Here is a 72,089-nt window from a genome sequence, read left to right as displayed (position 1 = left end):
AGATCTTTATTTATTAGGGAACATGATACATCTTTAATATTATTAAAAGAGAACCCTTAATTCATCAATGAAGCAATCAGGGTCTTTGATTGTATTTCAATGCTTTGTTTTTCACCCTTAGATCAAATTGCTGACATCATCTTCTCCAAATAGAATTCAAACACAATTATATTTAATTATAAAATCTTTAATAATTATAGAATATTTAAATTCAGCAATTATGTTATCAATTAAAGCATATCATTATATTTATATACCAGATATCAGTTTCTCTAATCAATATTGTTCCTAATTTAACTTCCTTATTTATAGCTTTTTGCTTCAAAATTCAAATCCGTTTAGCTTTTTTTTTTTTTTTGAAAAATCTCATTAAATAAGCATATCAATAATTCGGTTATTAACATATAAAATCTAATCTAATCCCATTAAATCAGCAAACTATTTGGGAGTTAAAATTAAATCAATATTATTCATAATTTATCTCACAGTATATCCTACATAAAAAATGAATCAGTTTGAGATATTGGTTTGAATTTTAAAACTCATTAAATAAGCAAGTCAATTAATTTGAAATTTTGAATCAATATAACTGATATCTTAATTTTATTTCCAAATGAATAGCCGAAAATCTCCAATATAATACCTTAGGATCCCAATTTTTCGGAAGATGATATTTTTTTACTTTTCAAAATTTTGTGTCAAATTTTACTTTATAATGTCATTTTATATTGTATATTAATTTATTTTTTTGGTTTTTATAGAAGCAAACAAATAAATGTAACACTCTAGGATGAGTATGCACAACAGTTTGCTAACTATTTGAAAAATAACAAACAAACTCCTATGGTAGTTGTTATTCAATACGGAAAAAATATTTTGTTATAGAGGTTTGTTCATTACTCTGATTCACAACTTACACCTTAAAAAAATTTCAAAATATTATTCTTTCTTTTACTATAAATAAATATACATTTATACTAACTTCATTATGCATCGTTTCAGAACGGTTCTCCGTCACAATTGTTTCACCACGACTAGGATCTTTATCAATGATCCTATTTTAAAGCAACAAAAATAACATCTTCTTTATTGTTAAGATTTCTTGCCAAAGTAAGTCCAGAAAGCACATATGCTAATTGTAGCAATGCTTTGTCCTCCATCCTCTACTCTGCAAATGACGATTTCCTTCATAAGTTTGATTTTCATGTTATTGCTGATCTCCAACAAGTAGATGAGGTTTATATACTTAACTTCCATTTATGAAATATACATTATGTTAAATAGTTTTTGGATTATTTTTACCCTCATATTTCATTTTACTTTTTTATTATATAATTTAAACTTATATCAATATTTATCATAAAAAAATATTGATTGTTGTCGGTACGATTAAGCATGTGTGTACTCTATAGTTCTTTCATGTCACAACAATAGGGCAGAAAGAGGTGTTAGTGACCATTAAAGATGAAAATGTAAGCTATAATTTAAGAATATTATATAAAGTGTAAATTGTAGATTTGTGATATTTATTTCTATGAAAAATATGTTGTTTGATTGGTAGGTTACATATCTGAGATTTATTATTTATTTATTATTTTTTTTTTGTAATTTGATTTTGACAAGTTTGATCTAAATTTGATAATTGAAGCATGTATGAAAGATATGTGCTAACGATTTTGAATTTATAATGCCCTCCAGAAACCAACCATAGTCTCATAGACTGCTCCCTCATATCTCAGTAGTTCGTCGTATTTCCCCAAATTCAGCTACAAGAAGTTATTGATGCACTTTTTGAATCAATCCATTAAAATGAATTTCATTTGTTAGTTGGATGTAGTGACCAAAATGCAAGATTTGTGAAAGTTCATTATAATTTATTAGTGTTAACCTTTAACAAATTATGAAACTAATATTATTTTTTGTTCATAACATGTTTTTTTTGTAATAATTTCTTTAAACGAAAGATATGTATATGTGATTGGGCGTAGCCTGAAAAATCATATTTTAATTCTTATAAGGAAAAAATACTTTAGAAATTGACCAAATTACATGTTTGAATTTGATGTTTATGGTTATGGCAATGCACTTTAATTGTAATGTTTATCGAATTTCCTTGTAGAATATAAGGCTGTTGGTACATATAACAACTTATTGTTGCTTTTGGTTTTACAGGGCCAATATGAAAAAAGCCATGCGAGCCTCCATGGGGGTTGGTACACCGAACATAGTCAATTCATAAAGCTACTACACTATGTTTTAATCAAGGAGTCACATCATATTGTGATAAAACAAAGATCATGTGGATCATTTATGTTAAAAATTACTGTATTAAAAAACCAAATTGCTCTAATATAAATATTTAATATTTTTATTTAACAAGTTTGGTTCAAAACTCTAAAATTGAATCCAACTAACATTTTTTATTAAAATTTCACCTAAGACAATGCCACTTATTAATGTGATATATATTTAATTTATGTTCCCTGCGTTTAACGCGGGTCATAATCTAGTTTATTAATAAAGGACAAACACATCTAATTATTTTTTTGTTTATTTATTTTTTTGTTAAGAAAGCGAAATAAGCAATAACACAAACAACAAATCGGCTTTGATACCTCAAAGTTCTACTCACCGACTCCAAAAATGTTCCTTACGTGTTGAACGAAGGCAACTATCTTTACCGACTCAGGAAGAACATTAGACACGCTCTCCTTGTTCTGAAAGCACCTTTTAGCCCAAGCAATCAATTTTGGGCAGTCTTGTTCTACGTTCAATTCCCCAAACGTTTCATAGGCTTGAAACCATGCATAAAATGGGATCAAAGACACATCAACGTAGCCGAAACTGTCACCTCCAAAATAAGGTTTGTCTCCAAGCTCTCCTTCAATCAGTTTAAGGGAATCTATGAACTCTTTCCTAGCTGTCTCATGTTCTTCCCCTTTTGCTTTGTACACCAAAATCCTCCCATTGTGGTATACCTGAATTTCCATACACAAATTAAGTTAGACAAACGATTCGATAATCTAAGACCATTTCCATCGTATATGGAGGGATTACAAAGTATTCCTCCTCTTTGGATAATTTACACAATCAAGACAAGAAAACACCCAGAACGTAGTTCATGACTAGTTAATGAACGTCTTGTGATTTTTTTACCTTCAATGTTACAGCTTCTTAAAACTCCTATCCTATGCGCGCAATACTATCTATGATGATGTATATAGGTAGATATGGCTTGAAACTAGTCAAAAACTTTCAGCTGATTTGAGACAACCAAGATGGAAATATTTGCCATTATCTTCGAGGGTGAATCAAGAACAGTCCAAACGTAATAGTAATAGACAATAGTATATCAAAACAAAGTCAAGGAAAAGTCAAAGAGTTACCTTCTCAATAAAGTCGACCAAAAACCTCGCCCGAGCTCTGCCGTAAGTATCAGAAGGAAGCAATGGAGCTTTATCTTTCCATACTTCATCAATATACTCAACGATGATGTTTGACTCGCAGATCGGTTTGCCGTTGTGAATTAGGACCGGAATTTTCTTGTGAATCGGGTTCATCTCCAAGAGAAGCTGACTCTTGTTTCTCAAATCTTCTTCTCTGTATTCGTATGAAACGCCCTTTTCAGCAAGTGCTATCCTGACCCTCATCCCATACATGCTTGCCCAGAAATCTAGGAGAATAACTTCTTGTTTCGCCATCTTTGGCTACTTGGGTTCTTGGCGATATTCAGTTAGTGGGTTCTTGACTTCTTGGTGATATTCAGTTCTTCACTAATCACTGTGTGTTTGTGGGAACGGAAATGGAAATGGAAATGGAAATGGAAGTGAGTAAATAAACGATGCGGGGCGAAGTTTCTTTAAAGGTGATTGTAGTCTATTTCTAACCCGCTAGCTCCACGTGGTCTTATATAAGCGAAATTCGATTTGACTGGTCGTATTTGTTTTTTATTGAGAAATTAAATATCTCAATCAAATTTATATTACCATCTAAAATATATAGGAAATCTAAAATATACAGGAAGATAGTAAAAAAAATGAGAAGATATTTAATTTATTATTTTTTATTTATTAAAAGAGAATAGAAAAAACTAACCTAGATACTTGATTTGCTACAAAATATCTCAAACTTTGTTAATGCCTCGAATTAGCCACGTATTGTTAGAGTTTTTTTATCATAATAGAACGATGGAAAAAATATTTACCATTTTAGTATTTTTTTAAAAATATTTATCAAATGGTATTACCTTAATTTGAAAACTAATATTATTGTTTTTTTAAATACGTTTCTTTTGATTATCCTGGAACGAGACGTCGAACAAAAAAGAAAAAAAAAACGAAATCGCAAACTAGGGCTCCACTCATTGTCGCTCCTCCACCGATCATCGACCACATGCGGCCTCTTCCACCCGTCGTCAGCAACCTGCAACCTCCTCCACCATCGCTTCATTCAAGGTATGCAAAACTTTTATCGATTTTGATTCTTCCTCCTCGTTTAGGATGAATTGTTGTTTCTCGATTCCGATTCTTCAGTTTTCTGTTTAATTTTTGCTTCTCGTTAGGACAAATTGTTGATCAATTTTTGCTTTCGTTTAATTTTTTTGTAGATGAATTTTATCACAACTTTTTTTTAATCTTTTTGTAGATGGATTGATTGCAAACATGTTATTATGTTTCTTTTTTCTTGTTACAACAGATTGGTATGATCATTTTTTGATCAGTTTTTGCTTGTTTTTGTTTGTTTTGTAGATAAATTTTATTATAGCCATGATTGACAATGATGATTTTTCTATAATCTCTCAAGCTGCTGTTGTGACTAATGTGATGAATATAAACAATGAAGTTGAGTTAAATGAAATATTGGAAGATGAAATTGGAGATGAAGATGACGAGGAAGCATCTTTTGACATTTAATGAAGACAAAATTGCAAAAATGGTCCCTGTGGTATGCATTTTTCTGGGGTTTTAGTCAAAACCACGACTTTTTTGGATTGGTGGTTCTTTTGAGCTAGTTTCGTTGCGTTTTTGGTCCCTCGAAATAATGAAATGACTATAATACCCTTAGGGTATTTATTTTTCATTTTTCTTTCAATTTTTTAAATTTAATAGTTATTTTAATTATTAAAAAAAGAGGGGACCACCTCTCTCTATATATAATAAAAAACACACTCCTCTTCACTTGTTCTTCCTCTCATCGATCCGGATCCACTTTTCTGAATCTATACATAAATATCGATCATAACTCAATCATAAACACATAAACAAAAACTAAATATGAGCTAAATGGTATTTCCAGCAATCCGATTACAGCAATGCCTGTTCCTTCCCAAGAAACCCGTTGTTCTAATTCCTCCATAACTCGACCTCAGACTATCAACACAGATCTTAACAGTCGGCTATACATCCTCAGGCGAAATGCTCTCAATTATCTCTGTTGAGAAATTCTCCTGTTGCAGAAACCCTTCACAAGGCTCCGGTTCCGGTTTCACAACGCTCTGGTGGGTTTGGTTCTTTTCGTGGTCCATCATCATCTTCCTCAACCACCTGCAACTTTGATTTTTGATTTAGGGTATGATCAGTTCTTGAACACATAACAGGTGCATCTCGATTTATCCTTTTACCCCTGAATCAATCTGAGCAGATCACCAGAATACCTTTTAAGATCTCACCGGAGAGGTTACCACCGAATGAAGATGAAGCAGCTGCTAGCAATGGAGGAGTGATGTTTTTTATTGTCTTCTATCCACTCCTCTCGTATATGTCTCGTCTTCCAGGTCCAAATCAACGACCCTCTCTGATGTCGTAATCCCTTTCTTCATCTTGGACTTACATCCCCTCTCACCGCCTCCATCTGAAATCACCCATCAAGAACCCTCTGTACTTTCATTCGTCACCTGCAGATCACACAGATCCTCCATCTCCCCCTTTAGCTCTATCAATAAAAAAACCGAATCGAGTCCCAAAACATTTCTCTTTCCTTTTGATAAACCCCAACACACCACCAATTTCGTTACTTTCGTATCAACCCTTTTGCTAATCTCATTTTTAATGGCTTTGAGTTATAGGTGAGGTGGGGAGAAGAAGATACGTGGGTTTTTCTTAGCTGGAGAGAGAGAGAGAGAGAGAGAGAGAGAGAGAGAGAGAGAGAGAGAGAGAGAGAGAGAGAGAGAGATGTGGGCCCGAATTAATTAATTATTTTCTTTTTCATTTAAATTAAATAGAAAAAAACATAAAAAATGAATCAGAAGGACATTACAGTCATTTCAGTTTATCGAGGGACCAAATCCGCAACGAAACTAGCTCAAAAGGACCACTAATCCAAAAAAATCGGAGTTTGGACTAAAACCCAAAAAAAAATGAATACCACAGGGACCATTTTTGCAATTTTGTCTTTAATGAATTACTTCCAAATTTAGAACTATTACGGAATAAAAAAGACGGTCATCGTTTAACAAGATTAAAAAATAGTGTGGATAATAAAGAATGAAGAAATGCCAATTTTTGTGGAATTTGTAGGCAACCGGGTCATAATCGAAAACGATGTCCGTCTATGCCAAGGTAATTAAAAAGAAAATATTTTTATGGTATTGTTTTAGTTATTCTTTTTTTTTTTCTTTCTTTCTTTCTTACGAGTAAAGATTTGTTACCGGTTCAAGTTGAAGCTAATTGTAATGTTTTTTTTTTGTAACAAACTATGTTGGAGTTTTTTTTTGTAACAAACAACGTTAAGTTTTTTTACTTTAAAAACATTGTATGTTTGATGTTAGAGTTTTTGCACCTTAAAATATATTATAATTACTAAAATTTGATGGTCAAATGTTTGAAAAAAGAAAAATGGATATTTAAAGTAAAAAAAAGAAAACTATTATTTAAAAAAATAGTAAAAAAGGTATAAAAAAAACTGAAATAAAAGTTGCTATTTAAAAAATAAATAAATAAACAGTGAAAATATGGAATAAAAGAGAAAGTGAGAAAAATAGGATATTTAAAATTAATAAAAAAACATTAAAGAAACAAAGTAAAGAAAAATGAAAAAAAAAATACTATTTTGATAAATATTTTTAAAAATACACTAAAATGATAAATAATTTTTTCAATCACCATTTTACGGTCAAAAACTCCATATCGTGAACCATTTGGCCTACAATACCATAGCTCACACTCAAACTCTCTTTGATTATCTTTCTTTGTCACGCTATTAAATTCCCCCTTCTATATTTTTGGTGTTTGCATTCACTTTTAGAAACATATATGATCGATATAACCAATAAAATGGATCTAATTCACAAATCCAACTCAAATCCAACTCAAAACCAATGGTTAGATTAAAATTTTCAACTCACATAAATTAAATAAGTTATGTATGGATTGAAATTCTCAATTCGTTTTTAATCCGTCGACTCTATAAAATATTATTTTTATTTTTATTGTATATTTAGTTTAATGTTCATTATTATTATTATTCAATGAGTTATATGTAAACAAAGGCAACTCTAATTCTAATTTCTAAACATGTGAACGTATTTTTTTTCTCATAATTTAAAAAAATATGTATCTAAACATGTGAACGTATTTTTAAATGGGTCAACACAACACATGTTCAACCAATGTTTTTGATAGGTTGAGTTGAAAAAAAAAATAAACAATTCAATTCGATGTCAATCCATTTATTTAGTAGGCTAAGTTGGATGGAAAATATCAATCCGTTTAACAAGGGAAATTAAGTTTTTTTTTTTTGAAACGACAAATCTAACATACTCCTAAACTACACCTTAAATTCACTATTGTCCACGACGAGACTTAAACCCTCAACCTCAAGGAGGGATGACAACACCGGATACTACTGGGCTAGAAACTCTTTGGTGCAAATTAAGTAATCTAATTATTTTTTAACATGTATTTGAAGAAAATAACAAATTTTTTTTAGCAAAAATAACCACTTAATCCGGAATGCCTATTCCTAACCAAGAAAAAATACTTTTTTTTGACTGATTTCGGAACGGTGTTGCGGATTCCGGGCCAACATTCCGGACTAAAATTTTGGATTTCGATTCCGGGAAAAAAAAAACAAAAAAAAACTCTGAAATTTCAAGATCAAGTCCAAAATCCGAAGAACAATTCTAAAATTTCGAGAAAAAAAAATTGCTTTTTTTACTTAAAATTAACAAAAAGTTAAACAAACGTGGTAATGTGAATTATATACGATATTAATATATAAAATTAGACATTTATTAAAAAACGATGATATCAAACATTTTGAAATGTAGTATTCGGAATCCCAAAAAACGATAAAAATATTTTTTTGAAAATAAAAAAAATAATAATGAAAAAAAACTTCAAAATATAAACAATACTCCGGAATTAGGCATTGTGGGGAAAGCAGTTATTTTTCAAAAACTGAAAATGTGGTTATCTTCTTTAAAAACCTCGTTTATAACGGTTAAATTACTTAATTTCCCTTTACTTAAACATATTGAGTTAGGTTGATATCGTAAATATGTTTAATAAACGGGTTGAACTCAAATCAATCCAACTCATTTCTAGTTCAAGTTATCAATTTATTCCCTTACAAATATGTAATCCCCACCTTACCAACGGCTACTTTGTGCATAACCAACAATTATTTTATCCCCGTAGGGAGGAAGGAGTCATAAGATTTTGAAGTTTGGATACCGATGGTACCACCAACATGTGGTTCCGAGTAGTAGTGGTTCCGATGGAACACTTTATTTGATTGAGCGGATTTATCAACGCGCGAAGCTTTGTTGTATTCAATATGCATGTGCCTTTATTTATCGTTTTCTTTTCTTTTCTTTATCTTTTTTTTATAACTTTATGAAAATGAATACTCCACAAGTCATTTAATTCATATAATTTCATTTGTAGTGTGGTTTTTTAATAAATTGTTATTTTTAATATTATTTTAGATATTTTTTTAAAATTAGCAAAAAATATTTTCAAAATAAAAAATGTTATGTTTTACTTTATTTTATATTTTATAATTTAATTAAGTATAAAAGAATGATGTGTCAAGTGGGTTGAATGCGTTGAGAAATATAGTATTTCCCTATGTTGTGGGTTGGAAAAGATGGAAGAGGGAGAAAAGAGAAAAATAGATGTGAGAGTGGGTTGAGTGAGTTAGGAGAAAATCTTTTATTAGACCACATGGTATGGGCCATAACGAGAACGGGAGATGCTGACCTGGATGCCCATAACGCGGTCTTAATGGGGGGAACACCGCCCCCCTAACTCGTTGCATCTCGTCGTGGCAAGTCTCGTGGGCGTTGCGACGAATTGAAACGACATGATTTTATACCGTTGGCTTTAATGACCGTTGCTGTTGCATCTTGTTGTCCATTTCCCACTTGGTGTTATAACACCATTTGCTTATGTGGCATATGAGGTGGCACAACTTGGTGTTGCACCTTGTTGCCCACACCCAATGCTCTTAGTGCTACCTCACCCTCATCGTGTTACAGATACGCTCAGTCGAAGCTTTGGATCCCCAAGGTTTCTTCTTCTTGAGTTATTTGATTCTATAGAAAATACTTAATTTGTGTCTTCGGGATTTAAATTTATGAGTTGTTTGATCTAATAGAAAAGATCAAAATACTTAACTCATGTCTAAGGATTTAATTTTCAAAACTTTTAAGGTAAATAGTTTGGAGTTTGAAAGTTTCTTTACGAGTCAATTGTTTAATATGTCATCGTAATTGTTTCGTTAGAATTTAATTGTCCACTATTTGACGTAAGCTCCTTCTTTTGCTACCAATATTATTATTACATTTTTTTTTTCATTTTCGTATCCGGAAGATGATAACCTTGTAAATATTTTAAAAAGAACTCAGTATTAATCAAATCATGAAATGGAAACCAAAACAATAATGAACTGTGAATTGAAAACGGCTAAAAAGCATTCAAGAAGACAGTGAACCAACCTTCAGAGGATCTATAAGAAACCTATGGTCGTCTTCTATAAATTGGGATGTGATTCGTACACAACAAAAGTTTTACATACATAACAATTTGTGTTTTAAAGTGTTGTATTGTATAACTCAATTAAACATAAATTGTTGTGTACGGATAAAAACTGTTGTGTACAAATCACTTCTCCTATAAATTTGACATATTTTTTACTTACCAAAGAATTTAGAGGGTGTTTGGGATTTCATTTTAAAACTCGAAATGTATTTTAGACAAAAAGACTTATTGACTTATGGTTGTAAGAAAATAATTTTTTAAAAAATTGATTGGATTAGCTTTTATAGTGGAAAAAGTTAACAAGTCAATAAGTTATTTTTTTAAAATGTTTGTCTTAACTTATACATCTTGTAAGAGGTATTTTAGCGTTTACAACCCAAAAAGTCATAAAGAGTTTTGAAAAACTAGAAATTATAACTTATTGAAATATTCTTTTAAAAGGGTTGACGAAAAGTTATTTTAAAAGTCATTTTCACATTGCAAAACACTTTTTTTTTTTTTACTTATTGATTTTTCAAAAAGCCAATAAGTCAATAAGTGGTTTTTAAATGAAATCTCAAACACCCTGTTAGGCAATTTACAAATCTTCTCTTATGATTATCTTTTGTCCAATAAATCCTAATTTTCATTAGCAACCTGTAATAACATTGAAATTAAGGGTTATAGCCACATTCAACTTTAAGAAAACGGGAGGATCAAACTAGGGTTTTGAGGGGTTGAAGAAAATGACCGGGTTGAAGGAGGTAACAAGGAAAGTTATATATTTCTAGGGCTTAAAACGTGACCTAGCTATTTTTAGTTCTTATTTTGTGACTTGGAATCCATGTAAGGTATGATCGAAACCGATCATCCATGGTAAAAATGTGGCCAATGCTATAATAAAACCAAAAATAAAATTTTGTAATTAGAGGTTTAATAACTTAAAAAATATATATATCATTGGTTGTTATATTATGATATTTTCCTATTACGAAAAGGAAGAAAAGGAAGGTGATGATTTTACTTTAGTTTTTTATTTATCCATTTTAGGGGCTGTTTGGCAGGATCTAAATTTTTAAGATCTGAATTTTTAAGAGGTCTGAATTTCTAAGAGGGTCTGAAACTTTAAGATCTGAATTTTTAACATGCTGTTTGGTTGGAACCTCTGAATTGTTGGACTGAATTATAAAATGCCCATTTTACCCTTCAGTGTTATGTTTTTTGTTGAATTCAATGCTTATGTTTATAAAATAACCAAACCAACTTCTTGAATAATTATAACAAAAGTATAAACACAATACAAAAAGAGAACACAAAGAAAAACTTTGAATAAATCAGAAAATTAAAACCATTCCATTCATTCTTTGTGCTCCAAATCAATGATATGTGGTTAGCTACCGGTGATTGTCCTGAACCTTTCTTGTCCAACAATATCCCACTGCATAAACATGAAACATTCAACATTAGTTTCATACAAATACAATCGTATATATCTTTTCAGAAGAGACAGAAAAGGAACATTCAACATTAGTTTCATCCAAAGTTCCAATTGATCAAAGTCAAACATCAATGCCTAAAGTTCCAATTGCTCAAATGAGAAATAGAAAAGGAACAATTTTGACCAAAAAACATCACAGCCTTCATCCATCATATCTTGACCATCAAAAATCACACAATGCTCTAAATCAATAACAAATTTGGAAACAATACATCAGTTTATGATAACAATAATCATTATTATACCATAAAACTATAAATCAATAACTAATTTTGAATTATACTATGTTTCACCACTGATTCAAAACATCACAGAAAACCTAAAATATGAACATTTAAAAACTCGGTATATTAAATCGATTTTCGATTTCACATCATGAAAACAATTCGATTTCTCGAATTTGGAGTGATTTTAGCAACTTTGTACCTGACCAACGAAGGAGATTGAAGATCGCCTGGTAGAGACCGACGTTGTCGAGGGCGGAACCTGGAGAGGGCGGCGCTTTCGAGGGTAGAACCAGCAATGTTGGAGCTTGGCGTCGGGAGGTCGTAGTTTGGAGATGGGAGTCGATTTCATGGAGGTGGAAGTGATATCAGAAGTCGTATGAAACTTGTAGGTGTGCGAGGTTTACGATGGGGCGGCGGTGCTGTGCGAGTCGACGATGGGAATAGGTGGCCGACGATGGGGTGAGGTGTTCGGTGCTGGGAGGAGGTGGTTGTCGTTGGAGTTGGTCGGAGGTGGGAGGAGACATGAGAGGATCTGATGAAGGTGAGTTGCGTATATGAGGGCAATACAGGGAAGGCGCGTATTTTGTTTATTCAGATATAAGTTTAGGTCTGAAAGTTTAAGAGGATTTTAAGAAATTAAGAGCCTGTTATTCATAGCCTACCAAACGCTCTATATCTGAAATATTAAGAGGTTGCCTCTTAATTTCTCAATTAAGAGGCTACCAAACAGCCCCTTAAATAAAGATGTTTTGACTTTTATACTCTTAATTTAATTAAAAAGGTGATGGGGATATAAAACTCAAAACACGTTTATTTTAAGTGGATAAACTGAAAACACAAATAGAAATATCACATTCCTTAAAAAAAATGTTTTTTTTTAACATTGCAATAAAATAAACCTATTATAAATATAATTTACAAAGAAATATGAAAACAACACGCTGATTCAACTTGTTTAGTATTTGATTAAGAGATTTCAACCAACTTAATGTTCCAACTCGATGAGACATTTTTACAAGGTCTAATCCTAAACCCTTTAACCCAACACGAAATAAATGGATTTTGGTAAGAGATTTCAACTTGTTTAAGTAAATGGATTGACACGAAACAACACGAAAAATAAATGGTTAGGGTTATGGTCAATTTGTTTAATGTTTTAACCCAACATTAATCTAACACGACATGACATGTTTACCAAATCTATTGTATGCTTCCATCATTGACACCGAACAACTCCAACCAAGTAGATCAATGATCTGGATCCAAAACGAGTAAACGACGGTGTTGAGCCATCATAGTTATTGGTGACTGCATGGATTAGGAGACCAGATAAAACTCCAATGTTAGCATTGATCTCCTTGAAGATGTTGATTGGCTGAGAGTTATTTGACCGTAACCTTGGTTGGATTTACGGGAGACAAAGTACATCCCGAAAGCGTAGGAGGCGCCACTGCTGCATTGGATCCACATGCTCGTGATTGTTGCAATCTGGTTGTTGTTTTCCATCTTTTTTTTGATTTGTCAAAAACGAATTTTATCTCTTACACGTGAATTCTATTAATATGTGTCGACGAAAAATAACGTGGATTTATGTTTTTATTGATGAATGATGGAGGATAGTTGTGGATTTGTGTTTCCAAGGAGGAAATCAAATGGAAGGGATGGGGTGTGAGGATTTCGAGAGGGTCATTTATAAATTTTACTTTTTCAAATTAATTTAGATAACTAATAAAAAATTAATATAGATAACTAATAAAAGAAAGACAAAATTACAAAAATGGTCCCTGTGGTTTACCAAAAGTCACAAAGTCAGTCCCTATTAATTTTTTTTGATGCAAATGGTCCTTGTGGTTTGCGAAACTTGCAAAGCTGGCCCTTTTTACTAACAACATTAGTAAAACGCCGTTAGGAACTAAATCTGTAAGGGTATTTTCGTCTTTTCAAGTATAGAGAGACTGAATTCAGGGGGGAAGGCTTGAACTCACAACCTCCACCCCTTTATTTGACCAAAACCTTAACCAATTGAGTTGTTTGCTCACTTGGTTATAATTCCCTAAAACTAATTTATATAATAACAAAAACATTAATATTTAAATAATAAATAAATTACAAAAAACATTTTTTTTACATAACTTTTTTTTTAAATAAAAAAAAGTATTTTAGTCGTATTACAAAAAAAATTGTTTTTTACAAATAATTTGTATGTATTTTTATGTATTTATTTTACGTAAAATATATTTTTTTTATTTCTTTAAAAAAAATAAGTTTTCGTATAAAAAATATGTTTTCGTATATTATATATTTTTTTTATTTCTTTGAAATACTAATAATTAACACTACTCATGACATAAAAAAATATTAATTCTTTTGGGTCGCTAGTTCTAAAATACGTATTTCATCTTTTTTTTAAATACATATAACCGAAAAACGGTTTTCAGAAAACCGATTGGACCAATCAGTTTTCTGAAAACCATTTTTCGGTTATATGTATTTAAAAAAACATAAAAAACTTATTCAGTTATATATCTTATTTAAAATACGTATTTCATCTTAATTGCAAGTTCTAAATCGTATGATTGAAATGAAGATGAAAAGAAATAGTGATATATCTTTTTAAAGTAACGATAATTAATAGTACTCTTGACATAAAAAAAATCATATAAATTGTTTAGATACATAACATAATCATTGTTAAGTTGTTTTTAATACATATAACCGAAAAAACGGTTTTAGAACTAGCGGCTCAACATAATTTATACATTTTTTTATGTCATGAGTAATGTTAATTATTATTATTTCAAAGAAATAAAAAAATATATAATATACGAAAACATATTTTTTTTACGAAAACTTATTTTTTAAAGAAATAAAAAAATATATTTTACGTAAAATAAATACATAAAAATACATACAAATTATTTGTAAAAAACAATTTTTTTGTAATGCGACTAAAATACTTTTTGTTTTATTTAAAAAAAAGTTATGTAAAAAAAATGTTTTTTGTAATTTATTTATTATTTAAATATTAACGTTTTTGTTATTATATAAATTAGTTTTAGGGTGTTATAACCAAATGAGCAATTAGGTCAATTGGTTAAGGTTTTGGTCAAATAAAGGGGTTGTGAGGTTGTGAGTTCGAGCCTTCCCCCTCTTCTTTCAGCAAATTAATTTATTTTCTCAAACAAATTTCAAAAATGGTCCATGTTCTCAAATGTCACGAATTCAGTCCTTATATACTTGAAAACCCCCCCTTCTTTCAGCAAATTAATTTATTTTTTCAAACAAATTTCAAAAATGGTCCCTGTGGTTTCTCAAATGTCACGAATTCAGTCCTTCTATACTTGAAAAGACGAAAATACCCTTACAGATTTAGTCCCTAACGGCGTTTTACTAACGGTGTTAGTAAAAAGGGCCAACTTTGCAAGTTTCACAAACCACAAGGACCATTTGCATCAAAAAAATTAATAAGGACTGACTTTGTGACTTTTGGTAAACCACAGGGACCATTTTTATAATTTCATCTAAAAAATAAGATAAATGATATTTTATTCAATTGGCCAAGGACCAAAACTACAACAAAGTCCAAACTTAAGGACAAAATTGTGACGAATAATTCTTTTGAAATTGTGACGAATAATTCTTTTGAACTTTGAATTGCTTTTTGTAAACCATATGGACCTTTGTCTAACTTACTCTAAAATGTATTAACAACCACAACAAATGACAACAGTGAAGTTTTAAAAAAAAAGCATATTTAAAAGTTGTGTGGAAGTTAAGGTGTAAAATTAATTATCTTTTTTCTTCTCAACATTTACCTTTTAATGTTTCCATGCATCAATGTCAGACTCCAAGTAATATAAGTGCAAGGGCTGCAAACCGTAAACATTTTTGTGCAAACTCTTTGGGCTATACATTTTTGTGCAAACTCTTTGGGCTATTTGGTAGCTTCTTAATTGACAAATTAAGAGGCAACCTCTTAATTTTTCAGATTAAGAGTGTTTGGTTGCATAAGAATAAAAGTCTATTAATTTTGTAAAAACCTCTTAAGCTTTCAAACTTAGGCTTGTATCTAGGGTGGTAATTGATGACACAAAAGAATACGAGACATGAAACGAAATTGGGATGAAACTGAAATTCGAATTCATGTTCTGGTCAAGTGCAAAAAATACGATATTGTGTCGTGTTGTATTCGTGTTCAAAACTCAACACGAAGTCGACACGATTTTTTTTTTTGGAAAGGGAACTTCCCTAACGAGGGTTTCTCGGCCAGTTTTCGCGCACCGACTAGTCCCCCGCTGCAAACATGAGGCTTTGCTTCCTGCCCTGGAGTCACTGCAGACGAACCTCCATGGCCACAAAGGCCGAGTGGTGCCATGATTTGAACATGGGAAGTTGACACGATTTAACATGCATTCGTCGTGTTTTTCGTGTTTGTTGTCTTATGTATGATTAAATATTAATTAAATAAACTAATTATTATTTTTTTCGGTAACTTTTGAATTCTTCGGCCCTTCCCGGTGGGATCAAACGCCAGAAGGGTCTTCTCTCATCGGAATTCTTGGTCTGATTTTGGATTGCTGCTCTGATCAGTTTTCTTTCTTAGAGAATTCGTTTATTTTATTATATAAGATGCAAAATCGAGCCCTAGCGTTTCTCTAGCGACGTTGACTTCGTTAACTTCCTCTCCGGCCAGTTTCCAAAAGGGGTGGGGGTCTGGGGCTAACTCGTCTGCTGTTCCTGCTTCTGTTGTGTCATTTCTGTTCTTTTTCGTGGGTGTTTCTTCTTTTTCTTGGGTGTGTATCGATTGATCAAATGGTTGGTAGATATATTGGTAATAATCGTAACTGCAAGGATGCATGGAATGTGGATAGGTTATCAGTCCCGTTCTATATAACCAATTTTCCTGCCGATTGTGATTCAAAGAAGTTGTGGACTGTTTGTGCACAATATTGTGTGGTTTCGGACGTGTATGTCGCTCGTAAGCTATCAAAATTTGGTAAGAGGTTTGCTTTCATCCGTTTTATTAAAGTTGCTGATGAATGGTCCCTTGAATCTAAATTACAGAACGTTTGGATCAGTAATTATCATTTGTATGCTTCTTTGGCTCGTTTTGGGAGATATAATGTCAAACCTGTAAACTTTCAAGTTCAACAAAATGTTGTTAGAGACAAGGGTATGGTAAACGGCCCTTTTTTTGGTTCTTTTGCAAATGTCGTTAAAAAGGGCATTGTACCTGATCAGGAAAAGGTTGTAAAGCCATTGGTGTTACAGGACCTCAGATTTCTAATTCTCTCTCATTACAATTTTTCGTCTTTGCTAAAGCACGTAATGTTAGACTCATTCCAAATCTAGTGGTGTTGCTTAGTGATGATGGTTTCCGGATACACAGGTTAGTTATGTGGGAGGAGATTGGGTGTAGATTTCTTTTGTCTCTGAAATGGTTTGCACTAGATTTAAATCTGCTAAATTTGTTCGCTCTTACTTCTCTTCTTTTGGACCCGTGGTGAATGGTTTTTTTTTGTTAAAGAACGAGTGATATGGTTAGAAATTTTAGGGTTACCTTGTTGTGCATGGAACGATACTGTGGTTTCTAAGGTAGCAAAATTGTGGTTTCAACATACATCATACGTGTCTGTGTGTGTGTGTATATATATATATATATATATATATATATATATATATAGCTTTATATATTTATACAAGTTATAAAACTTGTATCTTAAGCTCATACATGTGCTTGTATACACTACCCTAAGATTTATCAACTGTCGTACATTTTTACGTTTACGCTTATCAAATATACTTGTTGTTTATCCGTTTATTCGTTTCTGCGGTTGTTGAGTACAAGCTTGGCAGATAACTTTATCTGTATATACGTTTATCCGTTTATCCGTTATCTGTACAACTTTGTCACCATAAACTTTAACTAGATTTCATTATCTAGAAACTACAGTTCAGATTCCTGCTTTAGCAAACATTTAAAAACACGGTTTTAATTACAACAAAGACAATACTTTTTTGATCATATTAAAAGTATCATTATTACAAAAAAAACATGTGACTCTCACCAACCTTTGTGTTGGCCCTCAAACTTACATGTATTCTGAAGAGATCATTAGACAAACGTTCAGACAGAAGGTTGGTCATGGATTACAGACGACCTAGCTATCTAGTTTTTGTTATCTGCTTACATGTTTAAAGGAAATTATTATACTATTATTATTTGTAAGAACCTTGTATTCAAACTTAACGATGAAATACAAATGTTGTTTTGTTTATCGTTGTATTTGTGCTATATATTCAGTTTACTTGTGATACATGAACTTAGTCGCACAACCCGGCGTGTTTCGCCGTCTCGGCCGGGGGTGTGACAGTCATGTCCAGAATTCCACCCCGGTATAGGGTTGTGAGCTGCCAATCCCTCAAGAAAATGTTTCAGTTCATCTTTATGTTTCTATTCCAATTCAACAGGTCGTTGATCCTGTCCAGGAGGATTCTCAACAACAGCCGGTTGCAGCTTCTGTTTCGTCAGCTTCCCATACTTTTGCTTCGGTTGTTAATCATTGTGAGGATGTTGATTCTCCTTCTCAACCTCTAGGTTACCGACATTCTTCTCCGGATGATCCAAATAATAATCGTCATTCTGATAAGGTGGCCTTCAAAGCTAGATCTTCTAGCTCTCATGAGTCTTCTAAGCTTCTTAAGAAACGTGTTCCAGTTTCAGTGGATGACATTTCTGATGTGATGGGGCAATATTTCCAGATGGGTAATCTTCCTGGGTATGATATGGATGGAAATAAGGAAAAGGTTCGTCAAATTTTGTCGAGTATTAGTGTGATACAGGTTGATCAATGAACTGTTTATCTTTGAACATTTGTAGCACCCGAACTTTCTCTAAAAGAAGTTGGGTACATCCTTGTGTATTTAGAATGGGTTGTCGTACATGGGGATTCAAGAGACCAGAATGACTTAAGTGGACGTGTTTAAGATTCGTAGCATGTGGGGTATTACTTGTTTGATTTTGCGAGTAGTTGTGCTCGTGGGCGTTCGGGTGGGATTCTTTCTATCTGGGATCCTAATGTTTTTGTAAAAGATAGTGTGGAGTGTACTAATAATGTAGTTATTGTTGGTGGAGTGTAGATTCCATTCAATATTCACTGTTATATGGTCAATGTTTACGCTCCTCAATATTTAGTTGGGAAACAACAAGTGTGGGATTATTTGAAGTCATTCGTTCGAAGTAGTGGTGGTAATTAGATTGTTTTTGGTGATTTTAATGTTGTTAGAGACTATTAAGAAAGATATGGTTTTGTTTTTTGTCACACTTCAACGGATGCATTTAATGATTTTATTGATGAGTTAGAGTTAGTTGATTTGCCGGTGATAGGAAAAAGATTTACTCGGGTGGATTCGCTGGGTGCTAAGTTAAGTAAACTTGACAGATTTTTAGTCTCAGAAGAGATGTATGACCGATTTGAGCAATTGCAGGTTCAAGTCCTTGATAGAAAATGGTCTCACCATTGCCCTATTCTTTTACATGACCTTGTTGTAGATTATGGCCCAATTTCTTTTAAAAATTTTAACTCTTGGCTCCAAATGGATGGGTTTGATGATATGGTCAGAGGTGGGTTTGATGATATGGTCAGAGGTGAAGTGGATGCTTTTGTAGTAAAGTCGGGGTGGAGTAAGTTTGTTCTTTTTTAAAACAAACTTAAGTTTATTAAGTCTAGAATTCAAAATTGGCATTTGGAGGCTAAAAGGAAATCTAAAGATGATAATCTTCGTCTTCTCCAAAGATTGAATTCGATTGATACCATTATTAATGAGGGCGATTCTTCCGAGGGTATTATTTCTGAAAGGCAAAAAATTTTAAGAGAGGTGGCGAATTTAGAAAAAAATCGTGCTTTAGATGTTACTCAAAAGTCTAAAGTTACCTGGTCGGTTGAGGGTGATGAGAATTCCAGACTTTTTCATGCTAGTTTAAAGAAAAGAAGGCGTCAAATGTTGATTCGTGGCATTTCTTTGGACGGGGAATGGGTGAATGATCCAAAGATAGTCAAGAAAGCTTTTTTTGATTTTTATGCAACAAAGTTTCAAACATTTCAGGGCATTCCAATTCTAAATAGAAGTTATATATTTAAATATCTTTATACGTCGATGGCTTCGGCTCTTCAGGTTTCGTTCTCGGTAGGTGAGATTAAAAATGCGGTGTGTGATTGTGGTCGTGACCGGGCTCCAGGTCCGGACGCATTCTCTTTCAGGTTTCTTAGACACTTGTGGGATATTTTTAGTGCCGACGTTATTGCCTTTGTTGAAGAATTTTACGCCAAGCCCTTATTTCTCGTGGGTTGTAATTATTCTTTAATTACTCTTATCCCGAAGGTTGACAATCCTATTTTTATTAAAGACTGTCGACCTATCAGTCTTATTGGTATACAGTTTAAAATTATTGCTAAACTTTTAGCTAATAGATTAGCTCCGTTTCTTAATGATGTAATCGGTTTTGAACAGTCGACTTTTCTTAAAGGATGCAAAATTGTAGATGGCCCGTTATTGGTCAATGAGTTAGTGGGTTGGTTTAAAAGGAAACAAAAGAAACTTTTGATTTTCAAGGTCGATTTTTATAAGGCTTATGATTCCATAAGTTGGGTTTATATGGATCAAATTCTTAATTTTATGGGTTCGGGAATAAATTGAGGTCTTGGAATAGTGGTATTTTTTCAAATGCTAGATCTTCGGTTCTTCTAAATGGGAATCCTATCGACAAATTTCAGTTGTTTTGAGGGTTACGTCAAGGCAATCCCATTTTTCTGTTCTTATTTATTATTGCCATAGAAGGTCTTCACGTGGCAATGGAAGATGTTGTGGCAGCTGGAATTTTGTAACATTCGAGAATAAATTGGTATGTTTCCTTTAACCCTTTTATTGTAAAAACTTTGCACTTTGGTCCCTAGCTTAGTATGCGGGGTGTACCCTATGTATGGTATGTGGTATTTTGGGGAACTCACTAAGCTTTGTGCTTATGGTTTTTAGTTTATGTTTTTAGGTACTTCTGACTCTCCCCTGCGACGTACGTTGTCGCTGCTGCTGCCCTTCCTTCTTCTGTCGGCGATCGGTCATCGGCGGTGGGTGTTTTCCGGTGAAATCTCATGGTGGCCGGTGGTGGGTGATTATTGATCAAAGTGGTGGTACAATCAAAGCGGTGGGTATTTTAGTACTATATATTTTTCAAAAAAAATTTGTTTATATTGCCTTTAAACCCCCAAAAATAATTTGGGCTACCTTATTATTATTATTTTTTTATGTTTTTTCTAAATGATAAATATTAAGCCCAATTGTCAAGTGCCCAACATTAAATTAGTTTAATTTAACAATTAACACAAAATTTAGCCCAATACAAAATAAAAATCGGAAAAAAGAAATCAATCGACGATTCGATGCTGACTTCCGACTTCGCTTCCAACTCTCCCCTGCGACGTACGTTGTCGCTGCTGCTGCCCTTCCTTCTTCTGTCGGCGATCGGTCAGCGGCGGTGGTTGTTTTCCGGCGGTGAAATCTCATGGTGGCCGGTGGTGGGTGATTATTGATCAAAGTGGTGGTACAATGAAGGTATGTGTATTTATGTATATTACACGATTTTTTTTTCGGGATATCCCTTTACTAAAACCCTAGCTCCGCCACTGACATAAGTGATGGTTCATCATTATCGAGCAATTATGCATGAACTTTGTGTGAATTGGAAGTAGTTTATACAAGTTATAACAATCAGTGATTTTAACAAATTATCGATTCTAGCAACATACATTGAAAAGTTGGTGATGGATTTGGTATATATATATATATATATATATATATATATATATATATATATATATATATATATATATATATATATATGTGTGTGTGTGTGTGTGTTTTTAATGTGATTTTTGGAAAGCTTGAATTTCAACCCAAACATTCTTTCAATTTATGTTAATGATTACATAACTTTCCATTTGAGTTTATTTGTTTCCTTGTTGAATTTGGATTTAAAGGTTGAATTGTTTGAAAGAAAATTTTGAGGGGATATCGTGTTGTATGTAATGATGGAGAAGGAGTACAAATTGATCATCAACAGCTCGGTTGCAAGTTCGTTGTCATTTATGTGTCAAAATTCAATGTCAAATATGTTGTTTTTTAACTTTGAAATCCTTATAAAAAAATGATGTTATTTTTTTAAATGTATCTCAAAAAGATCATTATAAATTATTGAAGATAAATTTTGATTTTTGTTAATTTTGATTTTGTATGGTGTATATTTTTTTAAAATTTCTTCAACAAAAAATAATACAAAAGCATAAATTGGTCATTTTTATAGCCCAACACATCAATCAGTCTTTCCAATTCAAAATCGAAAATACAACTTTATTTATAAAAGTCAAACACAACATAGATCGAGTACATCCAAAGTAAAACAACAAATGGGCTTTGATACCTCAAACTTCTACACATCAAGTCCAAGCCTCTTCCTCATCTGCTGAACGAAGGCAAGGACCTTTAGCGACTCAGGAAGAACATTAGACACACTCCCCTTGTTCTGAAAGCACCTTTTAGCCCAACCAATCAGTATTGGGCAGTCTTGTTCAACGTTCAATTCCCCATATGTTTCATACGCATGAAGCCATGCATAAAACGGGATCAAAGCCGCATCAACGTAGCCGAAACTGTCACCACCAAAGTAAGGTTTGTCTCCAAGCTCTCCTTCAATTAGTTTAAGGGAATCTATGAACTCTTTCCTGGATGCCTCATGTTCTTCCGCTTTTGCTGTGTACAACAATATCCTCCCATTGTGGTACACCTGCGCGCATATCCATACACAAAGTCAGACAAAAGGTTCGATAAGCTAATTAGGCCATCCATCGTATGTATGGTAGAATTACAAAGTATTCCACAATTACAATCCAAAAGTGTTTTTTTTTTCGCTTGCATTTTCACAAAGAGTTTCAAATGACTTGAGACAACCAAAATGGAAATTTTTTGCAAAAATCAAGAAAAATCAAACGTCAACTTAAACTGCGCGAAGTAAATAGAATAGTAATAGTATATCAAAAGAAAATGAAGAAAAGATGAGAGTTACCTTCTTGTCAATAAAATCGACCCAAAACCTGGCACGAGCTTTGCCGTAGGTGTCAGAAGGAAACAATGGAGCTGTATCTTTCCACTCTTCATCAATATACTCAACGATGATGCTGGACTCGCAGATCGGTTTGCCATTGTGAAGGAGGACCGGAATTTTCTTGTGAATTGGGTTCATCTCCTCGAGAAGCTGACTCTTGTTCCTCAAATTCTCTTCTCTGTACTCATATGAAACACCTTTTTCAGCAAGGGCTATCCTGACCCTCATTCCATACATGCTTGCCCAGAAATCCAGTAGAATCACTTCTTCTTGTTTCACCATTGTTGGGTTCTTGGGTTTTTGGTGATATTAAGTTATTCACTAATTGGTTTGTGTTTGTGTGGATGGAAGTGCGTAAATATATAATGTTGGATACATGGGTTCAGCCGTTCAGGTCATTCAAATATATAATATTAATTGTTATTATATTATAAGTGAAAGATGATTTGAGTTTGATTTGTGAGGCGCAAGAGATAATGACATCAGGGATGATTTCATCAAAAGTCACTGCTTCAATATTCTAGCTGTACTCATTTACGATTTTGGAAAAAAAAAAAAATTTGTATTGTCCATAGCTTTTGATTGTTTAATTGAGTTCTTCACTAACTTTACTCAGTAATTTACTAAATAAAATTGAATTGTATCATCGTCCGATCATAATTTTTAAATTGTAGCAAGATATCCATAAATGACGCTACATAATATTTACAAACCACGGATAAAATAGGTAGATTTCTTTTTGTCAAGTAGAACCCAGCTACATATTTGTGAGAATATTTTAATTTTCACATGATTAATTTAAGGTCCCTTAATTAAATTTTTTTTTTGGAAACCGACAATATATTGAAAAAAAAACCAGACAAACACCCCTTAATTTAAATTAGTTTCAACTATCACACATCAAATTTAATCATTAAGCATGTGTGAGAATTAATTATTTAACTTTCACCAACCAATCTTTTTCTTTGTCTTTCGCCAAATATAATATAATTCTAAACTAATTTTAAATCCACTTATGTCTCAAATGATAATAATTGAACCTTTAACATCAAGAATAGAAGGCAACATCTGATACGACCCTTTGATAAATGTTTGTCTTTGTCAAGTTGCGAAAGTTATATATTCAACTATTTAAGATTCAAGTTGTGAAGTTATATATCCCACTTAGGACATATGTGAAATTAAGTTGTATAACGTCTTATTTTTCATCCCTATTTTTAAAATAGGATTTAATCTATCATGGTTTATGACTTTTTTTATAATTTTTTTATTTATGATAATCATAGCATCCTACTTTTTAATTATATTCTAGTTTTTACTTCCATATTGTATGTTTCACTTTTAGTGTCATTACAACAATGTAGTTTCATTTATGTGCTAATTCTAAATTATACTTTGTTATCCCATGTCGACTAAAGTCTGATTCTATTACTAGAATAACGTGCTTTAAAAAATATATGTAATTTGCTTGACTTTAAATGACAGTGTTGAAATTGAATTTGTTTTTCAAACAATATGTCTTCTACAACATTCTAATTGTTCATATATATATAAGTTTTTTTTTTTTTTGTATTTTACTCTTCTTTATAGTAGACAAATTAATGTACCTATGTTGATATTTCTTGTGTAACAAACACATTTATAAATTGTAACCCTGTTAAATTGATATTCATGATCATAAGATTCTACGAGAACATTTTAACTTTTTATAGAACTCAATGAATTTTTTGGACAAGCTCTTAAGGTACTTTATATGGGGTTATGGTCTTGTACCAAATACACAATAGACATCTTATTTTTAAAAATTTTAACATTTTAAATTTATTGTTGTTCCAAAAAGAATTATTGTGCATTATAACATCATACTTTAAGTATTCTTCCTATTTAATTTGAGACGGCAATTTACATTGCAAAATAATAAAAATCAATGCTTGCTGTTAAAGGTATGAAATTTTTATTTACCAAATGTCTTTTATAAAAGATCACATGTTTTAAAAATATTTCCTTCTAATATTACTTTAGACATATTTTCATTATTGGACCCTCGATTTATTTGTTTCTAAATTTACCATAGGCTAATATTTTTAGTTTTTAGCTTGGTGATTAAGGAAACATTTGCCTTCACATTCGTTAAAAACGACTATACGTCTCAAATTATTTTGTGAAGTGAACCAAGAAACATCAAAATAAAATTCATTAATACATTAGAATATATGCACTCCCTTTTTTTAAAGGGGAAATGACATATTAGCCCTACAATATATTATACATTTGCATTGTTGCACATTCAGTCTCTTCAATTATTTTCGTGTTTATGAGAGAACAAAGGTCCCTATAACCTACCATCATCAGTTTCATGTACCAGATTACTTTTACTTAATTAAAAAAGTTAAATTAAATCCACCTCACCTCTTGTCCATGTCTCCCTCCCTCTCTCTCTCTCACACACACATACACATACACAACTAGGTAAGATTCCTTTTCATTTGCCAATGGCAAATTGCAGGTTATTTCCATTTCTGATATTGATGTTGCTTAGCTTTTAAAGCCTTTTAACAACACATGAAGATCCTACTTACAAGGACATACAGGTGGGAGTGATTCTTGACATGGTATCAGGAGGGGTAGGGAAAGTCATTTATCTGGGAGTGATTCTTGACATGGTATCAGGAGGGGTAGGGAAAGTCATTTATCATTGCATTACCATGGATACATTCAGTGGTGGAGCCTCTTGAGGGCTAGGGGGCGAGGCCATGACCCCCCTGATTTTTGCCATGCTTAATACCAGATTCTGTAATATAAAATTGGTTTTATTTATTGTCTAATTCCTGGCCCCTCACCTTTAGTTATAGAAATAACTAATCAACTATAAAAAAACAAAAATATACATCTTATTTGATTTGATTATTTCATAGGAAATGTAAAGATTAGGAAAGTAATAAATAATTAACAAGAATCCAAAAAATTACGGGATACATCCAAATGAACTCTAACGAAATTAAGATTTTTATAGATTAAGAAACAAAATTTCTATAAAAACTCATTCTAATATTCAATCTATTAACTCAATATTTAGAAAATACAAACCCTAGATCAATCTTCCGGAAAAACAAAACTTCTCACCGGAAAACATAATACATCCGTGGGACTTCTCACCAGAAGATATTGTTGTTGCGTGTTGCCTCCGCCGGAGTAATCACCACTCCACATCTCTTCGGTCCGCCATTATTGACCGATGTGGCTCTGTCTCTCTAGTCTACTGTTTCAATAGTCTGCAATTCCGACGAATAACTTCCGAAAGTCAGTTACTTCCTGTGTCTCTATTTCGCCTTCCGCCGAACTGCAACTCCGAACAGCGACTCATTGGTGTTCATTGCTCTACTCAACCAGATTTGTAAGGTAAGTCTTCATCTCTCTTTTTCTCTTACTAAAAGTATAGAACTCTTTTAAATGTTAAAAGATATATATTACCCTGACAAGTATTAAAAGATACACCAATTTTAATATTATTTAATTTATTAGTTTCTAAATATTTTAATCTGATTTAATGTATAAGAAAACTTATAAAAGTTACAGAAAAACTCAATTAGTAACTTATAATAATTTAATATATAGTAACGATATGGTAACTTTTTAATTTTTAGTATTTATTGATTGTTAAAATGTTAGTAAATTTTACAATCTGTTAATTACCTTAAATGTATAATTACAAACTGTATAAATAATATTAAAGTCAATGTAATTAGTGTGGTCAAAATGCAATTGTAAATTGTTATTTTGTTAACTATTAATAAATTATATTATGTAGTCTACATCAAAATAGAATAACAAAATTGATGAAAGAAAATACATGAATAGACACCACCTTTTTGAATGCTTGTGCCTAGTGTTCATAAAATTTAACCAAATAAAAATTTGTTTGTATGTTATTGTTTTAACATTTTGGGTTTGGCCCCCTTGGTTATAAAGCTCGAGTTCCGCCCCTGGATGCATCTGAATTTTACAATGCCAATCCTCGCCAAAATACCAATATCACACTGATAATACCATATCCGTAATAATCAATCAATCAACATGCATACTGGGCCATCGGCCTGACTGGACCGCCCTACAGGGCCTATAGTCCAACTGGATCTATACAGAGCCTTCGGCATGACTGGACCGCCACGTGGGCCTACAGTCTTCCCGGACCGCTCTTAGGGTGTGTTGGCCTTCAGCACAAAGCAGGACCGCCTCAACCCAAGCAACAAGCAAATAACCGTGTGCGCATAACTAACATTTACTGGCATATACAAAACATCGAACATATATATCTCACTGATTACCAAACATAGCAATCTCTCATAACTAGAGCACTGACCTAGCATGTCACTAACATATCAATCCCTGCGGATCATAAGAGCATAACATACCGTTTATCCTGATTCTGATCTAACAGATCATATCCACATGTAGCATACCATAACGATAACAACTAAAGGGGCCGACCTTGGTGCCGTAGACCCTATCGATATAGTGAGGATAACTCACCTTGCAGATGTCGACTTGGTAGATAAACTTCAACCCTCGGATCACTGCCACAAACTCCACCACCTATTACCATAGCATAATCAAACCCATAAGTTCCCAACCCTTCAAGGTACCCCTTAAGCCAACTAATCATACCCTGATCAAAGTCAAAGTCATCAGTCAAGGTCAACAGTCCATGTTGACCTTAACTCGCCGAGTACCCTCAGCTACTCGCCGAGTTCCTTGAAGTTCTTTCCCACTCGCCGAGTCACCGGGGTGACTCGCCGAGCTTCTACGGTTTTCGATCGAACCCTAAAGCCAACCGACGAGTTTCCTACTTGCAACACGACGGATACACACACATTCATAACTTGGGGAAAACTCATCCGACTCGCCGAGTTGTTCATACAACCCGTCGAGTCTATGGCAATCTTCATCGGACTCGCCGAGTTACTCATCCAACTCGTCGAGTTCAAGGCCATCTTCATACGACTCGTCGAGTCAACCTTGCGACTCGCCGAGTTCCTTCAGTCCTTAAGCCATACAGACTCATTTAAGCCATGCAATGGCTCCAAATTACAGATCTAAGCTTCTAAAGCATGCTTTTCACGTAAAGTTGCAAACTTTACGTGTATGCATGACTAAAAAGGCTCTTAATGGCAATTCCAAGCTCTTAATGGGGTTTCATGCACAAGGAGGGCCTCAAACACCCCCAAACCCGCAACTTTATGACTCTAGGACTTAGGAAGGGTCCAGATCTGAAGTTACAACTTCAGATCTAGCCCATAGCTCACCATATTAACTCAAAATCCATAAAACCCTAAAACTCAACCAAAGAAAAGAGATCTAGAAGGAAAGGGAAGTAAAGATTGCAACTTGATACCTCCAGAAGATGCTTGCTGAGGTAAGTTCTGCTTCCCACACCTTCCTTGCTTCAACTCCTTTGCTCTTCAAGCTTTTCCCTCCTAGCCAACCTTCTTTCCAAGGCTTAAATCACACCAAGAAGAGTACCACACGAATTAGGGTTTCACTGAGCTCTCAAAGACTGTAAAGAGGCCAAAGGAGGCTGAGGCTCCTTTAAATAGGGTGCAAAACCCCGGGATTTAGGGTTTCATCTGCCAGCTCCTACTCGTCGAGTCCCTTCATGGACTCGGCGAGTAGGTCACTAAACACGCATATCAAACCCGTTGCTACTCGACGAGTAGGGCAACCAACTCGTCGAGTAGGCCTTGAAACCAATTAAATTCTTATTTAAACAATACCTGGGAATCGGGGCGTTACAATTCTCCCCCACTTGAACTAGACTTCGCCCTCGAAGTCTGCTGGAATAAACAATGTCGGGTAATGCTCACGCATCTCCGCCTCCGGCTCCCATGTCCACTTGGATCCCCTCCGATGTTCCCACTGCACCTTCACCAAAGGTATTTCCTTGTTCCGAAGGATCTTCTTCTTCCTTTCCAAAATGGCCACCGACCTCTCCACATAATTCAGGCGCTCATCGACCTGAATGTCGTCCAGTGATACCACTATCTCCTGGTCCATGATACATTTCCACAATTGCGAAACATGGAACGTGCTATGAATCCGGCTAAGCTCCTCCGGAAGCTCCAGCCTATAAGCCACCTTGCCAACCCTAGAAATGATCCTGAACGGCCCAATAAAACGGGGACCCGGTTTTCCCCTTTTCCTGAAACGGATCACACCCTTCCAGGGTGAGACCTTCAGGAGTACCATGTCACCCACCTGAAATTCCAACTCAGATCGGCGTCTGTCGGCATAACTCTTCTGCAGACTCTGAGCGGTCTGCAAACGCTGTCTAATCTGCTGTATCTTTTCGGTAGTTTGCAGAACTACCTCTGTCCGTCCCATCAGCCTGTGCCCAATCTCACCCCAGCAGACTGGGGTTCTACACTTCCGACCATACAACAGCTCGAAAGGCGGGGCGCCAATACTGGAATGATAGTTGTTGTTGTAGGCGAACTCTGCAAGCGGTAGGTGGGAATCCCAACTCCCACCAAAGTCAATGACGCACGCCCTCAACATATCCTCGAGGGTCTGGATGGTCCGCTCACTCTGCCCATCGGTCTGCGGATGGAATGTTGTACTAAAATGTAGTCGCGTACCTAGTTCCTCATGGAACTTCTGCCAAAAACGGGAAGTAAACCTGACATGCCGATCGGAAACGATAGAAACTGGAACCCCATGGCGAGAGACAATCTCGCTAACATACATGTCGGCCAATTTCTCAGCCGACGAACTCTCCCGAATGGCCAAGAAATGGGCACTCTTGGTCAACCGATCCACGATGACCCAAATAGCATCAAACCCCTTCGCCGTCCTCGGCAACTTTGTAATGAAATCCATCGTGATCTGCTCCCATTTCCACATGGGAATCTCTAGAGGCTGCAGCTTACCATGCAGCCTCTGATGCTCGGCCTTGACCATCCTACAGGTCAAGCACCTCTCAACATACCCAACGATTTCTTGCTTTATTCCGGGCCACCAATAACTCAAACTCAAATCGCGATACATCTTGGTGGCCCCCGGATGGATAGAAAAATGAGACTTATGAGCCTCCTCCATCACTGTCTGCTGAACCCCTCCGGACATCGGAACCCAAACGCGGTCGTATCGAGTCAACAACACGCGGCTATATTGAACACACCGGGCGCTCTCGCCCTTAATCCGCTCCATCTTCCAGTTCTCTGGTCTCATGCCCTCGACCTGAGCATCCCTAATCAAGCTCACAAGCGGGGAATCCACCGCTATCCTCATACACCTTGCCGGGGTAAAAGACCCAGCTGACTTGCGGCTCAAAGCGTCCGCAACCACATTCGCTTTACCAGGATGGTAAAGGATCTCACAATCATAGTCCTTGACTACATCCAGCCACCTGCGCTGCCTCATATTCAGGTTCGGCTGATCCATGATGTGCCTTAAACTCTTGTGATCCGTGTATATAGTACATCGGACCCCGTACAGATAATGCCTCCAAATCTTGAGAGCGAAAACCACCGCTCCCAACTCAAGATCGTGCGTAGGGTATCTCGTCTCATGTGGCTTCAGCTGCCGCGATGCATAGGCTATCACCCGTCCCCTCTGCATGAGGACCGCCCCCAGACCTGTGATGGACGCATCACAAAATACTACGAAATCCTCGACTCCCTCGGGGAGCGTCAACACTGGCGCCTCACACAAACATCGCCAGAGTGTCTCAAATGCCCTCTGCTGCTCAGGGACCCACCGGAAATCCACCCCCTTCCTCGTTAGACGAGTGAGGGGTACTGCAACCTTGGAAAAATCTCGAATAAATCTCCGGTAGTACCCTGCTAATCCCAAGAAACTCCTGATGTCGGAGGGAGATTTCGGAATCTCCCACTGCATAACCGCCTCGACTTTGGCCGGGTTGACCAAAATCCCCTCCTGGTTAACAAGATGTCCGAGGAACTCGACCTCTCGTAACCAAAACTCACACTTCGAGAACTTGGCATACAACCGTTCTCGCCGCAGAACCTCCAGCAGCTCCCTGAGGTGCTCCTCGTGCTGCTCTCGGGTCTTGGAATACACCAAGATATCATCTATGAACACAATGACCGAGCGATCGAGCATCGGCCTGCAGACTCGATTCATCAAATCCATGAATACTGCTGGCGCGTTGGTGAGCCCAAACGGCATCACCACGAACTCGTAATGACCATAACGAGTCCGAAACGCAGTCTTCTCCACGTCTTCCTCCCTCACCCTGACCTGGTGATACCCGGATCTCAAGTCGATCTTGGAAAACCAAGATGCACCCTGCAACTGATCGAAAAGATCGTCTATCCTTGGGAGTGGATAACGGTTCTTCACCGTTAGCTTTTTCAACTCCCAGTAGTCGATGCACATCCTGTGCGAACCGTCCTTCTTCCTGACGAAGAGGATCGGTGCTCCCTATGGGGAACTACTCGGACGAATAAACTGCTTACCCAGCAGCTCCTGCAACTGAGATGACAACTCCTGCATCTCTGGCGGTGGCAGTCGGTACGGCGCCTTAGCGATAGGGGCCGCCCCCGGCACCAGATCAATTCTGAACTCCACCTGCCTCTCCGGAGGCACTCCAGGAAACTCCTTCTGAAACACGTCAGCAAACTCTCTAACCACCGGGACCTCTGAAACTGCAGTCTAATCCCTGACACGCGTGTCCACCACACACGCTAAATGACCTGCACAACCGTGTTGAATATACTGCCGAGCCCTGGCAGCCGAACAAAACCCTGATCCTACTCTGGTGCCCTCACCATATACCACCAGTTCTCCCCCACTTGGGGTTCGAACTACTACTCGCTGTCCCTCACAGTCGATCATGGCGCCAAACCGGCTGAGCCAATCCATTCCTACGATCACACATACTTCCCCCATGGGAATAGGAATCAAATCTATCAGGAATGATACCCCGAAAATCTCCAGCTCGCATCCCCGGTAAACTGAAGAAGCAGAAATCTCGTGCTCGTTGGCGATCGAAACTCGCAACGGACACTCAAGCTCATCTACCGACACACTGAACTCTCTACTGAAAGTCTGAGATACAAACGACCGACTCGCCCCCGAGTCAAATAAAACCAATGCAGGCAAAGAGTTTACTAAAAACGTACCTAAACACAGGCACCAACGATAAGCACAACATAGACAAAATGACTGAAACAGAAAATAGAAACATACCAGCAACCACATCCGGTGCTGCCTTGGCCTCCTCGGCCGTGAGCTGGAAGGCGCGCCCCTGAGCCTTCGGAGGCTCCACCTTGACTGGCCTCCCATCCCCAATCCTCAAAGTAGCCGGTGCGGATCCCTGCGCCGGCTTGGCGGCGAGCTGCGGGCAGTTGGTCTTCACGTGACCAACCTGATGACAATGATAACAAATCCTCATATCTGCTGGAGGGGCGGACTGGCGACAGTCCCTGGCATAGTGCCCCTCCTTTCCACATTTGTGGCAACCACCTCCTGCTCGACAAATCCCTCAAATGACCCCTGCCACACTTTCCACAAGTGCGGCTCTACTGACCCCCGGTCCGAGTATCAGCGGTCTTGGACCGCTTAGGTGTTGGCTGAGACTGTGCCGGAACCTGACGCTGCTCCTTCAACTGCAGCTCTATCTCCAACTCGCGCCGCCTCGCGGCTTCCTGAAGATCCAAAAGAGTCTCACAACGTTGCGTAGCAACAAACTGTCGAATATCAGTCTTGAGCATACTCAGATAACGAGTCATATGAGACTGCTCTGAAGCAAACTCCGGACAGAACATAGCCCTCTCTGTGAACATACGAGTGATCTCCATCACTGACTCCCCATCCTGTCTCAATGTAAAAAACTCCTGAGCAAGCCGCTCCCGCTCAACACGTGGAACGTAGCGGGTGCGGAACATATCCCGGAACTGCTCCCAAGTAACAGCAGCTTGCTGATCATCCGTGTACGACCCTGTCGTCAATCTCCACCAGTCCTTTGCCCCAAGCCTCAGCAGGTTCAGGGCACACCTGACCTTCTGGTCAGCAGGACATGAACACGTGAAGAAACATCCCTCCACATCAGATAACCACCTCATAGCCCTGATCGCATCCTGTGTACCATCAAACGTCGGGGGCTTCGTAGTATCGAAGTCCCGGTACTGGAAAGCCCTGTTGGCTCCTCCTCCAACCCCTGCCGCAGTTACAGCCGAAGTGGCTGCAGCGGCAGCTGTCTCTGCTAGAGCTGCATATCGCTCATCAAAGTACTCGACCATCGCGGTCTTAATCGACCCAAACATATTTGGCAGCTGTGCTCGGAACGTTGCAGCAATCTCGTCATGCATAATCTCCCGGATCCTGGCATCCAACTCCTCGGTCCCTATCTGTACCACGGGCTTAGGTGTTATCGGCACCTCTGACCCTCCGTCTCCCGATCCTGATCCTGATCCTGATCCGGATCCAGTAGCAACACGTCTCGTCACCACCATACTGAAATATATATTCAAGTCATCAGATAAATAACATAATATTGGGAGACCCAAAACCCACAAACCCTAGGGGTTTTGACTTCCATGCTACGCGTATGGGTCCTGTGCTTTCAGTAGTACGGGCCCATACTACCTTCCACACCTACCCATATTTGTCTCAAGTATCACCACAACACCCTAACACTATCATCAACATAATATGCGCTCAACCCTTACTCCTAGGGAAACATCGCCCATCCCACAACTGATCTCACAGCTCCTCACAACCCACACATCCATGAAACTTTCATCATCCCCTGCAGCGCTAGTGTATGCTAGCTGCACATAACGCTGGACCCAATAGACTTTCAAATATCCAATCCTACCCGAAGGCCGAATCAACATTCTCAGGCTATAAGGTCTTTATTATGCACAACCGTGATGCATACACTAAACATCTACAGTTATGATGTCAATTCCATATACAAGAAACCCTAGACTAATAGGCATCATATAATCAGGCAAATCTATCATGCGATTCGTGAAGATCCCTAGCCTAGCACTAGCATGCTGTTCTAACATATCAAAATATCAAATAACTGTATGGTATTTTGGGGTTCACTTACAGGCTCCGGCTGATCGTACCCTCTGCATCCTCCATCCGTTATTTGAAAGCCATTTTAAAATTTTACTTTCCGAAAATCTCCTTGATTTGAGACTGGATTCACACAAGTGTTCCTCCAATTCACTCAAACCAAGGCTCTGATACCAACTTGTAACATCCAAAATTTTACGCCAAATTTAAACTTTTCAAGCATATATAAAACCAAATAGTAATTGTTTACAAAAGTGTTTTCAATTCATTATTCAATCAGAGTGTCCCAAAAGCCAGATCATAAGGATGAGGAGCGGTACGGTCACGCCTTCGCCTTGCCATGAACTCCTGAAGTACCTGAAACAATAAACTGAAAACTGTAAGCCCGAGGGCTTAGTGAGCTACCCCCCCCCCCCCAAAAAAAATATCAATACCACACTGATAATACCATATCCGTAATAATCAATCAATCAACATGCATACTGGGCCATCGGCCTGACTGGACCGCCCTACAGGGCCTACAGTCCAACTGGATCTATACCGAGCCTTCGGCATGACTGGACCGCCACATGGGCCTACAGTCTTCCCGGACCGCTCCTAGGGTGTGTTGGCCTTCAGTACAAAGCAGGAACGCCTCAACCCAAGCAACAAGCAAATAACCATGTGTGCATAACTAACATATACTGGCATATACAAAACATCGAACATATCTATCTCACTGATTACCAAACATAGCAATCTCTCATAACTAGAGCACTGACCTAGCATGTCACTAACATATCAATCCCTGCGGATCATAAGAGCATAACATACCGTCTATCCTGATTCTGATCTAACAGATCATATCCACATGTAGCATACCATAACGATAACAACTAAAGGGGCCAGCCTTGGTGCCGTAGACCCTATCGATATAGTGAGGATAACTCACCTTGCAGATGTCGACTTGGTAGATAAACTTCAACCCTCGGATCACTGCCACAAACTCCACCACCTATTACCATAGCATAATCAAACCCATAAGTTCCTAACCCTTCAAGGTACCCCTTAAGCCAACTAATCATACCCTGATCAAAGTCAAAGTCGTCAGTCAAGGTCAACAGTCCATGTTAACCTTAACTCGCCGAGTACCCTCACTACTCGCCGAGTTCCTTGAAGTTCTTTCCCACTCGCCGAGTCACCGGGGTGACTCGTCGAGCTTCTACGGTTTTCGATCGAACCCTAAAGCCAACCGACGAGTTTCCTACTTGCAACACGACGGATACACACACATTCATAACTTGGGGAAAACTCATCCGACTCGCCGAGTTGTTCATACAACCCGTCGAGTCTATGGCAATCTTCATCGGACTCGCCGAGTTGCTCATCCAACTCGTCGAGTTCAAGGCCATCTTCATACGACTCGTCGAGTCAACCTTGCGACTCGTCGTTCAGTCCTTAAGCCATAGAAACTCATTTAAGCCATGCAATGGCTCCGAATTACAGATCCAAGCTTCTAAAGCATGCTTTTCACGTAAAGTTGCAAACTTTACGTGTATGCATGACTAAAAAGGCTCTTAATGGCAATTCCAAGCTCTTAATGGGGTTTCATGCACAAGGAGGGCCTCAAACACCCCCAAACCCGCAACTTTATGACTCTAGGACTTAGGAAGGGTCCAGATCTGAAGTTACAACTTCAGATCTAGCCCATAGCTCACCATATCAACTCAAAATCCATAAAACCCTAAAACTCAACCAAAGAAAAGAGATCTAGAAGGAAAGGGAAGTAAAGATTGCAACTTGATACCTCCAGAAGATGCTTGCTGAGGTAAGTTCTACTTCCTACACCTTCCTTGCTTCAACTCCTTTGCTCTTCAAGCTTTTCCCTCCTAGCCAACCTTCTTTCCAAGGCTTAAATCACACCAAGAAGAGTACCACACGAATTAGGGTTTCACTGAGCTCTCAAAGACTGTAAAGAGGCCAAAGGAGGCTGAGGCTCCTTTAAATAGGGTGCACAAGGAGGGCCTCAAACACCCCCAAACCCTTCATGGACTCGGCGAGTAGGTCACTAAACACGCGTATCAAACCCGTTGCTACTCGACGAGTAAGGCAACCAACTCGTCGAGTAGGCCTTGAAACCAATTAAATTCTTATTTAAACAATACATGGGAATTGGGGAGTTACATTTTCCTCATGCAATAATCTTTGCTTCCAAAAAGGTGTCTAAAAGTAATATTATAATTGATGCCTAGAGATGTGTTTTGGAGGATGTTTGGAGCGAATTCAATGGTAAGAGTTACAGGTGAAGAGGAAGATGGAGATCGGTGGTGCTTGGGGTTTGTTGAGGGGGGTGAGAATCTAAGTTTTGTGGTGATCGAAGGGCATCAAATGGAGTATGATATGTTGTAATTTGATTTGATGTCGCAAAGATTAGGGTTCAGATTGTCGGTTTTGGTGCAAGTGGTGGAAGTGGTGAATCAGGTCATGGTCATTGGTTTGGAGGAGAAATGAGGAGTCAGCTCAACATCAAAGTAATGTGTCATTTCCCCTTTAAACTATCTATTTTAATTAATTTAAAGTCTATGTGGCAAAGGGGTATCGGGTTACCCCTTCAATTTGTCCAAAATGACCAAATAGACCCGACAAAAACAAGTTTATTTCATCATAAAGCATGAAAATAAGTTAAGGGGCTGAATGGGCATTATTGTAGGATGAAAATAATAGTTTTATTGTTATTGATTTGTTTGGTTTTAGTTTGCCACCATGTAACACACATGGTTGGTTCAAGTTGATTTGAGGTCCCGGGCAAAAAAAAATAAGGCATTCACAGTAAAAAAAAAATAGTAAAGGAATGTGACACTTTTGTTTTTGTTTATTTTTTTAAATGAGGCATTTGATATAAATTTATCCATATGTCGTTTTTGTAATAGTATAGTTGTTTCGTTTTTTTTCTTTTATCACTACCATATAATTGTTTTTATGCAACATGTTAGTGTTTTTAAACTTATAAAACAATGTCAGTGAGAAAAAAGCAAGTAAAGGAAACGAAAACACCAAGTTGTGAACTTGTGATGTCGATTCAATTTCCATCAACAAGGATAAGGATTTCTAAATCGTTTGCCACTCTCCAGCAACAATGATTACAAAACTTATAATGTTGATGTTTCAAGTTATCTATAGAAAATCAGAAAGAAATCACATAAATTAACTTTTTATCATAAATCAAACCTCAAATAAGAAAGAAAGCATATAACTTCACTTTTTATCAGAAATCTAACCTCAAATAAGTGAAGAACAATAACGAAATCTTACAATTTACACGAATCAGTTTGACATGAATTAGATTAACACAAATCATAAATCATAAATCAAAATCGATGAGGCTTCCTGAAATCATATTAACACGAATACATGATTGATTTATTTAAACAACCCGATGTCACCAAACGTGAATATAGAGCACAAATGTTTTATTGATGTGGTTCCCGCTATTTAATGTGGTTTATTAGAACGAAAATGTGGGAGGGAATTGAAAATTTGGAGTGAAATTTTTAGAGGATAGAATAAATAAATGTTGCGGTTCTCACATGCTTTATTGATGTGATTTCCATTTGAGTTTAATAGAGTGGTTTTGAACTAATGCATCAAATTATGCCTTTCTAATGTTTTTTACTGTGGGTATAGGAAAATTGCACCAACAAATGATTTAAATGGTGCGGTTCCTTTGTTTATTAATGCGAAGTGTTTTAACGGTGCGGTTTTAGGCTTCACCACACCAAACAAAATCTCATCACACTATTAAATATGTTTTGTACTAATGTCTTTCCCCGCTTTTTCTTGGGCTCCCATTAGTCTTGATCTTTTATGGTAGACATGACAAAGTCTTAACAAAAACCGAAAGGTTAGGAAATAATATCTTTGAAAGAGAGCATGCTCATCCAAAATAATCACACATGAGATGTTGGTTGGCCTCTTCACGTTCTCTTTGGATATATATCTTCTTCGTTTACGTCGACCACTGTTCGCTTTCTGGCTGGTAATTGTTTGTTCTAGCATATTTCGTATGACAATGGCTACTTGTAATACGTTCCTGAGTATGAGAGTTCCAGGAAGATGATGACGATATTTTTTTAAAATGATGGAGGTTTTGAGTGATGTATTGAAATTTGTATATATTAAAATGTGGAGGTGTGTGTATTTATAGTGGTTGATTATATTTTTTTATAAAAAATGATCCATTTAAAAAAAAAATAGGTAGAAACATTAAAATAATCAAAAAGCCCTCACTATCCTCATTTTCTCTCATCTATCTTCTCGTTAGTTTGGCGAGAGCCAAGGGGCAGGGGCGGTGTTGGTGCGTCCTTAGCGACGGATAATTAGCGTCACTCTCTCTAGTCTAATAACCGCATCATAGGCATCCCTCTAGAAAGGGAGAGTTAAAGATAGGGAAGATGGTAAAAACAAGAAAACTTGGCATCAAAAGTGATTTTCACAAGAAAGCGAAGTAAAAGACACCGATACATGATCGAAAGGTTTAACAACATATATACTTGGTTTGATACTTGGAAGTTCTACTCATCGACTCCACGTATCTTCCTCATCTGTTGAACTAAGCCAAGCATCTTTAGCGACTCAGGAAGAACATTAGACACACTTTCCTTGTTCTGAATGCAACTTTTAGCCCACGCAGTCAACGCTGGACACTCGCCTTCAACGTTCAATTCCCCAAACGTTTCATAGGCTCGAAACCGTGTATAAAACGGAATCAAACACACATCAACGTAGCCAAAGCTCTCACCTCCAAAGTAAGGCTTGTCTCCAAGCTCTCCTTCAATCAGTTTAAGGGAATCCATGAGATCTTTTCTTGCTGCCTCATGTTCTTCACCTTTTGCTGTGTACAACAAAGTCCTCCCAGGTTGGAATACCTGCATTTACATACACAAAGTTAGACAAAAGCTTCGTTAATCAAATAAAGACCATTTTCTTCGTAGATGGAGGGAATACATAGTTACATACCCCTGAACTGTAAATTAACCCCGACGTATAGAATATTAATAATAAATAAATCAAAAGAAAATCAGGAAGAGTCAAGAGTCACCTTTTTGTCAATAAAGTCGGCCCAGAACCTGGCACGAGCTTTGCCATAAGCATCAGAAGGAAACAATGAAGTTTTATCTTTCCAGACTTCATCGATATATTCAACAATGATGCTAGACTCGCAGATTGGTTTGCCATTGTGTATGAGAACCGGAATTTTCTTGTGAACCGGGTTCATCTCCAAGAGAAGCTGGCTCTTGTTCCTCAAATCTTCTTCTCTGTGTTCGTATGAAACGCCCTTTTCAGCAAGTGCTATCCTGACCCTCATCCCATACATGCTTGCCCAGAAATCCAGTAGAATCACTTCTTCTTGTTTCTCCATTGTTGAGTTATTGAGTTCTTGGTGATATTCAGTTATTCAGTAATAAATATTTGTTTGTGTGGATGGGAACAATGCAGGGGGGAGTTTTCCAAGTTTCTTTTTGGGTAATTGTATTCTAACTGGCTAGTCTTCTTATTATAAGCGAAATTCGATTTGAGCTTGACTGGTTGTATTTTTTTATTTAGACTAGATTAAAGTATAAGATTGGTCATTTGGTATGTCATTTTATTTGGACTAAATTCTTAAAATATATTTTTTCTCTTTCGTTTTTGTATAAAACGTCTAAATAACTAATTGTAATTTGCCCTTGATAAAATTTTTTGTTAGTTATGCAGGAAACATAACATTTTGGAATTTTTGGTTTAAGCTTAAACTTTTTTTTCTTTATCAAAAAAGAAGTCCTCATAGTTTCTCAAAAAATTCCAAAATTCACATGTCAAATGCCGTTTTTTTTAAAGAAAAATTCCAAAATGCTTTATTTGCTAAGTGACGTTTGTTAAACATTTTAAAATCATGAATTCACTAACTTAAAGCTTTCTTATCTAACATGAATGATATATAAATCAAAATGGAGATGACACTAATGACAAGAAGAATAATACCTGATCCAAAAAGCAAGAGTTCGAGATAGGGAAAGACAGTAAGGGTAAAAACTAAAAAGAAAGCTTGATCCAGAAAACATGAGTACGAAAAATGCCATTCTTGCTATAAGTCGCAAGTTTTCTAGCATGTGTATTTCTTTATTTGACTTGCAAAGACCCATTTGGATTTGCCAAATCTAAATCATATTGCGTTTATTAAACAGCGATTACTAGATAAGTTTTCTTAGTTTGATGATAAGGATGAAAAGAGTATTTACTAGTTCCACCTTTCTTGGTGAGACAAAAAATTAAAATTTTAGCTCATTAACATCAACCTCAATCCATACATAATAACAAACACAGTACAACTTGTTTAGGGCCTAATACCATATGCACAGCATAAGCAAAGCCCGATAATCACATTTTCAATTATTCAAAAGCAAGCAAACAACTTGACCTCTTTCTTTATTCTCCATCTAAGATAAGATAGTCAAGAGATTTATACATGTCTAGATTTATATTATGAGGTAAACTAGATACATCAGAACACAGCTTTTGAAACGTATACCACATAAAAATAAGTGGGAAAACCCTAAATTACATAAACTCTTTTTCAGAAACATATACATACAGATTATTGTATCACACCACATTTACCACCTCGTATCAAGCCATACCCTCACTGTTGTTTTATATATTCAATCACCTCCTTCTGCGCTTTGTTCCCACCTGAAAATTTAATCATAACCATTTAACAAATATAAGAAAACTTCAACAACATATTGCCCAAAACCTAACATGAAAGGATTAACACTGAAACTAAGATTTCAATGGAAGAAAACTGATAAAACATTAATGTCATATTTTCCAAGAATCTTACCTTCACATCAGTATGTCTAGAGGTAGCATGGGAATTTTGGAGCAGCTTTTGTTCTTCAGATGAACAATTCTGACAAAAGAAATGCTCAATCTGTTTAGCATCCTCTGGCGTCATGTCTATACAAGCAGGATGAAACCTGAACCAAAAACAGTAGAAATTTATTGTTTTATTTTGCTAAGGATTTATTATCGAATTCGTAGGCCAACAAGAACATGATTACGCATGGAAAAATGGTAACTTTTAAACCAAATAATCACCCAATAACTGAATTGAACTTGATTACAAATCCCCAGAAAGATATGACAGAATAAACCTACCAATCTGTGCAGCCATCGCACTGAACCATCAAGTCATCGGGATTGTAAGGCATCTCACACTTACAGTATCTGCCATGTTAACAAGAACCACTTAACATTCAGATGAATGTATTGAATTGATCAATAGTGACAAGAAAAAGGGTAAAAATTCAAGCTTTTCACGAACTTTAGTCAAGAAATGTGAGAAGAATTGCAGCAAAAAAGGTTATGGTTATACATACACGGCGACTCTATCGGGATTGAAAGCTCCGGTGGAAGAATTATACTCGAAACGACAAAAGTAATCGTCGTTACCAACTGAGTCAAGCTTTGTATAGCTCTTGAAAGTGTGAACAGTACACTTGCCTTCGATTGTATCGGCGCTCTGAACATCATGGTGATCGGAGAGGAAAACCTCTTTAGTGCCGTGAAACTGTCTCCGGCCACCGATCGATTCCTCCGGTCGGTAATACCACTGTATGTGAACTTTCACGTTGCTTCCTTTGGCGTCCGATTCGAGCTTCTCCACTTTTGCCACATACGACAGCTTCGATGAATCGGAAGGGCGCATCAACACACAATCGCCGGCTGATTATGATAGGAAAAAAAACAGATCGTTAGAAGAAATCGATAAAAAGATGGAAGATGAGATTAAGAAGGAATAGGTGAAGGTACGTTTGATGGATTTATTGGAGCCTTTGATGGTGTAAGAATCTAGGGTTTTTCTGGTGGTGCGGGTTTTTGCCATTGACGGAGAACGACGGAGTTAGACAGACATAAGAAGTTAAGAACAGGAACTCAAAATCCGTAGGACTATTTTCTATAAAAACTAAACAGAATTATAAATCACTGTCAAAACCTTAAAAGTTCGTCGGTGAAAACCAAATTTGGGAAAAATACGACGAGTGAAACCGAAAACCGGTTTACGTTGGTTCGTTGGTAAGTTATCAATTCAGTTTCGATTTGCAACTAGGTTGATCGTAAATCATGTTTTTTAAACCAGATTCAAATAGAGATTTCCTTTTTTTAATTTGAAAAAATACAGATATATGTAATGACATAATTTGAATATAAGACTGTAAAAGAAAAACTGAATTTATATTTGTTATGTTTACATTTAATATATTAATTATTTATAGAAAAATATCTTCAGTCGATCCGACCCATTTAAACGTGTTTGGAAAATTGTTATAGTTCATTTTTCAGCTCATGGATTTAATCATGAACTAGTGGGGTGTGGTTGTTTTTTTTTTTTTTTTTTTTTTTTTTTTTCAACACAATGCTAAAAACTAAATTTGAATTAACCTAACAATAAATAATAGGATTCAGTTTTTTTATACTTACTTGTTTCATTATGCACTTCAATCATTGATCACTCACCACCGAAAGATTTCGCCGGAATAAACCCATGGTAGCAGCAAATCGATGGTAAAACAGAATGAAGGAAGGCAACTAAAGGAAGGCAATTAGCATTGTCTATCGCAAGGGACATCTGTCGATTGCTTTGTTGATTTCTTTCTACCGATTTTGCCATATTTGGGCTAATTTTCTGTTTCATTAAACTCTTTTTTGTCTTGGCACTTGGCCACTTGAGTTTAATAAGGGGGTGTTTGGATAGGGAAAAAATAGGTTGTTTATTGCTTATTGCTTAATCCCACCGCAATAAACAAATTTAAGTGTTTGGATAGGAGTATTTAAAAATCATCTTATTGCGGTAAGAATAAGCAAAATAAGCTTATTTTAATAAGCAATGGGGGAATGTTTATTACTTATTGGTCATTTTACTCATATAAGCTGTTTTGTTTGCCAAACACTTAAAATGTTTATTGCTTATTGCTTATTCCCACCGTAATAAGTTAATCCAAACACATTTTAAAAAGGTGTTTATTCTCACCGCAATAAGTTAATCCAAACACATTTTAAAAAGGTGTTTATTCTCACCGCAATAAGCAAATAAGCAATAAGTTAATAAACTAAAAACTATTTATCCAAACACCCCCTAAGTTTTGACCACTTATTGAGCTAGTTTGTATTTGTATTTACAATTTAGAAAATAACCTTTTTTAGGGTAGCCTACATTTTTTCCGGAATATCACCGCAACATAAAACAAAATTTTCTAATAAGCTAAAAACTATTTATCCAAACACCCCCTAAGTTTTGACCACTTATTGAGCTAGTTTGTATTTGTATTTACAATTTAGAAAATAACCTTTTTTTAGGGTAGCCTACATTTTTTCCGGAATATCACCGCAACATAAAACAAAATTTTCTGAAAAAAATTAAACTACTGAATTCGCCTATGGTGTTTATACTATGTATGTATGTGTGTGTGTGTGTGTGTGTGTGTGTGTGTGTGTGTGTGTATATATATATATATATATATATATATATATATATATATATATATATATGAGGGCATTCCGAGCTCTACATTAGATTCGCCTATGGTGTTTATACTATGGAATAGAATGACTAATGAATGAAAATGATAACACAATTCATTTGAAGGGATATAATGAAATTGATCATTATATTTTATTGTCTAAGTTTGGTTAATCGAAAAAAATGAAATAAATCATTCAATTATGTTGTTTTTTTATTAATAAATATAAATTTGAATAGTATAAAATGCTCAACTCCATTTCTTAAGGCAACCAAACAAGATTTGTTTTTTCATTTTGTCATAGCATTTCATTTCGTTAACTCTTCAATTACTGTATACCAAATGTTGCCTTATTGACAGTATCAAAAGACATTTATACTTTTAAAGGTACTTTGTAACATCCCAAAATTACCAAATAAAATTTTTTGTTTTTAAGTCAACTAAAACCATCAATCATTCAATTCAAGCCATCAAAAGTATGACAATGTGGAAAAATAGTCATCAGAATACAGTCCCAAAATCATAAAATGCTAAACACTGGTGGATGCGATGCAATCATGTCGGGCCCTTCCCTTTTGAACCAGAAGTACCTGAAAAACATTTAAACATGAACCGTAAGTTGTAACGGGTCTATTTAACCCATGATTCCCTTCCGCCTCTTTGAGTCCCTTCCGACTCTCAAAGTCCCTTCGACTCCCTTAGTATCTTTTAACTGGTATAAGTCTATTTTACCCCCTACATCTAAGCATACAGTCATACTAGCAAGAGTCACAAAGACAGCAAGCATATACAGGAATATCATTAAGTGTCACAAAGACAACTATTATCCTACAACATAATCCAGTGGGTCAGCATTGGAGCCTTCGACCCACAAGTACTGTGAGGAGACTCACCCCAATTTGATGATAAACAAATCACATACTCGAACTGCTGCTACCACGGCTCCTCACACTGAACATAATCAAAATCAACCTTCATTAATAATGAGGGTAACAACTCATAATCAATGGTCCAAATCATATTCTATCTTACTAAGGGTAAAAGACCATTTTACCCTTCTCATACTTGACCCAACTACTAATGGCCCAAAACCCATAATGACCTAAGGCCCAAAAATGGCCCAAATAGGCTTCTGGGAGTACACCATGCGTACTCCATAATTACACCCGTCATACTGGGTAATCACAGAAAAGGCTTTTGGGCCAACCCGTTACGTCATGCATACCTGGAGGGTACACCAGCGTACTCCACTATTAACAAAAAATCACATTTACGTTCTTAATGCTTAAAGACCATACGCCCAAATCATAGATATTAATCTTGGGAAGGTCTTAACTGATAAAGTCAAAAACTTTAAGCTTTTGTATAGCTTAATAGAGCCCAAAACCAAACCCTAGGTTCATAAATTCATAAAATGACCAACAATTCATGCATGAGTGGACTATAACCCCCAAGATTTGATTTTTATGACTTAATAACCTCATAAATGGATAAAAATGATGCTCAAGTCTTCTGGAGTAGCTCATACTCAGAAGATCCAAAGCCATGGGATCAAAACATGCCAAAATATAACCCAAATATAGATCTAAACTAAGGAGCCATAAAGTTTAGAGCTTTATACCTCCAGGTGACGCTAGATGAAAAACCAAGTCTGGATCCACAAGCTCCAAGCTCCCCAACACCTCTCCAATTGACTCCTTCTTCTTCAATATGCACCAAAACACACAAAGAATCACTTTAAGACCTTAAGAATGTAACGCCCGTAGATCCGGGCTAGTCAATTTAGAGATAATAGGGGTCGAAAACGACTTTTTGACAAAACATTATTTAGAATAAATAATCTTAACCAAGTTGTAGAATATGTCTCAAGGTTTCCATACATATAAAGAACGCCGAAATCCGAGTTATAACGAAGAAGTTACGACCCGTCGACGTTTTACGGCAAAACCGGCACGGCACCGGGAAGCGTAAATAGTGAATTTACGATGGAATGAATTTTAGCCTTAGTGATCTAAACGAAAGTCGTAGAATATGCTAAACTGAGAACATACAAAAAAGAACGCCCAAATCTGACTTCGTATGAGGAAGTTATTAATTTTCTAATATTTGGCATAGCAGTGCACGGCCCGAAACTCGAATTTTAGTTCGAGCGGTTTTTGGCTTATGTAACCTTAATGAGAGTTGAAGATCTCATTAATAGGAACTCAACGGTAAAAAGACAGACGAAAACGGAGTCCGTATGAAGGAGATACGAATTTTTCGCGGTCATTTAACAGTCTAATCTCCTTCTACTGTTAAATTTAAGATCGGTCGAGAATTAGCCGATGGAGTCTAAATGAAAGTTGTAGATCTTATTTTTACCTACGCGTGGATATAAAGAACGTCAAAAACGGAGGTCGTATGTGAAAGTTACGGATTTTAGAAGTCGGAAGTGTGCTGTGCAAAAATGGGTGATGTGGCACAATCTTGGCCATTGCTTTCTCCCCAAGTCTTGCCACTAGATGGTGACATGTGGCACCAAGTTCAGCCATTTTTCACCCTATAAATAGAACCTCTCCCACCCTCATTTTCTTCACACATTTCCCATTCTTTCTTCTCTTTACTCTCTCTCTAGAACCTCTCTCTAGCCTCGAAACCCCCCAAAAAGCCTAGGGAACCTCCCTAGCACGAGGCGGAAGCCTCGGAGTGCTCGACAGCTCCGAGAAGAAGAGTTTTTCAGCTCGGGAACGCTGCTCCAAGCAAAGCCCGGTTTTCTATAAAACCCGCTGTAAGTGAGCTACGCCTACGCTATTTTTAATATATCGTTTATTTAATTATAGTAGCGTTATTAGGAACTTATAATAAGTACTTGGACTGTTATTATGGGTTATATAAGTATTGTTTAACGCTTATATAATAGTAATAATAGCTAGACTATTAATTAATCTCGGCGAATAATAGACTAAACTCTAGTGGTAATAATACTAGGTTTCGTCGAAGGAAATTATTTTTTTAAGAAGCGAAGCGCTGTCTGAGTTCGGAATCACCACCTTTTCAAGTGAGTGCATGGTCTCTTTCATCTTACACATAGATATGAAGTATTTTATATAAATTACGTGCTATGTGTGCATATTATCTTAATATTTGCTGTCTATGATGGATGAATGATTTTATACATGTTTTAAATGATTTAAATATATATTTATTTTATATCTACAAATATGTTGGGATAAAACATGGGTAGATGAAATAGTTGGTGTGTGATGAAATAAAATGATGAGAGATAGGTGATGATAGGAAGGTGATGATAATTAGGTGATGGATAGGTGATGATGAATCGGTGATGTAGGATGAAAGATACTATAACCTTGTCCGGCAATTTGGAGATGTAGTCATCTACTAGAGTATAGATGGCGACCATGGACTATTCTAGACAACCCGTGGAAACACCAGCGGACTTATAACCTGTAGGTGATGAATTACGAGTCCAGGTGATGTTGTGACTGCATATTCATGTGATGATACTCTAACCCTTACTATGAATTACGAGTTCAGGCGATGTTGTGACTACGTATTCATGCCTTAGGAACGAACATATAAGGAAATGTGATGTAAAGAGATGAGAGGTAAATACGACATAGGAGATGACCCTTAAGATAATTCTTTAGGGAATATTAAATGAAGAAAATGGGGATGGGTAATTGGGTTGATTGTTTGATTGTTTAAACATAATAATTATATTATTGTGGGTTGAAAACCCTATGTACTCACCAGGTTTCCCAACCTGACCCACTCAAGCTTATTTGTATCACAGATGTCGATATGAAGCTACTTTAAACTGAGAGATTTAAAAGAGATGTAGATCACTAGTGTAAATGAATGTAAGTTCTGTTTATGCTTATGTTTCTGTATTGACGATGACATCCCAATGTTTCGAAAATGAATGAAATACATTTCTTCGGAAATGATTTGATAACGTATTTATCATGTTTTTCTGGGAACAAATTCCGCAACATTTTTATTAAAAGAGGTACTCTGATTTTTATAAAGCATAAACAAAATCGGTCTTTTCTGGCCGTAAAAATGGGGATGTCACAAAGAATCTCACAAGGTGGCTAGGGTTTCGAAATGACAGAAAGGGGGAATGGAGGCTGGTGATAAAGGATGCCTCAGGGTTATAAGGCGTTTAAATATGGTCTTAACCCTAAAAAAAATAGAGTTTGGGTTCAGCGACATTACGCCCTACATACTACATGGGATGCTCACGTCCTATTTCCTTAGCTACACCCTGCGTAGTTGCAATCTATGCCCCGCATAATGGACCAAAATGCAACAATTTAATAATTTAAGCCATAAATGAAAAATAGCTGGAACACAGGTGTTACAGTTATATTGTAAATTGAAGATTGCAAACAAATCAAAATGTATTATATTTAAGGTTATCAAAATAAGTTAGGAAAACCTTCTCTAAATATTTTGTAACTATGTTACTATATAAAGAGCCAAACATGTCATAGGTAACGATGAAACATGAACTTTTTATGCATAATATGCATGACATTCTCTTATTATTATCAAGATAGCCTTGAAGGGTTTGAATCATTATAGTTCATTGAATTTTGTGGGACAATTTTTTATATGTGACATTTGTATGTAACATATCACTTTAGTCTATAAAATACCAAAAGTCATGTTTTACATTTTTCAAAAAATTCAGATAACAAACTAGTTTTTAACATTACAAACAAGCTTAGTCATCTAACTTGTAAACTAGTTGAATGGATCAGAGTATCAATAATCGTTTGTAACAAGAAATCATGATCCCAAACTTGCTTAATTTGGTAGATTAATTTTTTCCATTTACAGAAAATAGGATTTAAGTTATGGTAACAGATTGTTTCTGGCAACGGTTAGGGGAGTCCCACATCAAAAACGATGTTGGTGAATAATATAAGTATCAAACAGGAGGTGATATTATGTTAGTGTCTCACATTATCTTTCAGTTTGTCTCTACCTAAGTGTATATATAGAACCTCGTTTTATTTATAAATCTCTCTTTTGTCTATGGACACGATTATTCCTAAGCGTTTGAACCATGAAAACTTTTTCTTTATTTTCTCTTTGTATATTTTTATTGTGTGATTGTTGTTCGAATACCTAACAAATTATATCAGAGCATATGATAAGAGTCTTGATATTATGGGTGTTTAGGAATGTTAGATTCAAGACATCACTTGACTTGAATTAGACTTTGAAAAATGTCAAATACATTTCAAACCTGAAGAGAATGTTAATATGTGTGGGATAATTGGACAACCAAGGATATCATGTTGATTTTGGTGGTCACCAATGGATGGTGACAAAGAGAAGTTAGTAACTTATTGTGGTAAAAGTTGAGGAACCTTATACAATATACATGAAACATAGTTGAGGTCGAGGTTGTACTAGGTGGAGAAAACATTGCTATTGAAGATATTGTTGTGTCTACTCTATGACACTAAAGACTTGGACATATGAATGAAAAATATATAAAGATCCTAGATTTTCATATTTGAAGAATGTGATATGGATTTCTATGAGCTATGTATCCTCAGTACTCATAGAAAAATTACCTTTATAAATATGGGGACGTCACCTACGGTTGGAAAGTTGGAGTTCGCTCATGTTAACGTGTACAATCCTACATCAATTTCCTCAATAGGAGGATCATGATACCATGTTGCTTTTATAGACAATTCCATGAGAAAGGTGTGCATTTATTTTCTAGAAGATAAATATGAGATCTTCAATACCTAGCTTTATATATATAGAAAATCAATGTAACTGTAAACCTCATTCCGACGAGATCAATAATAAATCTCTCTATTTTGCATATGAACGTAACACTACCTCTAATCTTGTGAACAATGTAAATCTTGTCTTCTTTATTATTCCTCGCTTCTTTTAATTGTACGGTTGTCATTCGAATAAACAAAAAAAATCAAAATTAATTATTTGGCTGAAATCGCAGCAAGACCTTCCGTCACAATTTCTAGCAGGACACAACTAAATATATCAAGATTTTATCGAGTTATTTGAGCATAAATTTAATAGAGGATCCTTTAGTTAAGTATATAGGAAACGAGTTTGAAATATATGATAAAAGTCAAACAAACATTAATTCGGAGCCTTGCATAGTTGCACATATGTTAATGTTCTTTGTCAAACTCGAATCAAATTTACTTGATCAAACACATTTATTTTTTGTTGAATCTTGTTTCATGAAACCTAACTCCATCGGATCTAGTTTCAGCTTGTTTTGTTTCTACCAACTGGTTGTTAGCGATTGCACTCCTTAAACAGTTACCACCAACATCATCAAAACCAACTAACTCCTCTCTTCTAGAGCGAGAAACATATACTTTTAGAGAGAGAAACATATAAATAGGTTATAGAAGAATATGGAAAAGATAGAATTTCTTTAACAACAGTGAAAAAAAGTCACGATTTTTTTGGTTTTTTCATAAATGGGGTTTTTCATAACTATTGGTAGCTTTTTATTGCAATCACACTATAATTTCTGGTAAACTTTTTATTTAATTCATACGTACTTTCGTACAATTTTACCCTGTTTTGTTTTATTGCAGTAGAAAAGAAAGTAGGGAAATCTTTTTACAGAAGATCAAGTACTTGTTGCTTTTATATTCATGTCCTTTTTCCCCAACACAGTTAATGTTTCACTTCATCAACTGTTTGTGTGAATCCATATTAAATGTTTCTTCAATGCAAATGAAAAAGATAGAAGAAAAACATGTCAACTTACATACCAAGCTTCAACAATGAAAGAATCAATCAACCTTCTTCTCCGGAATCACCGATTCCTATTGAAAATCTCATACTGTGCATTCCAAACGTCGGCGGAGTCCATGATTCTGGTGTTTCACAGCAACGATTTTGTGAATCAAGTATTGGTTTGTTAAGAGATAGTACGAGTCATGAAATTATGGATCAAATGGTTTCGTGCATTCCGCCCTCCGGAATCGGATTCCATTCCGATCATGATCATTGCCTTAATACTATAGTTGATTTTCCTTTGGCATATGAAAATAGCCAAGATTCCAAGAGTTATCCAAATGGAACTGGGAATGTGATTTCTGATTCCAAGTATCTAAAACCAACTCAAAACCTACTTGATGATGTTGTTAATGTCAAGAAAGCTATGAAACAACACTGTAAACATGATTACATGAGCAATTCCAAAGAAGCCATGGGGATATCGGAAAACAAACTTGATTCCAATCCAGTCTCAGCTGCTGAAAAACAAGATTTACAGAACAATATGACTAAGCTATCGTCTATGCTGAATGAGGTAAGTTTTTGTCTTATTCTTTATAAGATGGCTTGCACATGTTTGAATCCATTGACTTTGTTCGTTGGTACTTTTGAAATTTTCATAGGATTTGGCCGGAATTGGAATTCCAAGCTTTAACTACTTCTTGTTCTTATAGGTTGATAGAAGATACAAACAATACTACCATCAAATGCAGATTGTTGTATCATCATTTGAGGCACTTGCTGGATGTGGGGCTTCAAGCCCCTACACCACACTCATTCTCCAAACCATATCATGCCAATTCCGGTTCATAAAAGATGCGATTAAAAGCCAGAGAGAAGTCATATCAAGAAGGCTTGGCAAGACGGAATTGAGATTCCGAGGTTGAGATTTGTGGATCAGAAGGTGAGGAAACAGAGTCGAGCCATGCATAGACATATCTGGAGACCACAAAGAGGGCTTCCTGAAAGCTGTGTGTCAATCCTACGTGCATGGCTGTTTGAGCACTTTCTTCATCCGTAATCACACTCAACTTATTATTTTTCGTCAAATTGTTTGTTTTTGTTACTCATTGATTCCAAACATAGAAAACAAAGATTTGATTTAAACATGATTTCTTGATTTGTACTAGATATCCAAAGGATTCAGAAAAAAATATGCTAGCCAGACAAACAGGCTTGACTAAAACTCAGGTAAGCTTCACGCTTTTATTGAAATAATAATCATCACTCATCACACAATCACACTTTGTTACTTGAAATGGATCAGGTCACGAATTGGTTCATAAACGCACGAGTTCGCCTATGGAAGCCAATGGTGGAAGAAATGCACAAACAAGAATCCATAGATTCTTCATCACCCAAAGTTGCATGACTTTTTCAAATTTTAACGCGAGTGGTTTTACTCAAACAAGCTTTTTCATGTAAATTCTTAAAATCAATCTAGTTTTTACTTCTTATCATCAAAGAAAAAGCAAAAAAAAATTGAACACATGTAAAGAAAGAAGAGTTGCATATAATTTCATTTTCATGCATTTGCAAAAAACAAATCAGCCAGCAACTACTATCAAAATGTCAAACAACCATTTCACAACTACCCTTTGCCAAAATCTATACAAAAAGTTAGCACATTCTGTGATTCCTAACTTTCTAGTTACATGTTTTGACTATTATCCACATCCACGTCCAACCCTTACCTTCTTCCCATTTGTGATCATCTACAAAGAGAGTGAACACAATAATCAATACATTATATAAACACAAAAATCAATGCTCTGATAATTAATTAAACCACTAACCTTTTATAGATAGCTGTCACGTCCTCATTCAACCACGAAGTTTCCAAAAACGGATCCCCACAATCTTCAACACTCGTTGTTTCCATCTCAAAATCATGATGCCCACAATACTCGTTCCATTCAAACCACATTTTAGCAATCGATTCCTTTTTGAAACAAGTTTCATGATCATCCGCTTCAGGTGAATCCGCTGCAATCAACCTGTAAGTGTACACTTTCCTTATTTGCCCCGGTCTAAACGCGCGCCCAATCGCTTGTCGCGTAACAGATGGATTTAAATGAATGTCTAAAATAATTATCCTAGACGCCCCCACAAGTGATATCCCCTCCCCACACGCCTTAATTGATCCGAAAAACACTCTGGAATCCGGGGAGTTGTTGAATTGATCCATCGCTATCTCACGTTCGTCGTTGTCATGATCTCCTGTGATCATGAAAACCTCTTTTCCCAGACTCCAACCTTTTGTCTTCACTGTTAATCGAAGTAGAAATTTTAAAGGCAACAGATATTGACCGAATACAAGAAGCTTTTCGCCTTCGGATTCACATAAACGGAGTAAGTTGAGATAGAATTTAGCTTTTACTCCTTCTCTTTCGTCCAATGTCTCCAAAATCTCATCGATTTTACTAATGTCGTCGTCGTTTTTGTCCTTGGTGGTCTTCAATACAGATTTGAGCGCAGGGTGGACGTAAATCGCGCTTCCGTCTGAACTTATTTTGAATTTCTTTTTCAACTTTTTCAACTCTGTAACATGGCGTTTTTGTTTGGGGCTGAGGTTAAGAAAAACAGAAAAGTCAACGAGTCCAGGCAATTCGTCTAAGGAATCGCCTTTGTAATAGTGTAAAACTTTGTTCGTCATATCACGTAAATCTTCAATCACAGTCACCTTCCTCTTAAAATCCTCGTCTTTTAACAAAGTATGTTCAACCACCTCGTAGAATTCGTTATCTGTACTCTTTTTCAAAAGGTTTCTCCGGCTTTCAATGGGCACCCTGCTCAGAATACGTCGTTTTATAGCTTTGGAATTTTCCATTCGTAGAAACTTGGGACGTACGAGGTTAAGGATGTTGAAAACCTCTCTGACATGGTTCTGATACAAGGTTCCGGAAAGAACCACCTTCCTAGGGGTTTGGATTTTTTCAAGAGAGGTGAGAATGTTGGTGTCTTGGTTTCTAGGGGTGTGACCTTCGTCTAGTATGAGAAGCGAAGGGTATGTTAGTAAAATCTCTTGACAACTAACTGGAATTGAGCTTGTGTCGTCATCACACACTATCGAGGAAAACTGTTGGTATCCAAGAAATAAAATGCTTCTCTGATTAGCCCACTGTTTTAACACTTCAAATTGTTGAACCCTACCCTCAGCTTTTACAGAGTACAAGTCAAACAACGGGAGGTCCTCCACTTGCCATCTAGTAAACTCTTTTTTCCATGTTCCCAAGATACCCCTTGGGAGAATCACAAGTGGTCGAGCATCTGGATACTTAGCCATAAAGCTTTGAATAAAGCTGATAAGCATGAATGTTTTCCCTGATCCTGGAGCATGAGCAAGAATGCAGCCTCCAGGGTTGTCACACACCAAGTTGCTTAAAAGAAAATTGAAACCCTCAATTTGATGTGGTTTCATTTGCTTTTTGTGTCTTGGATGAGCTATTACTTCACACACTGAGAAATCATTTCCGGGTAGCTTAACCCCATTAAGAACAGGATTAGCTCGATCTCCTCTTTTTGTTTGGCTTTCATAGTGATAAGTTCTTGTACTCTTTATGGTCTGAATAGAAATTAGAAACTAGAAAGTAAGTTGTCATGTTACTCATGATACATAGAAACAAGAAGAAAACAGAACAAATAAAGGGGTGAAGTGTGAACAAGGAAAGTAAGTTACTTTGGGACGCTGGAATTCGATTATGGATTCGATACTTTTATCGATTATTCCACACACACGACATACAGAACCAATATCTTCTTTCAAAATAAATGTATGATCACAGTCTTTTCCCTCTTCATTTGCATTTTCATCAGATGCTGGGATTCTATCCTGAAAAATATAAAACACAGGAAGGAATCAAGGAAATATAACTAAAGATGACAAGAAACAAACAACACATGATTAATTGATTATTACCTTTGAAGACTCTAATCCGATTGTCATTTCTTTCCATATATCGCCTAGTCCGTCAAAATCAGCTTCAGGTTGTTCGTCTGAATCGTCATCTTCAACACCAACATACTTACCCTTATCATGCTTCTTTCCTCCACTGTCCATGTCACCATGCTTGTCATTGTCCACATCATCATGTTTTTTTTCACTGTCCATGTCATCATCTTTAAAGCTCTTTTCTTTTTCAACACTAGGCGCCACAACAGTTAATGTATCTCTATCTCCCCCTTCCTTTGTAGCTTGGTCAAGACCATCATCTCCACCCTACAGAATAATGAAACAAAAATAATGTAAGAGAGAAACATGCAGTCTAAACGATTCAAATCAGAACAGACATCTTTTCAACAAATTGTGTATGATAAACACAAATGGACCTCTACTTAACAAATTGTAGTGATGATTTAGACTGAATCATATATGACAGGAAAAACTTACCAAAATTTGTTCCATTGACAGCTCAGTAGGCTTATTGAGTAGTGTATCTTTGCATGGTTTTGAACCAATCTTGAGTGCTATATCCTCGTGTGGTTTTGAAGGAATCTTGAGTTTGGTATCCTCATATGGTTTTGAAGGAATCGTGAGTTTTATATCCTCGTCTGTTTTTGAAGGAATCTTGAGTTCTATATCCACGTATGGTTTTGAAGGAATCTTGATAACTGCATCTTGGAATGATTTTGAAGGAATTTGATATGTGGGTTCATCATCATCCGAGTCAATGATAACAACCAATTGTGGTGCTTGTGCATTTGTATCATGCTTTGTGTTTTCAATTACAATGGAAATATCCTTCCTAGGCTTCAGATCCAGTGAATCAACTCCAAGTAAAGGAAATTTTCTAAAAGTAGGCATGAACATCTGCTTCTTTCGTGAAAAAAGATCTTCTATATCTTTTGTAACAGAACCATACTTAGGACTATCAAATCCTAGCACAAAATCTCTGATGGCAAACGGATCTGTGTGATCAAAGTTCTTACGCTTGTTTTTAGTTTTATCAGACATGTATACATGTTTATACCTAGGACTCGGTGATATAATTTCTTCATTGCTGTCCATACTCTGTCTCCCTTTGACTGTTTCAGAAACAAATATGCAAAACCCGTAAATTTATGGTTGCATTCATTATATAATCGACACAAACCATTTATTTGCTACTTCTGAAAGTTACCAAAACAGGGGTGGCTGTGGTGAAGAGACTAGATATAGCTGAATTCAAAGCTCAAGATGTGTTGATAATAAAGTTCTTCATTGCATTGTTATTGTCCATAGATGTAAATAAGTAAATAGTCAGTTATAGACTTATAGTAAGTAAACCACTGCTTATGTTTCTCATAGTACATCAATGATTTGCTTAGTATAGCTGATCTTTTGTTTACTCGGATACATGGGCAACAACAATGCAACCGGAATCTTTATTTGGAACACATCTTGTGCTTTAAATTCAGGTATATGTGTTTTCTGGAAGAGATTGTGTAATAATAAATAATTAGTATATTCAGTTGCAATAGATTAGGCTGCAGGGGATGACATTTGAACTTGTTTGAAATTTAATAACCAGAGCATAAGTTTTTTTTACAAAAGCTGGATATTTAAAAAACTAATAGGGTAGAAGAACATTGAGATTCTTCTGGCATGTCCTGAAGATGAGAGCAAAAATCTCACATATTAGGTCAAAAGACGAAATGAATATGTAACTTTATTTTAATCTTTGATAATCCGATTGTTTAGTGGTATGAAACTGATTAACAAACCCTTAATATATTCAGAATCTTATGCAAACATTTACAGAACTTCAACTAGCAATAATCAGTTTCAAAACGAACATACAAACATTGCGAAGGTTCATAACGCGAGAAATGTAATAAAAAGCAAACATATACATAGATACAGGCATACAGCGTACCAGAAGGCGTACAGACTCCCCGATGATGCGTTTCCGTCCCGTCATCTACCTCCATTGATAATATTGCAGCTGGAGAAACAGAAAGGAAGGGGGATTTCACTTTTGTTTGCTTTTCGAGCTTAGGATTTCAAATAAACTCATGCATTTGAGAAATATAGTGAAATAAGACGTAACGAGAGCTCAAAAACTAATAGAAAATCTGATTATGTACATTACAATCAACACTTACACATTGTTGATTCAACGGAAGTCGTGAAAGGAGCGATTGTATCGGAGGGAGACGAAGGAGTAAGAGAAAGTTGCAGTGAAGTTTTTTTCGACGGTTTTTTCAGATGATGGGCATGTTTCGCGTGCTACTCTGCTAGAACGTACGTTACTGGCACAAGGCTGCAGCGGCGGCTAGGATGTGTACACGTGGAGAGACGGTGGTGGCATCGACGGTGAGAGATTCGAGGCAAAACGTCAATCGAATGTTCTGCGGAGCATGGAATCAAGTGGGGAATTTCTATTGGAAAAGGGGCCTTGATACGCCGCTGCTATGACAGTCTATGGAAAAGGACACGATTTTGTTATTAATTAAAAGTTTTATGTCGAACCAGATTTTGTATTTTTAAGCAAAGAAATGTTGTCATATTTTGAAATTAAATTACTAAAAAACAAATATGTATTTTACCTGAATAACATTTATATTGAACTAGAGTTGCATATAATATCTAACCTAATAAATAAATAAATTATTTGAATAAATGAAAATTTTTTGACATATTTTTTTTTTCTTAAAACTTTTGCCAAATGTTAATTTGTGAGATTTTTGAATTATTTAAATTTTACATGTCATTGGTATTTTTAATTTTTTTATTAATAAAAAAATAATCAATTTCACTAATTAATACATCTATTATATATGTAAATTATTCATTGTAATAAATGTGTAAATCAACACTATAATTATTGAAACATTTATTATTTAACATAAATGTATTTTTATTTAAATTTCACATGTCATTATGTGGTATTTTTTTATTAATAAAAAATTAATTAATTTCACTAATTAATACATCTATTATATATGCAAAGTATTCATTGCAGTAAATGTGTAAATCAACACAATAATTATTGAAACATTTATTATTTAACATAACAATATTTTTCTTCATAAAATGAATATCATAGTAAATAGGTTGTATTTTTTGAACACTACAAACATTTATTATAAATTTTTTTATTACATGAAAAATAATGAAATGTTATAAATAATATTGTTAAATTGAGATATAATAATCTTAGTGGTGTGTTCTAAGATTTTAAATTTTCTTTAACTAATTCGTTTTTAATCTTCTTAAAATTAGACATGATATAGACATGAGTAAAAATTTATCGCTGGCCAATTATTATACACGGGTCTATCTATAATATCTATTTTTAAAATATATCATAGTTTTTTATTAATATAGATTGAATTATTTACTTATTCATTATATCGTTTGTATTTATGTAAAAGTATTTACTTTAAAAAAAATATTTAATGTTTACACACTATTATTAAACTTTTATTTTTAATAAACTCGTATAGTATACAGATTTCACACCTAGTAGTTATTATATTTTAAATATAAGACAAATATATATTATTTAAAATAACTAAATATTTGTTATTAACCATAGAATAATAATTTCTTACATTAAGTTATTTTTTTTGGAAAGAGAACTTCCCTAACGAGGGTTTTCGGACCAGCTTTCGCGCACCGACTAATCCCCCGTTGCGAATATAAGGCTATGTTTCATACCCTAGAGTCACTGCAGGCGAACCTCTATGGCCACAGGGACTGAATAATGTCAGAATTTGAACATTGATCAATAGGTTATTTACCATATCTTCCACGTTTCTTACTAAATCACTAAAACCCAAGTGGTTAAGTTGTAATTATATATTTTGATTATTTTAAAATATATAATAAAATAAAAATGTATTAAACAAAATAATCTCAATAACCATTAACAATAAGTTGTGTGTAGAAATTTAAGTATAATTTCTGATTTATTCATATATTTTATTATTATTATGGTTAATTTATTTATATATAAATTTATTAAAGATAAAAAAAATATAACTACTTTTAGTTGTCACTTTCTACAAAATAGCCAAAAAAAAAAAAAACTAATAAAATTTCATTTTTAGCCATGAAATCACAGGTGAACTTACCTCACTTACGATTTCACAAATACATCCGCGATTTCACTACCTACCTGTGATTTCGAGTTGTGTATAAAGAAAATTCATTTTAGTCATTTTAACAAGACACAAAGTCGCATGCGACATATGAGTAATATGTCTTCAGCCATCGGAGGAATTGTCTAAGCCTTTTAAACTAAAAAATGTGGCAAAACAATATTTTAGGGTATATATATATATATATATATATATATATATATATACACACACTAGCCGTTACCCGCGCAAAGCGGCGGCGGCGAATAGTTTATTGCGACATTTATTTCCAATGTGTTAAAAATACGATATGTTGATGTTTTTTCATTCGGAAAAATGTTATATTTTAAAGAGACGGCGGTGACAAAAAATTGTTAATGAATAGCTTCCTTTAGGAAAATAATTTTCTTTCAGAAATTAGTTGCCCACCGAAAACATGTAATATTCCAAAGAATGTCCAAAGAGACTGGCAATGGGTTTTTGGCCTAATAGTTTATTTTAGGTTATTAGTTTCCATTTGGAAAACAACAAATAGTTTCTTTCGGAAATCAGTTTCCTTTACAAGTTTTTTGTTTTTATTTATGCCCAGTGGATAGCTTCTTTTTGGTCATAGCTTCGTTTAAGTTTATATAATACTAATGGTTTAAATTTAATATAGACAAACATAAATACCATATCGTTAAACAAAAGTAAACATGCTAAATTTAGTAAATTAGTGAATATTTATATCAATTAATCAACTGCTTAGATCATTAAACCGAATAATGAAATAAGAATAAAAAATCAATCCAACTAAGGTTCAAACTAAAAAATATGTTGCATTTTTGGTTAAAATAAAGATATATTTCGGTTTGATTTAAAAATATAGATACGATACCATTTTTTCAAAATCTATCTTACTAAAAACAAATATATGTAAAACCATATAAATCATCAAATAGGTAGATTGTTATAAATACCATAAAATATATATTTTGTTACTGATGAATTATATATTTATACATGTTTTGATGTTGGATATATGTTATAAAACAAACATATACATAACTATATGATTAAATAGATGTAAAGTCAACATAGATAACCATTATTTGTTTTGTGAAGTGTTAGATATATATGAAATTTTATAAGATATCGAAATTTAATGTAACGTAAATTCAAATATTGATTCTCATTTATTATTTAATATTAGCTAGATTGATATTTTGTTCTTTTTGAATTTTAAATTTTAAATCTCTGATTATCTTTTTAGATTTAAAAAATAAATAAATAAATAAAAACTCTTTAAATATAATTACTTGAAATCATGTAAAATTGCAACAACTTTGGATTTCCTACTTTTCAAGGGCATAAAGCTTAAAATATATCTAAGTTGTTGAAATGTACACTTCACCTAAATACATATGACCCTAAAATTGGCACAAAGTTGTTGCCCCGGTACAAATAAGCGTCGAACATTAAGGGTTTATACATAATTTCCAAATATGACAATGAAGTTACGTACAACATCAAAGGTACAAATGAACAAAGTTGGTGCCCTTAAGTTCCAAATGTGACAATAAAGCCACTCGGTAACAAAGTCTCTCTCGACTAATCTACACCAGACAAACCAAGGTAAAACATTTTGTTACTAAAGGACAAACATTTCAACAAATATATATATATATATATATATATATATATATATAATTTTAGTTTTTATTCTAGCACAAAAAGTTTTAATACATAAATAGTTTTTAAAAAAATATTTACGGCTTTTGGTATTTTAAAACTTATCTGATGTTGAAAAGTAGATACAAATATCAAATAGTCACATACATACACACATGACCACTCCACGCATAACCACTAACACACAACAATAGCACATAAAACAACCAAAAATGAAAAGAGATGGTAAGAAAGTGCTTACCTCCAATTAGCCAATATCAACCATGGGAGCCTTTAAATTTTTTAACTTTAAGGCTGAAAATATTCTGTAGCAGGAAAATGCAACATGTTTCCTTCTCAATCTCTCTGTCAATTCCAACCACCAAAAACATCCTTCAGTAAAGGTTCCTAACCAGAATAAAGAAAATAAGTAAAAAAGTACAACATTTTGTGAACAGTGACTGTTTGTTATAACATAACTTTGAAAATGGCAAACTTTGTAATCTAGGGGATATCTTACTTGAAAATCATAGAAAAAAAATGCACCAAGAGAGAATGTAGTTTTGGGAACAAACACCTAAACGGTTGTTCTCGCCAAAATGAGGAACCCGGTCTTATATAACTGTTAAATTTCTGTAAGTTTGCATCAGCATCTTTACTATATTATTAAACATATTGCCTATTTCTTGAAAATTAAGAGGTATAACTCTTATAACACCATGTACAATCCTATTAAGCTTACAATGTAAGCGTATATACACGCATATCATCACAGTCTTAGCTTCTCCTCTGTCTAGATGTTGAGTCGTCATTTCTCCCAAATCTCTTCCGTCTCCCTCCTTGCTCTCTTCAATCTCCGGTAGCCTCGGGTACCACCAACCTCCTGACGCTGCCGTTACCTTCACTGGCATCTGCAACCCGCTTCTACCTTATGTCGAGACGAGAAACCCTAACTCTATCTCGCTGCCACCATCAAGCCACGATCGTACACCGGAAAGCCTAACCCTAAAGTGGCTCCACCATCGCCACCAGACATCTCACAGTATGAACCGGATCGAGGTGCCTATCAGAGGTAAATTTGTGGTCGATGGAACTGTTTTGCTCATTTTTCATCCTATGAGGTTTAGAAAAGAGATTCTTTATACTCATTGTTTAATGAATTATTTATTTGCAATGGTGATGTTAAACAGCACCAATTGAAACCATGGTAAGGATTGAACTTTGTCACGTCGATTAGAAGGAATAGGAAGACAAGTCAATTGCAACCTATGCAGGGGAACTAAATTTCAAATGGAAGATGGAGTAGTTCATGTTTATGCAAATAAAGATTGTGAGATGCCCTGATTCTTGATGGTGTTGGTGTTGCTATTGTTTTTAGCCCTTACTCTTTAGTTTTTCAGTGTAATTCTATCTTTTCATGAGAAAAGAAGCTTTTTCTTGTTGCTGATGCAACCACTTTTTCTCTTTTGACTTAATGGTGGTTTTGCTTTTTTTTTTTTTGTAGGTGGTGGACTTCTACAATAGCTGAATGTATGCACAAAAGTTGGATGGTGAATGGTCAGTTGAGAAGATGCTTTGTGTAATTAACAAATATTGTAGATTTTGGCAAGGAGATGGGACAGAAGGCGATATAGATGTTTGCTTTCTTTTTTAAGCATAGGCGAAGTATTTATCCACTTATCAGCTATGAAATGTTGTGGTATGGGGAGGGAGATAATAAATCAATAAATATTAAAGCAACATAAGTTGGGAAGATTAAAGCTTCCACCTTTAAAGCATCCTGGAAGTCTTTATGGCATGGAAATGATTGGTTTTTCCTAGCCTTTCTTCTTGGAGTATCATAAATCTTAAAGTGAAGGGTATTATTGTCCTTTACTAACCAAATGTCATATATACGCTTTATTAGCTGCAAACAGAGTGTTTTGTGGACATTTAATTAGATGATATTTTATAATGTTGAGGCTTTGGGGAATGGTCACACCCACCCCACCGGAAAAGTGATGTCACATGTGCGTCACGTCAGCTTCACACCCAACTCACCACCAACCCATTAAACATTGGAAATGGTTACCACTCCACAAATTCCTTTTTTTATTTTTTATTTTTTTAGCATTATATTAAATAAAAAAACAAAATACAAACCATAATTTAAAATAAAACCATAACTTAAATAAAAAAACACACATTACATTAAAATTAAAAACACATTACATTAATATAAAAAACACAAATTAAAATTCTTAAATTCTTAAAAAAACATAAAAAAAATTAAAATCCTAAATTACTTAAAACCATAAATAAAATCTTAAATTACTTAAAACCATAAATATTAGAACCTAAATTCCATATTTCTCCCGGACTTGTCCTTGAATTTTAAGAAAGGTCGCAAGATTTTCCGGGTCGAGATTCGGTTGGGGCTTTGTGTTTATGATTTGAAGATCGGTAAAAGCTATTTTTTGGTGATCAGCTGCCTCCGACGATTCGTATTTTTTTTCTAGAAAAACTAGAGTTTTATCTATGGATGTCGCAAGCTTGCTTTCGCTAGTTGCCGGTGCTTTTCCGCTTGAAGACACTCCCCTTCTTGCTTTGTCCCGTCCCGGTGGACAACGAAGTTGGACGTCTAGTGGGCCCTCCCCCTCGGTGGCGTCGAAGTCATCGTTGAGGTCGAGTCCAAAACCCACGTCCGACTCGGATGTTCTTGCCCTTTTGTGGGAACCGGTTGTAGATCCCGAATGCGCCATTTCCAGATATAGAACCCATTTTGGACCGTTACGACAAACTTCTCACGCTTTTTGGTGGCCGAACGGTTTACCATTGGTGGTAATTTTGTATTCGTAGGCCGCGGTCGCTAAAATATTGAAGTCGTTGCTACCACTTCTATGCATGTTTTTAAGCTTGTCAAATATGCCATTGAATTTGGTGCAAGCCGCTCGTAAATCACGCCATTTTGCGTTGATCGAGTCATACGTCCGCTCCGTTTTCTTTCCTAATAACGCGTGGAAATGATCTAAAATACGACACCAAAAACTTTGACCCGATTGCGAGTTGCCGACATCCCCGTCTTGGGATATGAAAATCCAAACTTTTGCTAAAGCTTCCTCCTCGTCTTCGTTCCATGCGGTAGTTTTTTTTTCTTGGATCTTTGGTTTTTTTTTTTGCCTTCGACGAGTTGGTTGTTGTGTTTTCTTGGACCCGTTCGTCGTCGTCGTCATTGTCGAGATTTATAGGTTGAGATTGAGATGGTTGAAATTGTTGAGGTGTAAAAGAAGTTTGTTGAAATTGTTGAGAAGATTGTTGAAATTGTTGAGAAGGTTGTTGTTGAAAGGGTTGGAATTGGGGTTGATTGAATTGTTGTGGTTGTTGTTGGTAGAATTTTTGGGGGTATGAAGTGGTGAATAGAGGTTGTTGTTGGACTGGGGAGGTTAACAATTGCATGTAGCTAACATTTGCATTTGAAATGTTTGGGGTGTTTGGATTTGAATCCATGTAGAGAAAAAAAAAATGAGAGATGAGGTTTTTATTGTAGAAGGTAATAAAATATAGAGAGTGTTTTTTGAAGTGTAAATTGTAAATAGAATAGTGGATAATTTATAGGTGTAGATGGTTGTGTTTAAATTGTAAAAAGTAATTTTTTTTATGTTTAAACGGTTATATAGCCGTTTCCTCAAAAAATCCGAAAGTTGGAAAATGAAGCAATTCCATTGGTCGTCTCGTCCCGTCTCCGGAGCCACGTCACGCGCACCCCACCGGACTTGGGGGCGGTGTTCACGCGTGGGAGAGGCTGCCACCTCAGCCCAAGACGCGTTAATTGCCTCCCATACCGGTCAGCCTGATTGACAGGGGAATCCGTCAAAGGTTAGGCATCAGATGATCAAAGATTAATCGAAATCAAATCCTTCTAACATTCAGTCCCAAGATATTGGTCTGTGATTCAGGAACTGATGTACAACATTTGAGTATGTTTAGTTTGTGTTTTTGTGGTTGTACATATAATTGTACACTGTCCATCATTGTTTGTACTATTCAGATCCTAGAATGTTATCTATGAAAGAGGCAAAACGGTCTCCTGCTCGACTTAAATTACATTTGTACAAGAAATCTATTTGAAGCTATTGATATTTGTCATATTCGCAGCTGATATATAAATTTGAATTCAATTGAGACCATAATTTATGGATATATTTTATTCAACTTTAATGTAGCCAACATTATCATATTTTAACGAATTAATTTTAATGTAGCCAATGTTATTTAATTTATAGATACATTATTCGTACTTAAAAACACTAATTAGTGTGGTCGGTCAAAGATGAGGTATGCATGCAAAGTTCTCTATTTTGTTAAGCTTTATTAATAAATAATATGTATATTAAAATTTAGAATGCTAATCGAGTAAAATGAAATACATGTTCATAACTTTACCAACAAGTCAATAAGACTTCCATTTATTTTCAATTAAAAAAGATAATTTTTTTTACCGATTGGTCAAATTTAGTGTAAACAGGCCGGTCACATTTTACATAGATATTTATATAAATATGATTAGTGTATTCGAGATGGACTTAGAGTTTTGGCCCCAAATCATTCTGTCCAGTCAGCCCCAGATTTTTTGTAACAACGTGAATTTTCAAAACAATTTTTCATTTTTCAAACATAACATATCTCATATAAATCATCTCAACTCAAGTGTATCAAATGTTATCACGGTAAAACATATCCCAGAATCTCAAATACAAAATCCTCTGTCAGTGTGTACAAATCATGCCGGCGCCTTCCCGCGATCCTCGCTAGTACCTGAAACACATATCACATAACACGGTAAGCATAAATGCTTAGTGAGTTCCCCAAAATACTACACACTACACATAAGCCACTCAAGGCTATAACTCGGTATGACCCTCCGGTCAATGTGTCTCAGCGGGACCGTCCAGTCCCGTAGCTCGTTGGACCCTCTGGTCCGGTCTAGCTCGTTGGACCCTCCGGTCTGGTCTAAATCGTTGGACCCTCCGGTTCGGTCTAAATCGTTGGACCCTCCGGTTCGGTCTGATCGAGGACCCTCTGGCCTCATAAGTCGTTGGACCCTCTGGTCCGGTCTATATAACACATAGCATACATATAACACAAAGCACCTAAATCTCAAACATACACATACACATAGGACCCTCTGGTCTGCACATAGATACCACTCTAGGTAATGTATAGTGAAAAGACTCACCTCGGATAACCTCGGAAAGTCTCGAACTCGAAATACTGATCTAGCCTCCGCCTAATCACATAAAGTAATTATCTCTAATTAATACGGCTCACAAAGGCTAGACTAGTCTCTCCCTATATTCTCTCAGAAGGGTAAAAGACCATTTTACCCCTCCAATTGCCCAAAGGTCCAAATGTTGACTAAACCCTAAAAATCAACGAAAGTCAACCCTCCGGAGTACGCGGCGCGTACCAGCTCCAAACGTTGGGCGTACTCGAAGGCTTCACATAATCGGGGAGCTCGACCCCCTACGCTGCACGTACTGGGATTACGCCCATCGTAAGTCCCAATTTCATACTCCTCATGATTTTGGTCTTAAACGGTTAAGACATAAGCTCATATTTCAGATCTGGTCACTCTAATACCTCTTAATCCATAAAGTCGAAACCTTTAAGCCTTTGCATGGTTGTAAAGGTCACCAATCACTCCCAACACCTTTCCTCTTTCCTCATTAAGCCCTTATCTCATGCATGACCTAATCTTAACGTCCAAGATTGGATTTTTATGGATCTATAACACAAGATACACTTAAATGGGGCAGGTCAAGGCTTATGGAGACCATTTGTCACACCCCGATCCTTGTCGGAATCGATCGAGGCGTGATATATTGTTCAAAGTCTCATGACAACTATGTTATAATATGATTAGATTCAATTAAGTACTAAGTATGCAAACAAGATCCACAACATACAAATACAAATCCAAATACGAACAACATTTATTACATCAAATTTAAATAGTCTTGTGGATTTCTAAGGCACAACCTATTTTTCATCAACTTCATTCTTCAAATCTGCATCATGGGTAAAAACAGGTCAACTACGAGAGTTGGTGAGTAATCTAATTTTAGTAGAGAAAATTGTGAAGTTGAAACCTTTATAATTGGAAATTTGTTTTCTTTTGAAGTCGGCAAACAATTGTATTTGAGATAACGGTTTATAAATCAAAAATTGATTAACAAATGATAACAACAACAATAAGTCCTCACCTTATATATACATATGTATATATATATATATATATATATATATATATATATATATATATATAAATATATATAAGATGGAGCATCTAATCATCATACACACTCAACCACGTGCGATCAATCACCTTAGCGTCCCAAGGCGGGGTGGTCAACCCAATAGCGCTATTATTGTCCATAACGTACCTCAAGAATACGGGCATAGTCATGGAGATTAGACTAAAAATGATAATGCACTACAGGTACATGTAGCGTAAACGAACAATAGTTATATAATTAATGACTCACATATAAATGTCCCAACAATGTCTCAATTGTGATAAAACAATAAAATGAAGTTGGAACATATTAGAACCACATGATACACCCCAAAAGTATTGAAAATTATAAAATATGGGGTAGATTACTCACATTAGTCCCAAAACGAAATGCGTGTGTCGTACGATAGACGGTTCGGGTCAAAATGGCGTAGAACCTAATATAATTAATAGTTTTGGTTTAGGAACTGCTAAACGAGAATAGAGTACTAATACAAATAATTAGACACATATTCTTATATTAGATGAATTAACAATAATTCATTTTGATTATAATATTAAGGTATTCATTTGTTAAATGAATTTTAAATTGAATTAATTACTTTGCATAATTAATTTATATTTTCAATTTAGGCCAGATTTTAATAATTTCTTATTAAAATAATAATTTGCCCAATTATAATTATTTACAGATTTTAACAATTATTTATATGAAATAATCATTAAAATGCATTTTTACATGCTTAAATACTTAGGAAAATGGTTTTAAATAGTAAACAGAATTGAAAAATTATGAAATTATTAAGAAATCATTATTTCATACAATATTAATTACTGTAAAAATTTTATATTTTTCTGAACTGTTTTAGTATTTATTAATACTTTAATGATTAAACAACAACAAAATTCGGGAAAAATAGTAAATGATTCCCAAAAATTATGTAAAATTAACCATAGTTTTATAACATGATATAGAGCCCAGTGTATAAGTTTCAGATATTTGTGACTATGGAAAGTATTTTTTATATATTTCATTATTAATTAATCAATAAAATCATAAATAATAGTAAACAGTAATATAACTGCATGAAACTTCACAAATTATGTTTAATCAATATATAGGTCATCCCAGAATTTTCTCAGAATTTATTGAATGCAAAAAGTATTTTATGTGAATTATTGCCCTACTTTATTGCAATAATTATAGTAATTCAATAAAAATAAGTTATTTTCTGAAAATTTTCAGAACTTCTTATTTTATTGATGGTATTCTGAGAAAAATCAGGTTTATGCATAAAATTAGTTTTAGATATTTTGGTGGATTTAATTTGTTTCTTGTATGAATTTGAAACTTTTAACAACATACCTTGATGAATGCTTCAAGAGGGATGAAGATTTGAGTATAATAGATTGTTCTTGGATGGAATATGAGTATTTCTTGGAGGAAATTTCGAGATTGAGAGTGAGAGAAAGATTAGAGAAGGTTTAAGTGGTGAAGAGAATAATGTGTTGGGAGAAAAAGGAAAGGAAAGTGGATGGGAGGTGAGAGTGGGAGACCATGGGAATAATCTTTTTGCTTTTGATGGTCTTCATAATTTCCCACTAACACAAGCATCTTTTACATAATTAATATAAGAGTTTTATAAAATTTAAAGTAAAGTTTATAAAAATAGAGTTTTATAAAATTTAATGTAAAGTTTATAAAAATGGAGTTTTATAAAAGATAGGTTATGATTTGATTATAACAATCTACTTTGATTTGAAGTTTAATTATAGCATTCAAGTTTGATTCTTTTAATTTAATTAGAGCATTATACTTTGATTTGATTTTAATATGGTATCATAATTTAATTTGATTATAGTTATAACGTTGTACTATACTATGTTGCTATTAACGTCAATTTATATCGTAGTGTATGGGTTTTGATCCTATTAGCGTCAAGTAATCTTGAGTAGGGTTTGAATGAGATTGAGAGAGGTTTCGTTTGTGATCTTTTTGAGTGTCCGGCTTCGCAACGCAAGGTCCATAGACCCCGTTAAGCCATGATTTAGTGTCCTACACAATCCCGATGATTGTGCAATAGTGTTTTATCGCTTTGGTTCATTGTTTAGCACTGTTAAGGCTAAGGAAAATCAAACACATGAACTTTCCAAATGATGTTTTCTCATTAAAATAGCGAATTGTACAGTGATTACATAACGTAAACCCTATCATACAAGGGTTAATGGAGTTGACCGGTTTGACTAGTTGACTTTGTTTGACTTTGACTTGACCGAAATTTGATGGTTGTCACATCATCCCCCCGTTAGAGGGAATTTCGTCCCGAAATTTGCATTTTGATTGGGACTTCAAGAGTTTGGAAAAAGATGTGGAAAACTTTTCGTAGTACAAGAAATTGATTATGGTGAGGAACAACCCTCCTGATGTCACATGACGACCTTGGAAATTTCTTATTGTAACTTGAACTGTGTCAATTTAAAAGGAGTTTATTGTTTTGGGATGATAGAGTATTCTATGTGTGCTTTTATACTCCCTGTTTTATCCTTGGTATTACCACTATGAATATTTTATAACGTAGTTAGCGAGTTCCATCATTACGAATGTTTCAACAAATTTTGACGAAATTTGCATTATAAGTCCTACAAGTTCTTTTATAGTCGATTGACGTAAACTAGTCGTATATCATTAAGATTGCAAGGGCATTTTGGATGGGTGACCCCGCCTTAAGCCCACAACCAAACAAGGAACAGGGAATGAGGCGGAATCACACATTCTAAGTCCATAGAATCTTAATGATATATGACCATAATGTTTACACTAGCCCTCATAGATTCTAGGGGCATAGTATTATTGGGCTAGAAGTAGGAATTGTAGTTCAAAATAAAATAGTTATAAGCCTGCTATCTTCAAACTTGGGCTTTGGCCCCTCCCGATTCCTAATCAGAATGGTCCAATACTCCCAATTCTCCAAGCGACCAAGTGGTATCAAGAAATCAAAATCGATTCATCCCCATTTGCCCAATTCGCTGTCTATCTCGCCTGCTGTTCGTTTGTCGTTGTCTCGCCAAGTCAGTCGCCTGGTCTCACTCTCGCCAATCGCCATCGCCAAGTGCCCAAGTCCCCATTCTCACTTCACAGAAATCAGGTATGTAATCCTGAGACCCAAATCATGTTCAGCTGTTCTTTCTTTTCTGATTGTAAGATTGTTGATTGTTGGTGTTGGCGTATTGCACTGCTGCTGCTGTTTTCTGTCAATCTGTTGCCTATTTATGCGTTACTACTGTCTTACTGAGTTTCCTTTTAATTTGGTTGTCATTTGCGATTTGGCGATTTGCCAATTTGATTTATAAGTTATGAACTTATAGATTTGGTTATTGATTTGGTTATGCTTAACAGCTTGTCAACTTCAAACAAAACTGAAAAGTGACAACAAAGATTGATTTGGTTATTGTTAAATGAGTTATTGGTTATTGTTCTAATTTTGAATTTGATTTTGTTTTGATTGGATCAATTGTTCCTTCATTTTGATTTTTCTAGATATAATCATGGGAAAGATGAAAACATTGAAAGAGAAATTGTTGTCTGCTTACTAATATATCATTCATAATATGTTTTTAAAGACATTAAAGGCTGTCAGGCTGAGTTGTAATTCTTTTTCTAGGTGTTTTTGGTGTTTATTTGTTGAAAACAATCTGTTTTTTTTTAATGTTAATTTCAGTTTATAATATTTCCCCCCCCCCAAGTTAATTGTTCAAGCTCCGCCACTGATAGATTTAGTAAAAACCTTGGGTTTTTTTTTTACATAGATGATAAGACTTATTTGGGTTTTGCCGTGTTCTCAAGATTCATGGTTTATATACTTGAATTGATGCTAGTTTTAGTAATAAAAAGAAATTTAGAATTTAAACGTCGATGTTAGAAGCTTGTACTGATATTTAAGGGGTTAAAAAAAATAAAGTTTTATTAGTTACCTATAGCGACATACAAGTCATAATTTGCATGTGTGAAGACTTGGAGTACTTTCTAATTGGTTCGTGTGTGAAGACTTGGAGTACTTTCTAACTGGTTCATGTGTGAAGACTTGGAGTACTTTCTAATGAAAAGTGTGCTACTGGGGAAATTTGAAACTGGTACGTAGCTTCAAAGTCAAGAATATGTAGTAGGCATGTGATGTATTAAATGCATGAGGCACATAAGTCATAATTTGCGGCAACATATATGTATATGTGTGTGAATTGAAGAAGAAGGTTACAGCTCAAAGACCATATATATTCATTTCCTCTTTATTTGTTATTAATTACTTCTCCCACTTCACTTATATAAATCATCACATTCTTACCGCAACTTTTAACTTCTCCCTCACAAATGGATCCACCTGCAGATCATCAAAACCCCATAGATGACCTCGATTGGTTTCAGTACTTTGATCATCAAGATCTTTTCAGGTATATATAAACGTCACTCATTACCCCATCTTTCGCACAGAAAAGTGATTTTGTCTATATTGATCAAAACATGGTTTGGATTTGTAGTGATCAAAAAGAGTCTTTCATCGTGTTGGATTTGATTATCTTGAGTTTTTTTTTTTTTTTGGATTTTTGCAGTGGTGACATGCTCGACCATCATGATTACGAGTTGTCGGAAAAATTGCATGAAGTGCTCGATCAGAACGTTTCTACAGTACTTAACAAAGATCAAAACATCATTTCTAGAAATGAGTTTCACGATTTAGATCCCCTTAAAGACATAAGCTTATGGGATTGTTGGGAGGATGGTAATTTACCATTGGTTAGTTTCAGTGAAGATTGTAAATCCGGTGGTGAGGCTACATGTAGTTCTAGTGCTGCCACCACTGATCACGGTGGCCGGAAGGTGGCAAAGAGATTGAGACCATTGGAGTTTGAAGAGATAGCGAAGTACTTTGAGATGCCGATAATCATGGCGGCAAAGGAACTAGGGATAGGGTTAACATTGTTGAAGAAAAGATGCAGAGAGCTAAACATAAACAGATGACCTCATAGAAAACTTACGAGCCTACAGTCCCTCATTCAAAATGCCAAGGTAAATTACGATAATAATCTTCTATACATTACTCATGCATACATGCCTGCACTTGGTAACCAAAGTAGTTTTTGTATTTTCTAAAATTTTAATTATTAGTTTCTTTATAACATAAACAATGGCCCTAGGCATATTCCACATCAATTCAATTGATTTACTACGATTTCCTGATTTATATTTATATAAACTTAACTCATTGTAAATTTTGTGAACTCACACGAAAAATATATTGCATCTACCTTTTTTTTTTTAAAAAAAAAACTAGGAGTTGGGATTAAAGGAGGAGATAGAGACGTTAGAAGGGCACAAGAAGATGATGGAGAAATTGCCAGGTATGGAATTGACAGAAAGAACAAAGAAGCTTAGGCAAACTTGCTTCAAAGCTATTTATAAGAAGAGAGGACTTAACAATCCTTAGTCCTTACCTTTTCTTTTAGCCATTTTGTTATAATTAGTGGATTTTAATCTACATTGTATGTGTTTTTCTCTTGATAGTTTGATACCCTTTTTAGTTTCATTGTGTTTGTTTGTCAATTGATTTTTTTATGCAGAAAATTTTGTATAATTTAGGTATTATAGTTTGTATTATGTATTTCGCCATATTCTAGATTGCCGACACGACTACGCCGACGACTCTATACTAGAGGTCTATATAAATAGACTTATGAATTTAGTAGGAATAACTTGATTATAATCTTGTGATTTGTTCCATGTCTGATCCACTCCTAAGATTCACTCGACATGCCCCCAGTTACGTGTAATTAAAATTTTATTAGACTGTTGATCCTAATGAGTCTACCCTAAGTCCACAACCAAACAAGGA

The 72,089-nt window shown here is 35.3% G+C and overlaps 5 protein-coding genes and 1 pseudogene across 7 annotated transcripts in view; 1 reads left to right on the top strand and 5 right to left on the bottom strand.

The window, feature by feature from the left end:
- LOC145115739 (putative glutathione S-transferase) overlaps positions 1-3,862 on the bottom strand; it is a 9,400-nt gene extending 5,538 nt beyond the window's left edge. The window contains exons 1-3 of one of the 2 annotated variants that reach the window (XM_079052095.1): positions 3,387-3,862; positions 2,633-2,978; positions 873-1,168 (exon numbers count right to left, since the gene is read on the bottom strand). In XM_079052095.1, the coding sequence (XP_078908221.1) occupies positions 1,164-1,168; positions 2,633-2,978; positions 3,387-3,701 (666 nt within the window). In that variant the 5' untranslated portion in view covers positions 3,702-3,862 and the 3' untranslated portion in view covers positions 873-1,163. Of the gene's footprint in view, positions 1-872; positions 1,169-2,632; positions 2,979-3,386 lie in introns of those variants that run through there. The other variant, XM_079052094.1, reaches the window with a different exon arrangement.
- An 18,205-nt stretch (positions 3,863-22,067) lies between these two features.
- On the bottom strand, positions 22,068-23,189 carry LOC145115740 (putative glutathione S-transferase). Its single transcript, XM_079052096.1, has 2 exons — positions 22,801-23,189; positions 22,068-22,521 (listed from the first exon to the last, which is right to left on the bottom strand). The coding sequence occupies exons 1-2, from the start codon at positions 23,119-23,121 to the stop codon at positions 22,168-22,170; spliced, it is 675 nt and encodes a 224-aa protein (XP_078908222.1). The 5' UTR covers positions 23,122-23,189; the 3' UTR covers positions 22,068-22,167.
- A 15,127-nt stretch (positions 23,190-38,316) lies between these two features.
- On the bottom strand, positions 38,317-39,435 carry LOC145115741 (putative glutathione S-transferase). Its single transcript, XM_079052097.1, has 2 exons — positions 38,963-39,435; positions 38,317-38,789 (listed from the first exon to the last, which is right to left on the bottom strand). The coding sequence occupies exons 1-2, from the start codon at positions 39,281-39,283 to the stop codon at positions 38,436-38,438; spliced, it is 675 nt and encodes a 224-aa protein (XP_078908223.1). The 5' UTR covers positions 39,284-39,435; the 3' UTR covers positions 38,317-38,435.
- Positions 39,436-40,188: 753 nt separating this feature from the next.
- LOC145117346 (chromatin remodeling protein EBS-like) lies at positions 40,189-41,914 on the bottom strand. The gene is made up of 5 exons (XM_079053641.1): positions 41,716-41,914; positions 41,283-41,628; positions 41,062-41,130; positions 40,745-40,880; positions 40,189-40,593 (listed from the first exon to the last, which is right to left on the bottom strand). The coding sequence occupies exons 1-5, from the start codon at positions 41,786-41,788 to the stop codon at positions 40,567-40,569; spliced, it is 651 nt and encodes a 216-aa protein (XP_078909767.1). The 5' UTR covers positions 41,789-41,914; the 3' UTR covers positions 40,189-40,566.
- Positions 41,915-50,180: 8,266 nt separating this feature from the next.
- Positions 50,181-51,588, top strand: LOC145113284 (BEL1-like homeodomain protein 7; annotated as a pseudogene). Its single transcript, XR_013710757.1, has 4 exons — positions 50,181-50,751; positions 50,891-51,233; positions 51,347-51,407; positions 51,484-51,588. The product of XR_013710757.1 is annotated as a BEL1-like homeodomain protein 7 (transcript).
- A 142-nt stretch (positions 51,589-51,730) lies between these two features.
- On the bottom strand, positions 51,731-56,582 carry DRD1 (SNF2 domain-containing protein / helicase domain-containing protein). Its single transcript, XM_079053887.1, has 7 exons — positions 56,301-56,582; positions 56,072-56,140; positions 54,607-55,241; positions 54,136-54,435; positions 53,896-54,048; positions 52,013-53,781; positions 51,731-51,931 (listed from the first exon to the last, which is right to left on the bottom strand). Exons 1-7 carry the CDS (start codon positions 56,302-56,304, stop codon positions 51,928-51,930), a joined length of 2,934 nt encoding a protein of 977 aa, XP_078910013.1. The 5' UTR covers positions 56,305-56,582; the 3' UTR covers positions 51,731-51,927.
- Positions 56,583-72,089: the final 15,507 nt, after the last annotated feature.

Source organism: Lactuca virosa, chromosome 5 (assembly GCF_052849685.1).
Source record: "Lactuca virosa cultivar CGN04683 chromosome 5, Lactuca_virosa_CGN04683_v6, whole genome shotgun sequence".
NCBI classification, from domain to species: Eukaryota; Viridiplantae; Streptophyta; class Magnoliopsida; order Asterales; family Asteraceae; genus Lactuca; species Lactuca virosa.
The sequence above is the reverse complement of the archived record's forward strand: the minus strand, read 5'-3'. Positions and strand labels throughout refer to the sequence as shown.

Bases quoted from the DNA above. Each gene is read 5' to 3' on its own strand.
- LOC145115740 (XM_079052096.1), bottom strand. From the start codon at position 23,121: ATGGTGAAACAAGAAGAAGTGATTCTACTGGATTTCTGGGCAAGCATG. The intron at 22,522-22,800 runs GTAACTCTCATC...ATATGCGCGCAG, and splicing joins TCGATTTTATTGACAAGAAG to GTGTACCACAATGGGAGGAT.
- LOC145115741 (XM_079052097.1), bottom strand. From the start codon at position 39,283: ATGGAGAAACAAGAAGAAGTGATTCTACTGGATTTCTGGGCAAGCATG. The intron at 38,790-38,962 runs GTGACTCTTGAC...ATGTAAATGCAG, and splicing joins CCGACTTTATTGACAAAAAG to GTATTCCAACCTGGGAGGAC.
- LOC145117346 (XM_079053641.1), bottom strand. From the start codon at position 41,788: ATGGCAAAAACCCGCACCACCAGAAAAACCCTAGATTCTTACACCATC. The intron at 40,881-41,061 runs GTAGGTTTATTC...TTTTTGGTTCAG, and splicing joins TGCGATGGCTGCACAGATTG to GTTTCATCCTGCTTGTATAG. The intron at 40,594-40,744 runs GTAAGATTCTTG...TTAAATTTTCAG, and splicing joins CTAGACATACTGATGTGAAG to GTGGGAACAAAGCGCAGAAG.
- DRD1 (XM_079053887.1), bottom strand. The intron at 54,436-54,606 runs GTAAGTTTTTCC...ATTATTCTGTAG, and splicing joins TGTCAATGGAACAAATTTTG to GGTGGAGATGATGGTCTTGA. The intron at 54,049-54,135 runs GTAATAATCAAT...TATATTTTTCAG, and splicing joins TCGGATTAGAGTCTTCAAAG to GATAGAATCCCAGCATCTGA.